The following is a 68,581-nucleotide window of genomic DNA, read 5'->3' as shown; positions in this document are numbered from 1 at the left end:
GCCCATACCCACTCCGTTTTTTTTTAAACTGATGTAGAAATTGAGGCTCAGAGGGGTTAAGTTACCTGCCCATGGTCACCCAGCTAGTGAGTGGCAGAGTCAGAATTTGAACTCAGGTCTGACTCCAAAACCCATCTATTCCCAAGACACCTGCCCCATGTGCCTCAAAGGCGTTGGAAGCATCTCAAGAGCCCCCACCTGCCCACATGCTCAGAAATAGTACCCCCGGCGTTGAGTCCCTCATTGGAGCCATCACCCAGTGACTTCAGTCTCTGGTGGCCAGAGATGGTCAGGGATGGGCAGAAGGAAGGTATACAAGAAAGCCCTCAGCAAAGCTTCGATTGTGGTAGGACGGACCTAAGGGTTGGGAGGAGGAAAGGGCCCAGAGGCTGGTGGGTCCAGGCATGAGGGCAGCCCCCCTCAAAAGCCCACAGAGCCACTCCAGGGCAGGGGCTGGTTTTGGGGAGGAAGGGCCCAGCGTGACTGGGAGGCATTAGTCAGCAGCGGCGGTTTATGAAAGGAGGGATTGTCTGAAGCCTCCTTACTCACCGGGCCAATCGGATCGTCCCCAGAGCCCGGGAGCAAAGCTGGTATCAGAGGGGACCGGGAACTCGGCGCCGCTCATTGCCCAGGTTGAATGACCAGGGTATCGGGGGCTGAGTGTGAGGGCCTGTGAGTCACAGCCCTCGGCTGGCAGGCTGAGTGTCTTCATTGTCCACTCGGCGGGGGACAGTGGACCTAGAGCCCTGCCGGGGTGGGGGAGGGGGCGGTGGAGCCCCCCTCTTATGTCAGAGGAAACCGGGGGCTGATTCACGGGGTGCCTGCCCTCGCTTATCACTCTGCCAACCTGCTCCCCCCCATCAGAAATTCAGGTTTGGACTCACTCCCCAGCAGCCCCCTGGGCTCACCCACTCGTTGCTTCTTCCATCATTCACATGCTCTTTCTGTTGTTGGGTTTTGCGTTTTGTGGGGGTTTTTTCCCCCCGATTTTTATTTTCTCTGACTGAAAGTAATCTATTGAATATTATCCAGCCTTATAAAGGAAGAAAATCCTGACCCATGCTATGACAGGGATGAACCTAGGAGTGAGACAGACATTGGCTGTATGAGCCCATGTTTGCGAAGCACTTAGGACGGTTGACATCATAGGGACAGAAAGTAGAATAGGGGGCGCCTGGGTGGCTCAGTGGGTTAAGCCGTTGCCTTCGGCTCAGGTCATGATCTCAGGGTCCTGGGATCAAGTCCCGCATCGGGCTCTCTGCTCAGCAGGGAGCCTGCTTCCTCCTCTCTCTCTCTGCCTGCCTCTCTGCCTACTTGTAATCTCTCTCTGTCAAATAAATAAATAAAATCTTTAAAAAAAATAAAAAAAGAAAGTAGAATAGAAGTTGCCAGGGGCTGGTGGAGGGTGGAGAGGAGGCACGGGGAGTGATGCTCGATGGGTCAGCCCACGTTTGGGAAGATGAAGGAGTTCTGGAGATGGACAGCGGCGATGCTTGCACAACAGGGTGAAGGTACCTAACGCCAGTGAACGGAACCGTTGAAAATGGCTAAAATGGGAAATTCTCTGTTTAGTATATTATATCACAAGAAACACAAACCAAAAAAGGTAATCTGTTATTCAAACAATACATAAAAGTAAGAGATAGCTAGATGTCCTCATCCCACCCTCTGTTATTAATAATTTGGCATATTTCAAACCTTTTCTTTTAAATTTCATTTATTTATTTGACACAGAGAAAGCGATAGATAGCACAAGCAGGGGGAGTGGGAGACAGAGAAGCAGGCTCCCCGCTGAGCAGGGAGCCTGACAAGGGGCTCAATCTCAGGACCCTGGGATCATGACCTGAGCCAAAGGCAGACGCTTAACGGACTGAGCCACCCAAGTGCCCCTTCAAACCTTTTTATATTCCTGCATAAATATGCATGTGTGTGTGTGTGACAAAAGTTCCCAGAGGTGGGAAGGGAACAGAGTCCCCAGGGGCCAGCTATGCTCCCAGTCTCTGGCTCTCTCTGTGTCTCTTTGAAGGATAATGTCACATCTCCATCTCACCAAACCCCAGATAACCCCTCAGAGCCAGATAGCAAAGTCACGGCAAGGTCACGACATTGACAATGATACCATCCAGTGAGAGGTGAGCCCTGTCTGGCTTGGGGCTAAGTCCTCACGCACAGGAACGCACTTCATCCTTACACCATCATGTGAGGAAGGTCCGCTTTATGCCCACCCCAAAGCCCATTTCATACACGGAAACTCAGAGGCTTTGAGAGTGAGGGAGCTACCAGGTCCCAACGTTAGAAGGAGAAAGGAAGTCAGGTTGTTGTACCACAGGACTCGGAGTTGCCCCAGCTGCCTCGAGCCCCTCTCCTTGAACAGTGATCATTTATAGGGCGCTTGTCCACTTCGCAGGAATCCCTTCATTTCTGGCTTCCCAGAGGGAAAGGACTCCTGGAGTTTTGTTCACTGTTTGGTCCTCCTCGAGTCCTGGAACACAGTAGGTGTTCAACAAATATTTGCAGAGAGAATAGTTCTCATTCATGCCTCTGTTTGATCTCCCCCACACCCTTGTGAGGTAGCAAGTTAGGAAACAGGATTGCTGCTGGTGTTAGTCATCTGGCTAGCAGGCGAGATGGAGTGACTTCCTCCTGGTCACACGGCCAGGCCCGGCTGCCGGACTGGGGCCCCCCCGGCTTCTGGCATCCTTCCCAGGCCTTCCCAACTCTGTTGTCAAGACTTGGGCCCCTGCTGTTACGGGACAAAGATATTAATTGGGAGGAGGAATCCTTTGAGTCATTACCAGCAATAATAATAATAATTGCAGTCATAGTCTCTGTAATCTTTAACTCGTGTGAGCCTCTTATCATTGGCACCAACAAGGCACTATTATGTCCGTTCTACAGATAGGTCCAGAGAACTCAAGCAACTTTCTCAATGTCGCACAGCTGGAAGTGGAAGAGGTGGGATTCAGACTCCATCTGGCTCCAGAGCCCATATGCCACATCCCAGTAACATTTCAGGACCAGCTGGCATCCTGGGCTGGACCCCACAAGGCTCACAGCACGGCTAGGCTGAGCTTTGGTGAAGGCTGGTGCTGAATGAAACGTCCACCCTTCCCTCCCTCTTTCCTGCCAGTCATCGAGTCTTCCCCGAGTTCCACCTGTGTGCTCCACGGAGCGGTCCCAGGACACAGCCTGAATAGATGAGGGCCCTCCCTGTTCTGACTGAGCCTTTGGCCTGCCTGGCAGGAGACGTTAATGTCATAATTATGTGGTTAATTGTTTCATTAGAGCCCAGACCAGTGCCGCCGAGGAGGGCTGAGGCTTTACCAGTCTGTGATGGGCACAGACCGGGGCTGGGAGCCGGGGAGGGCAGCCCCATGGGGCTGACCTCTCTACTGAATGCCGAAGGGTGGTTGGGGTGAGGCGAGCCAAGTGGAAGAGCATTCTGAGCAGAAGGCCTGGGCAGCTGCAGGGGCTCAGACTGTGGTCCGAGCTGGTGTGGGAGGAGGACAGGCGCGAGGGGTGGGGGGAACCAGGGACGAGGGCTATGCCAGCCTGCCCTGGGCCTGAGGCCTCTCATAGGGAACTGGGACGACTGTTATCATCTCTCTTTCAATATTATCCTTAAAGCACACGTGGGAAAGGGGACTTTAGGAATTCCTGTCCCTCCCCCCCCGCCCAGCTCTCTGGGCTTGAATGGATTCTCCGATAAGCATTTACTCCATCACACCATAAGTTCGGGCAGCTGTTAGCACCCGACAACGTGCCTGCTGTCCTGTTTGACCCTCACAACCACCTGGAGGGAGGAAAGGTGAGCAGGTGTCAGGCCCCGGTGCAGCAGAGGAAACTGAGGCAGGAAGAGGCGGTGCCTTCCCAGGGCCCCACCCCTGGCACACCTTCCTTTCATGGCAGCCTTTTCTCCTCTTTGAGATTGCACTTAGCAGCACCTGAGTCCCCGGACTGCTGGTGGTTGGGGGGGGTTACGTGACAGAAGCCAGGAAAAGGGCTGAGCAGGTAAAGAAAGGCTCAAGGTCAGTGTTCCGGAAACGGTGGCTGCCCTCATTATCATCACAACCATAATCATTACTCCCTGATTCCGGTGCTCAGCTTCTCCCTGAGCACCTGCTCTGCTGTGTGCCAGGCACTGTGCCAGGTGCTGAGAGGCGGGAAGGCATAGAATGCCTCCCCTGCTGCTAAGGAACTTACGGTCTAGTGAGGGAGGCAGTTAATTAGCAACCTGGGGCAGCTAGCGAAGCACCCTCAAAGGAGCCGGGCACGGGGCAGGCGTGGCAGGGGAAGCCCAGAGGCCATGAAATATGAGCTTCAACTTGATGGTAGTTTGGCCCTCGGAAGTGGGAGAGTGGGCGAGGACTCCGCAGACACCTCTAGGTGGAGGTGGGTGTCTCTGACGCTAGGGCAGGCGGAGCTCAGTTAGTGCCGGCCACACCGAAGAGCCTCGAACGGCTGCTCCATGCCTCGTGGTGAGCAGCGACGCATGGGGGATCCGGTGTAAGACCTTCTGCCCAGAGGGTCACGATCCACACAACAATGACAAACAAGCTGCCTTGGTAGATGAAGTGGACCAGATCCTTCTCGACAAAGTATTTGCAGTTCTTTCCTAATTCTAGGGGTAAATGGTGCACAATGCAGGAAAGAAAGGCCACCAGGGCAAATGTCAAAAACGTCTGTAGCTCACCACACCCAGATAGCCCTGATTAACCCTGTTAAGCAGAGTACATCCTTCCAGCCTTCAGGCAGGTTCCAAGTGCTGTGAGCGGGGAGCCAGGGTTATGGAGCCGGGGGAGGTCTGGGATGGCACTGGGGGGGAGGTGAGATTTGCACTCAGCCTTAAAGGAGAGGCAGGGCTTGGAAACCACAGAAAAGGAGAGAGATTCCAAATAAGGGGACAGTATGGCTAAGACACAGAGCTGGGGGAAATGGATAAAACAAAACAAAACAAAACAAAAAACAGGGCTATTGGTACCTGCTCACAGGCCAGCCATGCGTATATCATGTACTCTCATTCAATCTTCCCAAAACCTCATGGTACAGAGACAAGAGAACCCTCATGTTAGGGTAAGAAGCGGAATCACCCACACCCATTGGCTGAAACATGGCTCTGGTCCAGACCCAGGGCCACCTCAGCCCCAAGCCCAGGGAACCATCAAGAGGGGTGACCGGGAGTGGGCCCCTGTGGACAGGGGCCTGGGCACATCCAGGCCCCCTCTGAGGAAGGGGGAGGAGCTGAAGGAGCGGGGGCAGAAGGGACTGGGGGAGGACCGAGCATAATGGAACCTTCCATGAGGCTGGATCTGTGCTGTGGTGGCTTTATCAGGACCCCACAGGTCTTGACAATCGCTGCTGCCCATCTGAAACCAGGCTTCTCAGAGCACGGGTCTGCTGCCCCCCAGGAGATAAGGCAACTCTGGTCATGCGGCTGTAACTGTCAGTGACCAAGCAGAAGGCACAGCAGGGCTGATGGCCAGCTCTGTGACCACGGGCAGGTGACATTGCCTCTCTGAGCCTCAGTCTCCTCGTCTGTCCAATGAAAGCAGCCACACCACTTCTCTTGCCCCAAGCTTGGTGTGCAACCAGCCCGCTGCTGCTGCCTTCCTCCCAGCCCTGTTCCCTCACCCAAGCCCCCCTCCCAACCAGTTTCCCCAGAGGGCACCACCTTTGCACCACACCAGACACCAGGCTGGGAGTTGAGTCAGATCGTGGTCCACCAACATGTTGCTGGGGTGGACGGGCCCAGACAGCCAGAGGATTCTTGTCCCAACTCCCATCTGGCAGCCAGCATTTGCCAGGCCCAGCTGAGGCTGGCTGAGCCCGAGGGAGAGAAGGGGGGTGGGGAGCCCCGGATGGGGAGGCTCTGATTTTGCCAGCAAAGGCTTTTGTGCTCTGGAATGCCAGGCCAGGGCAGTCGGCTCTGCCAGCGAAGAGACCGGCCTCCAACAATAATGTTTTTCCCTGGGTTTTCCAGAAGGCACCAGCTGCTTTCTAATTCAAACCATCAGGAGGAGGAGCCTTACATGTGCTGAGTCTCAAAACGCTTGTATAAAGAAAACTACTCCCTGTGCCAGATAAGAGCCGGCTTGGACAGGAGTTTTGGTCAAGGAGCCTCCGGACCAGAGGCTGTGAGGGCCTCCCTGGGTGCCCCCGCCACGTCCAGCCCTGGCCCTCAGCTGGCAACCTCCCTGGGGCACATTTGGCACCAATCACCCCACCCACATGGGGTCTTCCATGCATGGTCCACCATGGGACTACAAGGTTTTTGGAGAAATCATCGTGACTGTTACTGTGGTTCACACGGCTCGAGTCTGTGTGGTACACCAGCAACTACACTCAGTGCTTTCCGTTCACCATCTCTCTTGACCACCTCCTGTTCTCCCATTTCGCAGAAGAGAATGGTGAGGCTCAGCAAAGCGAAAAGACCCTGCCTTGGGTCCCCCAGCAGAAATAAAGAGGTGGGCTCCCCACTGTGGGTCTGCCTCCAGGGTTTCACTGCCCCACGGCCTTGCTGCACTGCAGATAAAAGATTGTGTGCCTCCCCACACCAGCCCCCCAACACACACACAAGCACGCACGCACATGCGTACACACGCACACTCTTTTCATTACGAATCGTATCAATATCAAATGACTGCCGTCATCCCAATAAATGCAATTCCTTCCTCCTAGTTCATTATAATGTCATCTCCTTGGTTTTAAAATTTGTATTCGTCCAATAGATTGTTTATGAAAAGCACATCTCTTTGAGGGGTCCATAAATAAATTTTGGAAAAAACCCTGGGATAAAAAGGACACCCGTGTCCCTTCCTGGGATGACTGGGATCAAAAAGTCAGATAATAACAAGTGATGGCCAAGATGTGGAGAAATCAGAGCCCTCGGAGCTGCGGGTGGGGGAGAAGACGGTGCAGCTGCTTTGGAAAACAGTCTGGCAGGCCCTCAAACAATGAAACACAGAGTTCCTTATGACCCAGCAATTCCACTCCTAAGTATGTACCCGAGAGAAATGAAAACATATGTCAGCACAAAGACTTGCACAGGAATGTTCAGAGCAACATTGTTCCTAGTAGCCAAAATGTGGAACCAATCGACAGGAATAAACAAAATGTGGTCTCTCTGTAACATGGAATATTATTCAGCCATAAATAGAACTCAGGTACTGATAGGCACTACCATATGGACAGCCCTTGGAAACATTGTGCTGAGTGAAAAAGACCAGTCACAAAAGTCACATACTGTATGATTCTATTCATAGGAAATGTCTGGAATAGGGAAATCCACAAGGATGGAAAGGAGATTCATGTTTTCTCAGGATGGGGGCCCAGGGGTGGGGTGGGGACCTGGGGAGTGGTAACAACCAAAGGGTCGGGGCTGTCTTTCTGGAGTCATCAAAAATGCTCGGAAATTGTGATAGTTTCACACATCTGTGAACACGCTCAAAGCCATTTAAATGGATGAATGGGATGGTATGCAAATTTGATCTCAATAAAGCTGTTAAAAAGAAAAGATTGAAGGTGGGGCCCTTAAGGGTGAGGGAGGTCAGAGGAGCAAACGCTTTTATTCACAACATCAGAAAGGACAAGCCAGGGTGAGGGAGACAATCTGCGAGTCTGGTTGAGGATGGGCGTTTTGAGTCCTGGTGTGGAAGTAACAAGTTTTCCACACGACTGGAAATGAGTGGTAGGTGTAGGAAGAGAGGGGAATGGCTCTCAGCCTGGGGTGAAGGAAGAGGCAATCTAAGGAGGCTTCCTGGAAGAAGTGATATTCTGCTGCGTCCTGAAGAACAAATTGAGGAAGAAAGTGAGGGTGGGGGCTCCTGGATGGTTCAGTCATTAGGCATCTGCCTTCAGCTCAGGTCGTAATCCCAGAGTCCTAGGATCGAGCCCCATGTCAGGCCCTCTGTTCAGCGGGATCCTGCTTCTTCCTCTGCCTGCTGTTCCCCTGCTTGTACTCTCTTGTAAAATAAAATAAATAAATAAATAAAATCTTAAAAAAAAAAAAAAAGAAAGTGAAGTTCCCAGGTGGAGGTGACAGAGGCATGCTCAGGGGATGTTCTGCGGGGCTGATGGGAATGGGGGAGAGTTTGAGACAGGATTCCTTCCCAGCACAGTGGGAAGGTCAGGGGGCCCCATTTGCCCCTAACAGGCTGTGTTTCCCTCAAGCAAGCCCCCATCCCTCTCTGGGCCTCCCTTCATCCCTGATTCTGTGAGTCTCTGAGGCTGAGATTGGAGAGAAGAGGGCAAACCAATGACAAATTGGGGAGGGGGGCAGAAGTAGAGGGGGGTTTTGAGTGTCAGAGCCTAGCAGCAGAGGGACTAGGGCCTCTCAGACACAAGCTCTCCAGCTTGTCAGAGCCGGACAATAACTTGCTGCCCATGGGCCATGTCCCACACCTTGACCTCCCAAGGAAACACTGGTGCCTGAGAAGAAATCGAAACAGAAACACAGGTGTCTCTCCCTGGGCAGATTCCAAGAAAGAAAAGAAAGTGGCTTCTAAAAGAGAGAACCGGTGAGCTTTGAAGGGAGGAAGGAAACCCAAGCCGCGGAGAGGAAGCGAGGGAGGAGGGAGCTGGGAGAGAGCAGCAGGTGCCCTGGGTGAGGGCACGCGGCCCAAGGCCACCCTGCCGCTAGAGTCTGAGCGACCCCAGCCCACGGGCGACTCCAAAGAGACAAGAGAATTGTGTGTGGAGGAGGCGCAGGTCCTGCCGATGGTGGGGAGCTTTCCGCAGATGGGGGCTGCCAGGCTCCCGTCTTCTCAGCCTCCCTCAGCCCTCGTGGCTCAGATGTTTGTGGTCCTGCATTTGGAGCCAGAGGATCTGGGTTCAGATTTGGGGTCTTAATTCCAGTCTCTGCCACCTCAGTTTGCTTATTTATGAAATGGGATCGCCAGTGCCACTCCGCCTCTGCTATCAGAGAAAAGGGAGGAAAACTGTCGATGGTCGTCATGTGGAAAAAGCTGGCCCATGGAGATCTAGGGCGTGGGTGAACTCTGGGCTTGAGGACGGTAACCTCCTGAGCCGTCCCATGCAGCACTTGTACCTGTCAAACACCTTCCCCTGTGCTGAGTCCTCTGCGAGTGCCGGCCCTGAGCAAGGAAGGCCAGGGTGTCCTTTCTGTCCATTTGACAAGAGACTGAACGGAGGCTCCATTCAGCCCGATGGCGCGGGCTGCAAGCAGGAGAACATCAGGACGTTGGGCTCCCCGGGCCTGGACCTCACGGCCGGTGGGCCCTGTTCTCCGGAGAGGGGTTGGGAAGATGCTGATGCCTTTCATCCAGGCAGGGGATCGATCAGCCCTGGTCCTGGGTCCGGGGTCCTTCGGGGGCTGTTTGGCCTGGCAGCAGAGAAGGCTCACAAAAAGGCCCTCCTCAAATACATAAAGTTTTCTGGAGCAGATGCTGGATTATGCTAGTTCTGGGGCTGGAACCAGGGCAAACTCTGAAAGGCTGTAGGGACATGGAGAAGGAACATGACGAAGCCACTGACCTTAGAGATGAAACAGCCTGCCTGAGGGGGTAGTGAGCTTCCTGTCACTGATGGGTGCTCAAGGGCAGGCCTGACATAGCTCAGAGGGGGGTGAATTGCTGAGGGAGGGGAGCCCACTGGGGCATGGTTGGTATTCTTTGAAGCAGAGGGCTGTCCAAAGGCACCTGCAGGACGCTCAGCGACATCCCTGGTCTTAACCCACTAATTCCGGTCCCACCCACCCCCCACACACACACATTTTGTGATGATCAAAAATGTCTCCAGACACAGTCAAGGGTCCCCTGGGGCAAAATCACACACACACACACACCCCGTTTGAGACAAACTGGCTTAGGTGTCCTGTAAGGTGCCCTGAGACACCCTGATTCCATAATTCTAAAGAAGGAGACCCAAGAATCCCTGATATTTTTTGAGCCCCTCGTGGAGTGCACAAATGCTTAGACCCATCACCTTGTTTAATGTCACGATCTGTTCTTGTGGTTCTATCTTCTTACTTACTCTGTTCTCCCCGACTCCTCTGCCTGCCTTATTCCCATTCCTCCTTATGTCCCAGTTTAAGTGTCAATCCACCTGCAACCCCTTCCTGCTCCCCGGCTCATTCATGCCCCTCTTTGTAATTTAATCCCAGCACCCCACAGCTCCTCTAAATAGAGTGCCTCCCTGTCTGTCTTCTTGCTAGACAGTGAATGCCCAGAGGCCCCTGGGGGCTTGCTCCCCTCTGGGTCCCCACGTGGTAGGGGCTCCACGCACATGCCCTGAGGGACAGGGGAAGAGGTCAGCTCAGCACATCACGAACCTGTCTCGGTCTGCGGGGCTGCCTCAGCCTGCAGCCTGAGCTGCCCACTGCCCATGCTGCCTGAGCCAGCCCTGAACACCTCCTTGGGAAGCCACCCCCTGCCTGGCCATCCCTGGTTCCTCCTGAGCACAGGACTCTGACCCAGACACTGGCCTGTGTCCAGACAACCAGGTCCCCAGGAAGGACGAGGGGCGGGCCATGTGTGCAGAATCCTCCCCTGCAGGAGGAAATGACCTGGCTGGGGAGAGTGACCACAAACTTGTTCAGTAAATCCCGGGTCCCCAAGTGGGTACCTTTCTTCAAAGCAGGAAGGAGGTCACTCCAGGATAAACAAGGGATGCCCGGTCAGATCCTGGTCGGGAGATGGCCAGGGCAGAGGGTGTTTCTGTTGACTGTCTATTCTGATGGAGGCTGAGCTGTCGCACAGGAGGACAGGAAGCTCACTGCCCTTTGTGGCTCAGGTTGGGGCTTGAAATGCAGCTGCCCCCCCGCCCTAGGGGGCCTTCTGCCAGGTGACCTCTGCTAAGGCTCTCTGGGGCTTGGATCCACAGAGATTTCTTTTGTAAAGTGAGGAAGATTAGAACAGCATTGGTTTCTGAGTTTTGGGGGGGGTTCATTTTGTTTTTAGCAAAAGAAGCCCCCCTTCTTAGAGGAAAATCTCATGGGATATCCCAACATATAATAAAAACCCAAAGTCTGTCTTCTCAGTGTGCTCTATTCCCCCCACCCCAAAATAGTCCTGGATTAACTCTCCTTCCCACAGAGCTCTCTCAGGGCCCAGTTTGAAACCCACAGGGGTTTCTCTGAGGCCCCTCTAGCTCCAATCGTCTGCAGTTCTACCAATGACCCCACCAAATGGTGAAATGCAGCCGAACATAATGGGGGGCTGGGGCATATGTGGTGGTCCTTCAGGGTCTTCCAAGCCCCTCAGGGCCAGGGGGATGGCTGTGACTTGGGTTATCCTTAAACATGCTGAGATGGAAAATTCTGGTCATCTGAGTATTCTGTTTATTTCTGTGGGTCCCTGGATAAACAGGAATTCACAGTACCCAACAAAGATAAACTTATGGAACTCATTACCCCAAAAGGGGTTAGAAGCCCAGGACGTGAGCACACCCCAGCAGGCCCCGCTGTGTTTGGATGACTGGAGCCCAGAGTGGAGACACCCAGGTCGGGTCCCAGCCTGACGCAGTGGCCACAGCTGTCCTGAGGCTGGAACTCGGAAATGTCCCACAAGCATAAGCACTTTTCTCATCCCTTTGCTTAAGACACTCAGGCTTCAAGAATTGGAATCACGCTCAAATAGCAGAAACCAGAGCCCTCGGCTCCCCTGTCAGAGGCCTCCCACACCATCCACTGAGAGGCCAGTGGCAGACCCGGACTTGGGCTCCTCACCTGGGAACTGGGCGCGTTTGACTGGAGCGTCTTTTCCCGTCCACATGTGTGGGCCTGGATGGCTCCAGGCAGGGGACTGAGTTAGCTGCTGATAACAGAGGGACCAGAAGCCAGAAGTAACTCCTCAGCGAGGCAGCTGGTCAGTGAGCATCTGAAGAAGGTTTCATTGAGAAGGGATGCCTAAATCTACTTGGAGCCCAGGTAGTCAAGGGGCAGATAGAGGCAGCAGGGAATAGCATTTCCCCCAGAGGGAAGAGCCTGTGCTAGGGTTTAGAGGCGTGAGAGGATCTCGAAGGATTCCTCCAGCTCTAACTGCCTTGGGTATTAGTGGGTGATTAAGGGTTGATGAGGGAGAAAATGTGGGTATCCCAGATCAATGTCTCAGAGGAAGAATAAGGGTCTCTTACCTGAGTCAGATTCTTGGGCTTCAGGGACCCTGGGGCTGCCTATGGGAAATCTGATCATCGTAAGACTCTCTTAATCAGTTCTCACAGGAGCTAGGAGAGCCCTTTAGAGATTATAGGAGTTTCCTGGGACTGCCATAACCAGTTCCCACAAACCGAGTGACTCAAAGCAACAGAAATCTATTCTCTCACTCCTCTGCAGGCCAGAGGTCTTAAATCAAGGTTTTGGCCGGGCAGGGCTTCGTCTGCAGGCCCTAGGGAAGAAGCTTTCCTGGCCTCTTCCAGGTGGTTTCTCGAGAAGGTGGCTCTAGGCCCTTCTTAGCTTATGATTAGGCTACATCACTCCAGGCTCTGCCACTTTCCTCTCTCAAATATCACTCTGCCTTTCTCTTATAAGGATATTTGCCATTGGATTTAGGACCCACTTAGATAATCCAGGATGATCTCATCTAGAGATGCTTGACTTAAGACATAAGACCATTTTCCCAATAAGGTCACATTGACATGTTCTGGGTTGTCGACACATTTTTTGTGGGGGACACCCTTCAACCTGCCACAGTGATCAACCATGCCCTAGCCTTGTTTTGAGGACGCCAAGGCTTAGCCAGGGAAAGGCTTTTGCCTGTGGCTAGCTGGTCAGTGACAGAGCTGGCATTGACCATAGCATTACATGCATATCACTTAGCATAGGCCAGACGTGGTTCTATGCTGCGCATAGAACCATTCAGAGTGACCCCATCCTACGGAGGAGGACAGAGGCACAGAGAGGTCCAGGAACTTTCCCAAGGCCACACAGCCCATCTGTGACCCTACACTGTCCCCCGAAAAACCCCATGTGTCTCCTGATATGTAAAAGTGAGGGGCAGCCATGGAATGGTCTTTTGTGCAGTTTGGAGGCTTCAAGGGGATAGAATAGGAGCCTGCGGTCTAGATGAAGAGATAGACACATACAAGATCATTTCATAGTACCCAAGGGAGACACCAGCCTGGGGGTTTAGAGAGGAATCTCATAGGAGAAGAGACCAATGTCAGGAGGCCCTCCAGGGAGGAATGAAATTGTACAGAGGAAGAAGATGAGAAGGCTATTCTAGACACAAGGACTGGGCACGCGGAAGCAAGGAAGCAGGAATGAGCACGGCATGGCCTGGGGAACTCCAAGTTTGGTTTTTCTGGAACAGAAAATGAAGGGGAATGAGGCCCAGGGGTGGGCAGAGCACAGGCTGAGGTTCTAGACTCCATCCTGAGGGTACTGGGGTGTCACCAAGGGTTTTCAGCAGAAGCTGCATTGCTGACTGGTGTTCTAGAAAGATTCTCTCAGGGGCTTAGATAGAGGGATTAAATGGAGAAGTCTCTGCAGAGACCGCACTCGAAGGTGCCACAGGCCCTGCCCCTGAAGTTTAGCCCTGGTCAGTGGCGGGCGGGCATGAGATGAAGCTAAGATTTTGCAGCAGGAAAATCTGCACCTGGTCAATTCCCCTTCCTCTCCCCTTCTGTTCTAGAAGCCCAGGTCATGCTGAAAGAATGGAGGCACAGAAGAGAGAAGGTCTATAGACAGAATTTAGCCTGGCATGCATCTCTGTGTGGGGTAAGCCAGTGGTGACTTCTGGAAAATATGCCTAGAGTATATTTAATAGGGTATTAAAGGAGGTTGGCAGATCAGCATTTTGCTGGCTGTGTCCATGGATATAGTTCTGAAAGGTCGATGAACACACTGTTCCATCCACATCTGACTGTCTTTTTTTTTTCTTTTTTAAAGATTTTTTATTTATTTGAGAGAGAGAAAGAGATCACAAGTAGGCAGAGAGGCAGGCAGGGGGCGGCGGTGGTGGGGGTGAGAAAACTCCCTGCTGAGCAGAGAGCCCAATATGGGACTCGATCCCAGGATGATGAGATCATGACCTGAGCTGAGGGCAGAAGCATAACCCACTGAGCCACCCAGGCACCCCACATCTGATTGTCTTAAAGGCTCTGAGAAGTCCTACAATGAAGACTTTTTTTTTTTTAAGTAAGCTGTACACATGGTTTGGGGCTTGAACTCACAACCCCAAGGTCAAGAGACACATGGTCTACTGATGGAGCTGCCCCTGAAGACATCTTTTTGATTTTGTTTAATCCAATGTACCCCAAACTTTTTTTTTTTTTTTAATTGAGGTATGGTTGACACACAGTGTTATAGTAATTGATGCAGGATCCTTGTCAATGAATATCAATGAACTTCCTTTAAGAATGGAGAGCAGTGGAACCCACCTGGGGCCATGCTGGTGCAGAAAAAGGAGCACCGGGCCAAGAGTCAGGGCAGAATTAGGGTCGGTCCTAGCAGAGACACCCGACATTTCCCTAAAAAGCCCCCATTTCCTCCCGGCTGCCTCCTTTGGGGGCAGTTATCTTCTGTAGTACAGAAACACTTGGACTCCATGTAAAAGGGGTTTTGTGTTCTCACTGTGAGGATCTAGTGCCCAACACAGAGCCATGCACCTAATGAATACATGAATGAGAGTCTAAAATAAGACCTGCCACTCCAATAGGATTATTAGGAAATTAAATAAGTGCATGCCTGCAAGATGAGTTTTTTGTTAGTAAACTTTACAGCCTTATTCACCTGTAAGGGACTATTTTTTATTTGCCCTGTAATCGAAGGGGGCTTTTACCACTCCCCTCCACTAACTTGCCATGTGCCTAAAATTCCAGTTTGTCACTCATTCTCCTTAAGGCGCTAAAGATCCCAATTACAAGGTAAATGTGTGACCTAGTAGTGTCATCTTTGGGCCACCAAACTCTGACATGACATCAGACCATCATCACTGACAATTCGTCCATCAGATGAATCTGATCCAGACAAAGGAACTCAAAAGTGGGAAGCCCCTAAGTGGAGGGGGGGATGTAGGACATAAAATGATGTTGCCGGGGATTCTGGGGGGCTTTGGGGAGCAGGGGTAGGCTATAAATTGAGCTTGATGGTCACAGTGCCAACCTCTACCACAGCTCCCATCCAGCCAGGCCTGAGCCATGTTCTTTCTTCCCCGGACATCAGGGTCAGGCAGGTTAGAGGGGGACGGACCAGGGATGGGAGGAAGTCTGGCTCATTTCGCCCAGGGCTGCCGGTCTGTGCAAGGGGTCTAAGCTGGGCTCTGCAGGAAGTCCACACCACACAGCCTTCCTGGTTCCCTGCCTGGCCCCTGGGTCAGGCTGGCTCAGCCAGCTATGGGCTCAGGACCAGACACTCTCAGGACCAGATACAGGAAAACAGGAAGGGAGGTAGCTGCTGCTGGCCATGGTCAGGACTAGGACCTTCCTCCCTTCCCCATCTCCACCCTTTACAAAAGCAGGCAGGGGGCCCAGACCCTCACTCTCAGCATCCGCCAGGTGGCAGCCCCTCCTGTCTGGACCAGAGGATTCTCTCTTAAGGGTCTTTTGCAAGACGGTTTAGAAGAGAACCCCCTGGCACAAGATGATTCATTCCTGCCATAGGCAAACTGGGCAGCCCCCAGGAAGCACCAGATGGGGGATACTGAGGCTCCTCCTTCTCCATCACGTCTTCACTCAAATGTTGCTTCCTTGGCCACCCAGCTCCAGTATTTCCTCCAGGGCCTTTCTCAACCTGCTGACATCAGCTAGCGTGTCCACTCATTTCTCATTCCTCTCCCCACCTTGAAATGAAACTACATGGGAATGGAGACCTGTGTCCAGTGGCATCTAGCTCACAGTAGGAGTTTAATAAATATTTGCTGTGGGACGCCTGGGTGGCGCAGTTGGTTGAACGACTGCCTCCGGCTCAGGGCGTGATCCTGGAGTCCCGGGATCGAGTCCCACATCAGGCTCCCAGCTCCATGGGGAGTCTGCTTCGCTCTCTGACCTTCTCCTCGCTCATTCTCTCTCTCACTGTCTCTCTCTCTCAAATAAATAAAATAAAATCTTTAAAAAAAAAAAAATAATAATAATAATAAATATTTGCTGAACAAATGAAGCAAGAAAACCCAGCCCAGAGAGGGGGAAAGGACTCTGCCAAGGTCACTCAGAAGTCCGTGAAGAGCCAGGCCTAGAACCTGGGCCCCTAGACCCCCAAGCCAGTGTGCTTTCTATTTTCTTCTAGGCTGTGTTCCCAGGGTGACAGTGCTCACTTTCTTCTGTAATTATCTTCTCTATCCACTACCCCGGGAATGAAGGATTTACTCTGAGGGCTCCAGCCACACAACCCCACCACCCTACGGCAAGCAATCATTTCCTGACATACACCAGGGCTCAGCAAACTTTTTCTGTAAAGGGTCAGATACTATTTTAGGCTTTGCAGGTCATAAGGTCTCTGTTGCAGATGCTGGACAATACTGTAGCATGAAAAGCAGCCAGAGATAATATGTAAATAAATGCATGCAGCTGTGTTTCAATAAAGCTTTATTTACAAAAGCAGGCAGGGGGCCAGACTTAGCAAATCAAAATAGAATTTCAGTGTCCTGCATTTTGTCTCCACCCTAAGCTGGTGGGCCAGTGTGCTGACCCGAGCATAGATTCTGGATTGGCACAAACCTAGGAAGGGACAGGGGAAGGAACCCTCATGGAATGGCCTATTATGTGGGTGGCACAGGGCTGGGCACCTTCCTTTCGTTTTCCCAGCAGCCCTGCAAGGTGAGATGTGGGGTACCCATCTGACAACGTCTGAGAAAATGAGGACTTAATGAAAGGAAGGATCCAGGCTTTTCATAGCTGGCCAGGGACAGAGCCAGGATCCAAACCCGGTTGCAGTCTGACTCCAAAACCCATGCTCTTTTAAACTGATCTCATTGCATTCTGTGGAAACCAGTGCTCAAGAGAGGTGAAGTGATGTGACCAGGGTACACAGCAATGGTGGAATCCTGCCTGGGCTAGAATGAAGGCTTCCTGGGCCCTCATTCTCTGAGCTTTCGGGGGGCATTCAAGAACTCTGGGAATGAACTTGTGCTGTTGTTGACCTATTGGGTTACTTCCCATGTGTGTGTGTGTATACACGTGTGTGTACACGTGTTTATGTGTATATACAGGCACACATGCCCGTATATACACATGTAAATAAGAGCGGAAGCCATGGATCTGGTCAGTTTCTAGGGGGCTGGAGCCTGTCTGCTTGCAAATGAGATGCTGTGGAATGCTGTGTTGGTTGATGGCTTTATTTTGACCCGGGCTTCTCAACCTTGGCACACTTGGGCTGGTGATTCTTTGTGGGGGCGCCAGGGGACTGTCCTGTGCGTTGTGGCACAATTAGCAGCACCCCTGGCCTCTACCCACTAGAAGCCAGTAAATAACACCGCCATTGGTTGTGTATGACACCCCAAAATGTCTCCAGACATTGCCATGCATCTCTGAGTTAGCAGAGGGCGTGGCTGGGTTGGAAAGAAAGAGCCTCAGGCTGAGAACTACTGTTTTTGCCGAATTCAGAGATTTGAATCTCCTTGAGGGTCTCCTGGGGAAACCTGTATTCACCTACCCTCCAGAGACTCACAGATATCCCTACACTTCTGGCAAAACCATTCCGAGTTCTTGAGAACAGTACCACTGGGAAAACCTGAAAAGCAGAAGGAAGGGTTTATGTTAGCCAAGTGCCGATAAAACTTGCTGTGAACGCAGAATGAAGCCAGTCCCTGAAGCCGTGCTCTGTAGGCCGCAGACGATGCCTGAAGCCAGAGGTTCTGGAACCTGTCTCTGCCCCAGAGCACCCCAGAGCTGTTCGAAGGCCCTCTCTGGGCCTGTCTGCACATACCCACGTGGCCTCTGGAGGGTAATCCCGGAAGCTGTCTGTCCCGTTTCCTCTCAGCCCATTCAGCTATCTTCTAATTGGCGTTTGGGGCCTACTTCTGAGGGCCCCTCAGAGGGAATGAAATGGAGGGAATTGGGGGCCCCGGGGCTGCTGTCAGGGGGAAGCTGTGGACAGGGGACTCGGGGGTGCAGAACTCCTGCCACATGGGTGGCTGCCTTCTTTGCATCAGGCTGGTCTGGTGGAGAAAATGACCTCACCTGCTTGAAAGAACCCTGGGTGGTTGCTGGGATCTGGGGTCGGGGAGGGGTCCCCAGGGCCAGACAGAGAGGAGCTTGGGGGCTGAGAACACCTCCCCCCCCAGCCTGGCTGCAGCCCAGCCTGGCTGCCTGTGGTCTGGCCCGGGAGCAGGGGACGGACCTCCTCCGTGACTGGCACCCGCTCAGCAGCCTCTTCCCAGCCACGGCAGGGAAAGTGAGAGGGGCTGACGTGGGGCTGACCTCACAATCGGCTCCCCATCCTCCAGGACCTCCCTCAGGGGTTCACTGCTGCTGGGAAGCAGGACCTCCCTGGGGTCCCTGGGGGGAGGGAAGCAACTAAAAGATGCCACAGGCTGAGCCAGGGGAGGAGGCACTGGGGGCTAGGTCCCTAGCCAGGGCCAGGGGCTGCGGGAGAGGAGAGATGAAAGGCCCCTGGCACCCCAATACCTCCTCTGCTGCCTACAGGAGACCTGAGGTTTTCCTTAAGAGAGTCATCATTGTAGAGGGGCTTTCGAAATTTCTAGAAATGACTCGAGACTGGATGGCCCTTGAGGACAATGAGGAAGAGGCAGGGGATGTGGTTTTTCTTGTGCTACCTGGCCACTCAGCCGACGTGCCAGACATTACCAAGACGACTACTCTCAACGTTCGTAGGAGGCCCACGTGATAGGTGAGGACACCAGGGTGCAAAGAATTTCATAGGCTTGTCAGTCTCCTGCGGCCCTGGTCAGGGTGCTTACCCTATGTCAGCCCTTCTCAGACTCAAGGGAACAGAATCCCCTGAGAATCACCCTGAAATACAGATTGCAATTCAGCCAGTCTCGGGTAGGGCCTCGATTCTAAATTTCTTAGCTCCCGGAGGTGAAATTCAGGGGTTGGCAAGGCTCTAGAAAAGGACTCCTCCAGCGTCTTCCAGTGTCTTGTGGCCCTAGGCTTTCTCTGGCTCCCGGCTGCGTCCCTCTGCGTCCCTCCCTCTGCGTCCCTCCCTCTGCCCTCACGGGGCCTCCTCCTCTTCTTCCCTCTGCATGTCTCTTAGAAGACAACTGTCCTTGGACTTGAGGCTCACTCGGTTCATTTGGGATGATCTCACCTGGAGGTCCTTCACTTAATTACATCTGCAAAAATTCTTTTTCCAAATAAGGACACATTCGCAGGTTCCAGGGACTAGGAAGAAGATGATTTTTTCCGGGGGCCACGGTTCAACCCACTGGAGTGGGCGACGCAGGCGACGTAGGCTACACCCCTCTCCAAAAGGGGACCAGAAGAGCCGGCAGAGGAGGAAGCGAAGAGTTCTACCGTAGGCTGCCTGCGTCTGCCCTTTGCCTATGACACACTCTTCCTCGAAGAGCCAACCGTCCTTCTGGGGAACTGGGAGGGTTCCAGCTGGCCTGCCAGGGCGGAGGGGTGGGGCCTTGGTGAGCAGAGCCAGGAGAAAGCCTGCTGACAGGTAGAGCCTTTCCTGGCTTTGATTCATTGACCGTCCGGGGCAAGAGCTGGACCAAGTCTCTTGGAATTACAAAAATGCCCCACACATATTTTCCCTCCCAGCGGTGGTTTTGTTCTCAGCCAGCAGAGAAGGCCTGTCTGCTCTGTTAACCGCCCCCCCACCCCCCCACTCCCCGCTCAGCCTCCTGTCCCCTTGCCCGGTCTGCGGCTCCCTCATCACATCCCCCACCCCCACACCTCTCCCCCCAGAGACACCCTCTCTCCGCTGCCAGTCACTGAGGCCTCAGTGGGCAGGGCTTGACCACGTCCTCATAATTGAAATATTTGGCCCCTCCACTAAGTCCAAAGCAGGGCGGTGCTTCCCCCAAGTCAAAGGGACAGACTCAAGCTGGGTTCTGCTCAGGCAGGAGGGGGCGTGGGAAGTGTCCTGGACACAGGAGCCAGTGGCCAGTAAAAGATTTTCTGCTCAGCGCTGGAGGATCCAAGTGGCCTTGGAGCAAGGCAGGGGCCAAGACTCAAGGCCCACTGACCACCCCCTCCCCAAATCCCTGCCTTTGTCATGGTGCCCTCCTTCCCACCTTCCCCTCATCCACCACCTGGCATCACTCCAGGCTCACAGAACCTTCCTGGAGGGAGGAGGAGGGAGGTGTCCATTTCGTGGGTATATTACACATCCATAAAAATGTTCTTCAAATTTCTGGGGACAGAGGGAGCTTCTGAGGCATGACCAGCCCCTGCTGCCCTCTTGGGACTCAGAAGCCCAGTGTTGGGCTGGGCCGAAGCCCCAGTTTGTGCCTGTGTCATCCTGGGTTCTTGTAGAATCCCTTTCTTTGGGCTGCATTGGATGCTGGGCAACGGTTTTTGCAAAGACTGCTGCTGAAACAGCCCCCTAGGAACCCACTCGCTGGAAGGCCTGTCACATGATGACTACGCGCCCCCACCATGGGTCTCAATGGAGAAATCACCCTCAGAAGCAGTCCCAGGATAGGTTCTGTTTTCCCCGAGCCTCAAGAAAGCCTCCTCCTTTCTGAGTGTGAGAACTCATAACAGATCACTTCGCCCTTTTTCCTTCAGCTGCCAGGAATCTCAGAGCCAACTTTGAAGCTCAGCCATAGTAATTATGTGGCCCCTTGTGATCTGAAACATTTATTTTTTTTTCTTTCCATGCTCTTCACTTTCTCACTCAGCTTTTATATTCTCTGATGTTGATTCTCTTTATCTATTTTATCAGTATTTTTACGAGGTGCCTTATGTTGTAAGCTGCTTTGCATGCTGTTTAGAAAAAAGAGGACTGTAAATAAATAAATACATCATAGTCCCATTATGATGTTAATTTTATTGCTGAAAGTGAACCTGGGTGTCTCTGTCCGTTTAGTGTCCAACTCCTGATTTAGGGTCCTGGGATCAAGCTCTGTGCTCAGGGGGGAATCTGCTTGAGATTCTCTTTTACCCTCTCCTTCTGCCCCTCACCCCTGTTCCTGCGCTCTCTCTCACTCTCTGCCTCCCTCTAGCAGGAGCAGGGGAGAGGGGCAGAGTGAGGGGGACAAACAGATGCCTTGCTGAGCTGGGAGCCCAAAGATGAGGGTCTTTATCCCAGGACCCTGAGACCATGACCTGAGCTGAAGACAGATGCTTAACCCACTGAACCAACCAGGTGCACGAAATAGAAAGAGAGAGAGAGAAAGAAAGAAAAGAAGGAAGGAAGGAGGAAGGGAGGGAAGGAGAGAGAGAGGAAGAGTTTGTTCCGTGGGATAAGTGAATTCCCCAATTGCATAAGTCTGAATTTAGGGCAGAGGTGACCTGGGAAATAATCTTTCTTCTACCACTAATCTTTGGGCTCCTAGGGTATAAAGCCTGGCACATAGAAGCCCTTATTGGTCTTGACCAGGTGAACATATAGATAGATGGTGAACATAAAGATAAGCCAATATGAAGGGCATCTCTCAAAACCTGTGTGATGTCGCGGTAGTCCCTTAGCCTCCTGGGGCCTCTGTCTCTTCACCTGTAAAATGGAAACAGTCAGTAGTCTAGCACCCCCGAAATGGTTGGCAAGATGCAGTGACGAGTAAGGAAACATTTTGTAAACTAGAGTTCCAGACCATCAAAGAGCCCGTGGGCTGGTGTGTCCAGCCGGATAGCTGTTGGCAATCCATCTTCTTGGGGTGGGAGTCCCCCTGTTGTGTGGACCTCCTGAGAGGCAGAATGGGAGATGGCTTAGCTGGGTAATGGGCTGCGGACTCCACCACATCCCTGAGGTCGGGATGCCCCTCTGTGCAGGTCTCCTCCAAGCCTAGGGCTCAGAGCACTGTCAGAGAGCCATCAGCTGAAAGTTGGTCCACTTTGCTTGCCCCCGTTCCCATCAGCCTGCCCCGCTGGCCTCCTGGACTCAGAGTGGTCAGATCCTGCCTTCTGCATTCCTGGCGGGGGAGAGGACCCCTATCCCCTGCAGAGAGAGCACCGAGTCTAAGATTCCTTCTCCTTCCTCCATCTGCACTGCCAGGCTCTGATTACCGCTGTGTTTCTAACTCCCTGCTCACGGGCTCCCTCCGGCAGCCCTGGGAAGTAGACAGAACACCATTCATCACAGGTTCCTCTCATGGTCTCACAGATAAGGGAGCTGAGCTCACCCGGGAGGGTCACAGGATGGCACATGGCAGAGCCGCTGAGGACCCAGGCCTCAAGGGCAGGGCATCCCTTCCTCCCACCAACTGATAGCCATCGCCTAGTATCAGGACAGGATGGTAATGCAACGACCAATCAACAGTACTTTGTTCTTTCTGGCGGGGGCTGGCATAGGACAACATACCTGCCCCCACCTGAGGAACAGAGAGCTCAGCAGACACAAGTGGGAGAGGCACCCGGAGCCCAGCCCCCGAGGCAGCCCCACAGGATGGCAGCAAGAATCCGCCATCCTGGCACTTCCCTCCTTGTTGTGCTTTGCTGTTTGTTTTCCTCTCGTTTCCTAGTAAAGGTTTCAACTTCAACCTTGTCTCCCAGGAGCGAAGGGGAAGCAGAGCGATGCTGGCGGGGTGTGGGCTGGCCCTGGGATCCAGCCTGCTGGGAGGGGCCTTCGCTGACTGTACTTGGGGAGGAAGAGACCCAGAAAGTTGTGGTTCAGGCTCCAGGGACCAGGCAGCCCCTCCCTCCCAAGCAGCTGCCTGTGCTGCCCTTGGCCATTGACACTTGGCGTTTTCATAGACTCAGGAGGAGTGAAAAATGGAAGGAGTGCAGGGTGGCTTTTCTTAGACTTGGATGAGCACACACAAATCCCCTGTGATCTCATTAAAAGGCAGATTCCTATTCAGTAGGTCTGGGGGTGGGGGGACGCCTGCATTCCTGATCAGCTCCCCGGTGAGGCCAGTGTTGCCCAAGTGTCAGGGGCAAGTCCCTTCATTGCATGGAGAGCAGGGAGGACCACCGGCTGAGCCCCAGCTGACGCCCAGTGTTGTGATTGCCCTCTCCACCTCGGCTTCTGGCACCTTCTATGTGCCTCTTCCATCACTCACATCCTCCCGGATGCCCTCACCCATTGTCCCCAGTAGCCTGTGAGCTTCCAGAAGGCCTAGATTTTATCCTATTCACCTTTGGAAACCAACACAGGGCCTGACACTTCTAAACATTCATGAGTGAGTAAGGAGGTGACTCTCAGAAAAACTGTCCAAATCCTCAAATGAATCTCAACTGGGGGAACCTCAGACCCAAACCCCAGGGTCCCTGTGTCTATGGTTATCTCATTCTAACCTCCCTTATTCCCCAAGGGAGAAGTCCCAGGAGGCTGAGAAGAAGGTTGACATGGAAAGGGGCCCCCAGGTGTGAAACAGAGGGACAGGACAGCAGTGTCCACTGCGGGAGGGCTGTGCAGGCCCAGAAAAGCCTTGGTCCTGGTGCCAGCATCTGCCACAATCCTGGACAGGACCTTTAGACTTCCTGCTCCAGGGTCATTCATGCCTATGCTCTTTAGCTCCCCTTGGACAGTCACCGGGCGACTGGGGACAGAAAATTGGCAGCTGGTATCTTCTAGATCCCTGGGGTCCCATGCTGCAGAAAGAATATGAAATGTGGAGCTAAGGGGTGGGCCAAAACAGTCTGCCAGTGGGACCTGGGCAAGTGGCTTCATTGCTGAGACTCTTTTCCTCTCTGTGAAATGGGGATGATGACTCTTAGAAACTCACGGGGCTACTGTGAGAGGGGAGGGGCAGGGGCCTTTCTGGGTGGCACTCCACGATCTGGAACCCCAGCCATCTCGTTCCACCTGTGCCTGTTCTGCCCACCCCACCCACCCATGCCAGCATCCTTGCCCAGTGGAAGTGCCCCCTCCACCACCTCCCTGCCCTTTGTCGAGGAGAACTCCACTAGACTGGGTGTCGAAGACAGAGAAAGTCCCAATCCCTCCCGCCCCTGTCTCCCCAACATCAGTACAGTCTGGAGAGCTTGCCAAGAGCAGATTCTTTATTAATTTCTCTTTTTTCTTAAAAAAAAAAAAGTATTCCTTCAGTATAAAAAATAAATATTTTAAATATGACATTGAATAAATAAAAATAATCTGTCAGTATGAAACATTCCCACAGGGTACATTCATCAAAGAGGAATTTGTCCCTCAAGGCCAAGTCCTATCCAGTAGAAAGGAAGGAGAGAAACACAGAGGGACAAAATGGGGCTAGCAATGTGGACGGGAGAGATGCCCAGGTACTGGAATCGAGGCGCAAGGATGGGGGTGACCCGAAAAGTGGGGACATCAGTACCATCTGAAGGGAAATTCTCACTTGATTCTGGCCTCCAACCCCATAGGCTCCGTCTGTTCTAGAGAGCCAGCCAGGTGGGGCTGGGTTCCTTGTGAAGAGGGGGCAGGGGGCATCCCCAAGGAGGAGGCAAGGAGAAGGGGGGAGGAGAGGCAAAGAAACCGGTGGTGCTTAAATAAAAGTTCCCAATACTCCTTTCTCTATCATTTGCCAAATTATTTGTCCTACCCCCTCCTCTGCTGACAGCCTGTTCCTCCTCCCTACTCTTGACCCAGGATGCAGGTGTGGGTCAATACCAGCAGATGAAAAATGAGGAAAAGGACAGCTTCCTGCCCTGCAAAGCTTTTTCCGCACAAAGGCTCCATAATTTCGGGCTGCTGTGCAAAGTGGTCTGCTGGACTGGTTCTAGAAAGGGTGTGAGGGATGGGATGGGGATTGAGGAGCAGAGCAGGAGATGGGGGTGGGGGAGGGAGAGGGCAGAGGCCTTGGGAGCGAGGCAGAGAGGTGGTGCTGGGCCCAGGGGAAGAGATTCCCTTGGTCCTTGAGCCTCATACCCTGCCCAGGTGGGCTCAGCACGGTAACTGGTATACTTGAGGGGACGGGATGATGGAAGATCCAGCTGGCCCAAGCCTTCTGAGTCAGGTTCACCAAGGGAGCAAAGTGCTGGGAGGAGGTAGGAGGCGAAGACACCGGATGAAGGTGAGTGTGACCCAGATTAGGACAGCCTCAGAAAACCTGTGGCTGTCATGGCCTCCTCTGCCACCTGCCACAAAACCACCTTGCCCCCACCCTGCCCCCACCCCTGCTGGCTGCCCACCCACCCCCCAGCCCCCAGGGTAAAGTGCTCAGGGAAGACAGAGAGGTGCAAAGTGAGTGCAAAGTACCATAATAGCATTGGCTGAACTGCTAGGACCGCCACCCGCTCAGGGTTTGAGAAGAAGCCAGAATGTTCCTCTTAGCAGCTGCCCCAGCTCGGCACCCCCTCCCTTGCTCCCAGACTGGAGGGCGTTTCTCCACTTGCCTGGCCCCAGCACAAAGGAAAGGATCGGGTTCCCTGCCTGGGAGCCCAGACATGGGTGGGGGCGTGGGGGGAGGTGGGGCAGGAGGGACCACAGCTTCCTGGTTGTGGGCCCAGGGCCTCCCTATCCTCCTCTCCAGAGCAGGGAGCTCCTCCCTGCACTGCTCCAGCTTCCCAGAGGTCCAGCCAGGCCCTCTGGCCCTTTGTGGGTGTTTGGCCCACCCGAGCAGGAGCTTCCCCACTGTGTGCAAGCATGCTGGATGCTGGCTCAGGACGGTTCCAGAACCCCTTGCTGGTCTAGAGACAGCATGGGAACAAGGAAACAGCAGCAGAGCGGGCCGCCAGGACTGCCTTACCCAGGGTTCCCGGGCACCCTCTTATTCGCGAATGTTACCCCTCACAGCACAATTCCAAGGAACTGCCAGAAAACACAGTGTTGAGTGAGCCCCCTGGAGCCAAGCAAGATGGCGGCCCCAGGAGACGGCCCCCAGGCCATCACTCCACAAGCCCGCCCAGCCTGCCGTGAACCCAGGATCTTGATATCCCCAAATCAGGCCACGGTTGGGATGGGGTATGGAGGCGGGTCCCCTGTCCCCCACCCAGGTGACCAGTTCTCTCCGATCCTGACTCTCTTCTGAGCTTCACCCGTAAGGCTTCTTCTACTTGTAACATCTTTGACTTCAGGACCAGTCCCTGTGAAGGCTGGGCCCTGGCTCTTCTATGAGACATTGTATTATTTCTGTTGAGTAGGAAGCAGGGAAAGGGAAACTTACTTTGCCATTTAAAGCACCAATAAGTTAATATAAATAGGGCATCATAATAAATAGACAATCGTGCTGGGTCAGACACACAGCACTCTTGGCTCTCAGGCTTACTAAGACCCTGACCTCAGGTTCTGCTGTCCCCTTGTTCTAGGAACCAGAGATGGCCTCTAGTCCCCATCAAGTACCTTTGTGTGACCTCACGGGACCTCCAGGGGTCCCGGATGTGAGCTGCCACCCTGAACTACCCAGTTCTTCCCATCCCTTCCCATCCCTTACAGACCCCGGCCCAGAAGGAAGACTCTGGGTGCCCTCGGAACCTCTTCACCTAACTTTGCCACCTCCCCACCTCCCCAAACCCTACCTCCAGGTCCAACCACCAGATCCTGGCCATCCCAGGCTTCCGGAAAGACTGCAGGGAAGGAGAGCCTGCCAAGGCTCTCAGGACCTCTCTACCTTTCCAAGCCTGAAGGTAGCCTCTCGGCCTCCCTAGAGGCCTGAATCCCAGTGAGCTCATTCTGGAACTTTCTGTTTCACAGTCCAGTCTCTAGGCCTGCGCTCTCCGATCATGCTCAAGAAAAGGAATATCTTAAACCAGAGCTCCCCTTTCTCTCTTCCACTCACTATACTTATAGGGGCCCAAGGAGTCCTCTGGATCCTAGCTCCTCTGACCTGCCTGAGCCCGGTCAAACCTTCCAAAGACTCCAGAAGGGGCAGCAAAGGCACCAATGGTGGTAATTCTGCGGGGCTGACCCCTGCCGTCGGGCCCCACAGTCAGAATCACCATGGACAACTTGTGCGGTTTTCTCACAAAGTCCCTAGCCAAGTGGGCCAAGTGGGGACAGAGGTCCAGCCCACAATCCCCTCACCAGCCCAATACCCTGGTGCCTGGCTGCAGTCTCCCACAGGAAGGGTCCTTCTCCTAATTGGCACTGCTTGGCTTTATCACAGCCCACCCTAAGGGGAGTGGACTGGCCAGGAACCCTCGGGGGTCTGCCGGCAGCCCCCAATTTGGCCTGGCGATGCTCTGGGCCATGGCCACAGTCTGAGAGCCGCCTGAGCCTAGGATCTCAGGGTGTTCCCTGCAGGCTTCAAGACCTCCCATCTAGAAGGCCTGGGCCACCACGGCAATGACCTGCTTATACTTCCCCAGGAGCTGACAGCCCAGCTTCTTCTTCTGAAAGACGTCCTTGCCCGAGGTGTCAGGGCCATAGGCCACGTCCACGTGGGCCACATGGTATTTGTTACACAGGCGGCAGAGCACATTGCTGAGGAGGCCCCGCAGGATGTCCGCCGTGGCGTTCAGCTTGCTGTGGAGGCTGAGGGCATTGGGATTGAGGACCTTCTGATCCCGGGTGATGTTGCCCAGGGAGGCGCCAAGGTATGCGATGATACGGTAGAGCTCCACGAGCCGTGTCTTCTCCGTGCCGTTGGCGTGGAATGGCGGGAAGTCCGTCACATTGGGGCCACACAACTTGTCCAGGTTGTTGGGGAACGGCTCCCCCTGGGCCGTGTACTGAGGAGCAGAGAGGGAGAGGGGAGGTGACGTTGGGGGTGGTCAGGGTTGAGGGTTCCAGCCCTACCGCCAAGCCTCTGGGCAAGCTCTTGGGTCCGTTTCCTGCCTCTGTCATAGAGACCCAGCTACTCGCCCTCTAGGCATCTCAGGAGCACCGTGAGAGCCGGGAGTAATCATGGTGTGAATGCACGTGGTGAAGCATCAAGGGACTCTCGTCCCCCTTCACTCAAGATCGTATGGGGACGGAAAGGAAAACACCCCGTCTCACCTCCTGTGAGAGTGCCACACACACTTGCCCTTTCACCCACCGTACGCGCCTTCTTCCTGCGCGGCTTTGCACCCCAGACACCCACAGCCCACTTTCTCTCCCAACAGCAGCATCTCCCCGGTCACCCCACTTCCTCTCTGTCCCTCATTGGCCTCCTGCTCCACGTGGTGGAGGAAAGCCTAGACCAGCAGTGCCCAGCTTCCCGCTTCTGCCCTCAGCTCTGCCCAGACCCAACTGGGCACCTTGGAAAAGGGGCTTCCAGTCTGAGCCTGGGCTGGGGGAGGGGCACCCCCACGCCCCTGAAGCTGTGGGGGGTAGGGGATTGTTGTTGAACCAAGCCCTTTCCCCATACTCTCCTGCCAGCTCCAAACTCTGTGGAGCAACACCTCCCCCCCACCTCAGGACCTGGAAGAGGGGACTTACATAGAGAATAAAGAGAGCATTGGCACTGCCATTGAGCTGCGCCAGTTGGTTCCTGATCTGGTTCATGAGGTTGCTGTGACATGGGTGGCGGGTGGCACAGGTGGCGTTGACTGGGGTGATGGGAAGGGGGGTCCCTGCTCCGTGTTTCCAGTGCAGAACCAGCAGCAGGGGCACAACTCCTAGGAACACGAAGGAAGGAGCCATGAGCAGGGTGGCTGGGGGTGAGCAAGGGGGCTCGGAGCAGAAGATACACCTCTTCTCCCCAGGGACACCGATGCCCCCCGTCCCACCTCCAACTCTGTCTTCCCCAGGCTGCTTCTAGTTTTCATCATCTCACTGCATCTGTTTCTGTCCACTTCCCTCTCTCCAGATCTCTATCTCTGCTTCTCTCCACTCCCTTGTTTTTTCCTTCTCTCTCTCCTGAGAGGAGGAAGGGGGTAGGACATGAGCTGTTCCCACCTGCTGGGAGCTGGGTCCAGCGTGACAGGAACCATCCAGCCCTTTCCCTCAGGAAGGCAAAAAAACCCTGAGGCTTCCTGCCCCCTCAGGCTGGAAGACACTATGCCCCAGGCCCAGCGGGTCTCAAGGGACAGAGAGGTCCCTATCTTCCCACCTCACAGGATGGTCCAGATTCTTGTGCATTGCTTCATGCCCCCTGGTCCTTTGCAGGCATTAGCTCCCAGATCAGGCTCCCATGGGAACCCCGGGGTTCGGAGGTGCGGATCTTCTGCGGACATTTTTCTCCCTCCCAAACCTGTCACCTGATTCCTCTGGGCATTTGTCTCCAAAATTTCTGCCACCCTCCCCCATCTCTTCCATCGCTCTTCTCCCAATGGGGCCATTCTTATATTTAGGACCCTCAGCTCCACCCCAATTCTGCAATCCTGCCCCCTCTTTAACCCCAAATCATCACTCAGAATTTCCTGTCCCCCAGACCTACATGCCACCCGCCTCTTATCTACCATTTGCCTCAGGCGCCAGGTTAGGACAAGGAGAATCCTGGGGTCCTGCAGGCTCTCAGAGCCTTGGGGAGGGAGAGGAAATGGTGCAACCAGAAAAGAGAAAAGGGAAAAGGTCGCTGGCAGCCAGGTGGGCGGAGGAGGAAGGAAAGTGAAAGGTGACAGGAGAGCTGGGAGCTGTCCGGGCCTGTTCTGGGTCGCCCCTCCCCCCAGGGAGCCTGCTTCCCTGCTTTACTCTCTCGGGTTCCCTCCCAGGGGCCTCTCCCAGTGGCCCAGCAGCAGGAGCTAGGGGCAGCAGACCAGTGAGGCTGGAGAACCGGTGAGGCTGGGGTGAAGGGGGGCGCTGGAGCACTGGGATCTCTCCCGTTGGGGCAGTGGCAGCCTCAAGTTCACTTCTTCTGGGTCCCCTGTTCCTCCCAGCATCCCCAGGCAGCACTGAGACCCCGGGATGGTTGGGGGGCCCCCACAGCCCCTGCTCACCTAGCAAAGACCACAGCTTTCCAGGCACTAGCAGATGGAGGCGGCACCTGCTTCCGTCCTGGCCGGAGTTTGCAAGCTGCTCGGAGGTCGGTGCCCCTCCCTGGGAGCAGCCCGGGACGCGGTTGGAAAAGAGAAAGCGGAAAGACAGAAAGAAAGAAAGAGGGAGGGTGAATCGGGAGAAAGCAGAGCGGGAAGAGCAGACGGGAAAGTGGCAGGAGCGAGGAGGAGGAGTAGGAGGAGGAGGAGCGGGAGGAAGACTGCGGCGGCCCCCTCCCTTGCCCGCCAACCTGCCGGCCCCCGGACGGGCTGGGCGCGCGGTGCCGGGACCATGTGCCTGCGCTCGCTCCCGGCCGCCACCCAGCGCCTCCAGCGGCCCGGGCAGGCTGCACCGGTGCCCCAAGTGTCCGTGTGTCTTCAGCGAGTGGGTGTCCCGCTCGCGATCGCCAAGTGCCCCAAGTCGCCGCAGCACCCTCCGTGGGGCGCGGAAGCCGGCGCGGGGCGGGTGGATTTACCTGCCGCCAAGACCTTCATTATGGGCTGGACTCCAGAGGGCCTTCCTTGGAGGAGACCTTAGATGCCGGCAGTTTTCAGAGGTTCATGCTCAACGGGGAATTTGCCTGATTTATATACTGGAGCCTGTGTTGTAAGACAGAGAATCAGCTATATTTAGCAGGGATCCCCGTCCAGGAAGTCGTTTGAGGTGCATCATAGGAAATTATGAATGGAAGAAAGTGAGAGTGGGGGGGGGCAGAGAAGGGGGAGGGTGGAGAGAGCAGACTTTTTTCCTCTTCTAAGAATTTGATTGATAAAATTATAATGAACTCTTCAACAAAACACCCTGTGGTTTTCCTGAGTGGCTTGCCCTAGGAGTTCTTTGAAGTTGGGGAGTGCGAGGAGGGTCCCGAGGCTCCAGTCATCAGGGTCCCTGGGGCTGCAGGTGCTCCAGACAGCCCTGACTCACCTGGGTTTGGGGAGGTGGCTTGACACTAGGCAAGCAGATGGAGGCTGGCCCCTGTGGCCCCGTGATCAAGGGATTTTGGGGGCAGGGGGGAGGAGGCAGGCTGGGGCTTGGCTGAGAAGGAGGCTCCAGGAAGAGGGGCTGGGGCCCTGCTTGGACTTTAGACCGTAATAAAGCAGAACTGGAGTTCTGTGGGCACCTCAGACGTAGCCTCCTCCAACCTGCGCATTGCTACTGGGGCCAAGTGGGGCTTCGAAGGACACAGGTTGCCCAGAGTCCCACGGGGTCAGACCTCCTGACCACCACTAGCTAGATACCTGTGAGGCTGGGGAGGGGCTGGGAAGATAGGGGAGCGGGGAGGTTGTGGTGACTCAGTTCTTGGGGGACAGCCTAAGGAGGAGCTTCTGGGAAGGTGTTGTGTGTCAGGGGTTTACCTAAACTCTTTGTGGTCCAATCTCCCCCTTCAGGGAGCATTTCCATTCTGGAGGGACACCTGGAGCAGAGACCCAGGGAGGCTTAGCGGATCAGACCCAGGTTTCTTCCTCAGGATGCTGAGGGCCTGGCTGGGGAGAAGAGAAATAGCTTGCCCCCGCCCCCAGCCTTGGAAGCCCCCTTGGGCTCAGAGAATAATGGTGACCCCCCAAAAAGGTATTTCTAGAGAATGTAAGGCAGGGTCACAAATAAATTCTGGTGTCTATCATGGCCAATTAGATTCATAAACATGTGAGGACAGGCAGGAAGGAATGGTGGGGACTAGGGCAAAATGAGCACGGGACTCCTCCCCACAGAAGGCATTTCTAAAAAATGATGTGAAGAACACCTATCTGGCACTGTACTGTCTCCCCAATTTGCCAGGGCCACCCTCTGTCCCAGGAGGTGTCCCATTCCGCTGGGGAGCTCACCCCAGCCCTCCGGCCTGACTCTAACCAGGAAACAAGGCAGAAGAGTTGGTTTCCTAAGGCAGGGAGACCCACCACCTTTCTCGGGCCCCTGCTCAACCCCTCACCCATTCTCCATGCATGCTCCCAGCTCCTGCCTCTTGCCACATCCCGGACCTGCCCAGCCACGCGTTCCTCCCTCATCGTGCCAGGACGAGCCCTCGTGCCTGCTGCGGTCCCCCTTCCCCCACACACACTCTGCCCTATCCAGGCTCACTTCCCCCATGTCCTAGCAGGACATGGGATGTGGGGTGATAAAACTGCCCATCCCAACTGGCACTTCCCGGCAGGGAGGAGGCTGGTAGAGTCCAGACTGGCTCTCCTTCCTCCCCCTTCCCCCTCCTTGTCTCTTCCTTGGAAGGCCCTAGAAGACCCCTCCTGGCGCTTGCCCCTCCCAGACACCTACTATGGGGTCCGCATACACCCCCAGGAGGCCCACCTACCCCTGCCAGGCTCAGGCAACCCCACGGCACAAGACATCCCAGCTTACTTTCCTCCCCACTCCCCTGACAAAAAAAATCCCCCCACTCCTCTCCTCTCCCGAGTGAGGGCCTGACACAAACACGGAGCACGTGAACACAAATGCTGGGCCAGCCTCCAATCCTACCGCCACATCTCCCAGTCCCCTGTCACCTGACTCAGCCTGGTGCTTCTGCTGTGGACCCCTCTATGGGTCCCCTTGTTCCCCCACCTGAGACACGCTCTAGGCGCCCTGATTCTCCTGGCTGGCAGCCAGCCCTTCCCACCACTCTCCTGCCCCCGTCTCTCCCCTCCAGCCTTCAGAGTAGACTTCCAGGTCCTTGTACTGCATTCCGGCTCCCTGGATCCCATGCCAGCCCTACAGTCCAACCCCAGTCGCCATGTAATCTCAGCCCCACCCCACAGGAAACAGGAAGTGGGGGCAGAGTCTAGAAGTCACTTAACTCCCTCCCCGACTGGCCCTCCCATGCCTCAGTTTCCCCTCTCATGGTACCTGACTTGGTCCGTGCTCCCCAAGAGCTGTGGGCCCCTCGGCACCCTAGGCCCAGCTTCCCTTTCCTGCCCATGTCCAGGCACCACCTGCTCTGGGCCTCTGAGGGGAAGCTCAGGCAGGGTCTTGGAGCCGCCAGGCCGAGAGCTGCCTGCAACGTGGCCTTGGTCCCCAGGAATCGGCCGCCCAGACCGCACTCCAGGCCGGCTCTGGTCTCCCGGAGTTTGTTTTCTTCCCTCCCTCTCTATGAGCTTGTGTGTGTGTGTGTGTGTGTGTGTGTATGTGTCTGTGTGCGCGAGCGCTTGTGAGTGTGTGTGTGTGTGTGTGTGTGTTTTCCCCTCGGCTTCCTCACGGAAGGCATCCTCCCTTCTTGGCTGCATGCTCCCAGGGTCGTGACCCCAGGCCCCACCCTGGAGTGGCAGCCCCAGCTCGGCCCCTTCCAGCTGTGACTTCATCTCCAGTCTGTCCTGCTCCTGCACACAGGGCCTGCTGGGGATTTGACCCGCCTCAGGGTGAGGGGGACCATCAGGGTCCACATGGGGCCCTTTTCTGCCGACCAGGGCCCTGCCAGGGCCCGCCGAACAGGGCCCCGGGGTGCTGTCTCCAGGTGGCTGTGCCCTACTTTGCTCATCTCCCCTCTCCAGGAAGTAAGCCCACCTGTCGGCCTTCCCAGGGCCCCAAGGGCTCCTAGGGCTCCTAGGCACTCTGCCATAGGCGCCCGCCTCCTCCTCCTTTTCTGCAGCTTCTTGCCCGCCATGCATTCACCCTTCCTAGATCATCACAGGTGTTTTATTTTTCAGATGGGGAAACTGAGGCTTGGAGCAGTGAAGCCCACTTGCCCAGCTCTGTGCAGAGGCACTAGAGCGGGGTCTGGAACCCACGCCTCTGGCTTGCAGGCCGAGTTGAGACCGCAAGCACCTCCAGCTCTGAGAGGAGCAAAGGCTCATGAAGAGCACATAGGCTGCTTCTTCCAGGATGTCCCCCTGCCCACAGCCCAGACCAGCTTGAGTCTGCCTGTTCCTGCCTCTCTCCTCTCAAGCGGAGACAAGTCTTCTTCCTCACTCCTGGAGGGCTTGGATGGGGTCTGAGCCTCATTCGTACTCTTGACAGCACCTGGCTCAGGGTTACACCAGAGGCGATGCTAAGTACTTTTTAAAAGCATTTCCCAATTTCCAAAAGCCGTCTGGGCCAAATGTCTCGTGGAGAGACCCTGTGGAGCTCTCTGGTCTGAATCGTGGACTTTGGCCTCAGTCAGCACGTTGGAGATTTGGTTTTGCCCCCTCTGAGCGGGGGGACTTTGGGGGACATGAGCAGCTCCTGGCCTCAGTTTCTCCATCTATGAAATAGGAACAATGGCACCTATGCTGTGGGTTGGCCGTGAGGTGTGGGGCTCTGCGCAGTTCTGGGCACTCCACAAGCTCTCAACAAGTCAGCATTTATTCTTACCAGGTGAAGAACCTCACCTCACTGGGAAGGAGGGGCTTTTGTCCCCATTTTAGAAATGAGGACCCTGGGCACACTCCAGGGCTGAGGAGGGAAAGCTGACAGGAACTGTATCCCCTTTCCTGATGGATAATGAGGAAGGACACCCTTATAGGCTCCAGTTTCTTCAGGGGCACCCCAGACAGATAAAACAGTTCCTATGGGGGGATGGCATGGCCCCACTCACTCTCCTCATGTCCCATCCTGGCCCCTGACTCCCCCTCCCCTCCTCACCCCAGGCCTGAGCTGAGGACAGCATCTGACCCCGGGCTCACCGCCCCCAGGAACTGATTCACCCCCAGGCCCCATCTGAGAAGGAAGGAGACATAGCTCAGCTCAAAGGGGCTTGAATCACCAGCCGCCCCCTGTGGAGCCCTGGCGGGAGGGGGGGTGCGGGGGCGGGGGCCAGCCCCCTGCCTGCCTGTCTGTCTCTTTCCTGGGCCTCAGGGGCACTCAGGGGAGAGGGCAGCCCCCCCGCGGCAGTGGCCATCAGCTGGGGGTCGGCTGGGAGGTACCCTCACTGTCAGGCATCCTGTGTGGGCAGCCAGTAGTACTTACTCACCAGGTAAGCAGCTCTCTGGGCATTGGGGAATTCCCCAAGACCAGTGACCCAGAAACGGAGTGCTCTGGGCAAGCCCCACTGCCCAGGCCAGCCCCCACTCCTTCCTTCAGCATCCCCTCCCCTGTGCCCAGCGGAGATCTCAGTTCTCTGAAAAATCAACGGGCAGCTGTTCTTAGCCTCTGGCAACCCAGCCCCTGCCTGGCCTCGATTTTCCCACCTGGGAAATGAGCACAGGAGAATCAGATGGGCCCGGGGAGGGAGTTGGAGGTCGGAGGCTGTGGTCCAGGACTAGGGCCGGTGAGGGGTGGCCAGAGTTGGCAGGAACAGCTAAGGAATTCTGGCACAGCCCCGGCAGTTGGGAGTCCTGTCCAAAAAGGCAAAAACACCTCATTATTCGACACTTGAGCAATGAAAGTGTCACTACGCCTGTGGTCCCATCCTGCACCCTGCAGCACCATGAAACCATCGTGGACTTTCCTGTGGCCCCTGGCACCACTTTGCAAGTCAGCCGTGGGCCAGCCAGGGCTCAGCTGGGGGTAGAGCCTGTGGGTAAAGGTGCGGCTCAGAACCAGGAGAGTGTGGATTCGAACCCTCCCCATACCACTTACCAGCTGTGTGACCTGGGGCCACTGGGCCCCTCTCTCAGAACCTTGATTTCCCCTCTGGAAGTGGGGAGTGCTGTGTGTGGTGCTGCCATGAGGGATGTTCAGTGGGAAACACAGGCAATGTGCTTAGCACACCATAGTCATTCTAACCGGAGCTCTGAGTGGTCCCAGGAGGGCTACAAATCCCAGCTTGAGTCAGGGCCCAGGGTCTGAGAAGCCAGGGAGGGCTCCTGGGTCCTCTCAGTCCACAGAGCATGGTGAGGCTCCTGGGGGGACAGATAGCCTTTGAGAACCTTAGCAGGAGAATAAGTAATATTTCCCGCCTCAGGGTCCTGGAGAGCCCAGCTGTCTTTGAGATTCTAGAGGCCCGGGTTCTGGGATTATAGTCTGCTTTTTCTCACCCTCACCCCGTCAAATCTCTGGCAGGGACCAGCTACACCCCTCAGGGCTAAGCACAGGCCAGAAACCATCCTGGCCTGCCGCCAGCTGCCCCCATCATTACCCGGACATTTCCCGACTGGTTCTGCGTCAGGAATCACCCCCCTGGAGGTGAATCAGAGTGACTGCATTTTTTCTTCGATTCTGATAGAAATTGCAAGGGAAGCAGCAGCCCACAGAGCGCTGATCACATCACTGGCAAGGTCAGAAGCCAGCCTTCGAGGCCCACGCTGTTACACGAAGCCCACTTCTGCGCCGGGCTCTGCCCTCAGCATCTCCATCTTGAAGATGGGCTGCTCTCGTCTCTCATCCTCCATCAGCATGGTCTCTGTGAGCACCTTGACCTCCTGCTCTAGGTGCTCCCGCTGGCCCGAGACCGGAGCAGGTGGGATGGAGAGAGCAACATTTTCACGCTCTGGGTTTCGGAAGCTGGCCACTTAGCAGCTCATGGATCCAATTCAGAGGGCTGCCGCCAGCACTTTCAAAAAGGAAATGGAAGAGCCAAATCACGGGGCATCGCCCAGAGCGAGGGCAAGTGCTGCTCCACAAACTTTTTTTTTTTTTTCCCGTTGTCTCTACGTGTCAGCGGCCGCATCACCCTCCCGGTCGCAAGGTGCGATGTGTTTCTAACTGCGGGTCGCGGTCAAAAACGTTTGTAAGCCACTGGTATCGATGATGAAAGCCTGGCCCTCAGGGACTGAGGAGTGTCTTGCTCAAGGTCACTCAGCAGTTGACAGCATGGGACTCGGGACTTCCCTGCCATCCTGCTGTCCCTTCCAGTTCAGGATCCGGCAGGAGGTCGGGGCGGGTGGGGCGGGGTGGGGTTGGGTGGGGCGGGGCGGCTGCTCCTGTTCTGGGCTGGAGGCCTTTCATCACCCTGTGTGGGACAAAGGCCCTGGGTGGGGGGGACCCAGCCCCTCACCTTCCACTCCCTTCCGCAGCCTCAGACCCCCAGCTCCCCGCCCCACCCTGCCCCACCTGGGTGGGGTGGGAATAGTCACGGGCCTTTCCTCACTCCTCCAGGGGAACGCTTCATCCTCGCCACAGGTGGCAGCAGGAGGAAGTGGCCAACGTGTGCCCCCCCCTCCTTCCAAGGTAGCCTGCCATCTGGAGACTAAGTCTGTCTGGGAGCACCTTCGGGGCATCCCATGGGTCTGCCCGTCTAGGACTGAACGAGCATTCACACGCAAGCGTGCGTGTATGGCAGGGATCTGTGTGTGTTGACCGGTCCGTGCTGGGCTGTGTCTGATCCTGTGGGCATGCACACGTGTGTTTGTGCTGGTCTGATCGCTTGTGGGAGACAGCTGAGGCATACACATCTCTGGCTGACTTGGTGGCCCTCTTTGTGATTGTGTGGCTGTGTGAGTGACCGTGAATGTGAATCCTGCATGAGCATGGGTCTGACTTGGTGTCTGTGTGAGTCTGTGTGGCAGGGAGGGTTTCTGGGCCCAAGTAGTGAAGCATGACCCCTGCCCAGGCGAAGTGTGTGTGTGTGTGTGTGTGTGTGTGTGCGCGTGTGTGTGTCCCAAGTGTGCCTCCAAAATCCCTGCCCCTCACCCTCCAGCTCCCACCCCTGGGAACTGTGTGGCAGCCTCACGTCACGGGGGCCACCAGCAGATGGTTTCCTCCCCACCCCGCCCCAGGCCCCCCTGCCCTGGCCACCCTGACTTTTGGCGCAGGGACAAAGCTGATGTCAGAGCTGAGCTGACAGCTTCCTTCTCCCACTGGATTTTCCAAAAGAGAGAGACCACAGCTCGGCTCCTATTAAATAATCGTGGGGGGGGCAAGGGGGGAGGGAGGATGTTTCACTCAATGATTTCCTGAACTCAGAGGCAATAAACAGAACAGGAAGCAGCCCCGGGGACCCACTCAGCCTGAAACTGGCCAGCCAGAGGTGGGGCCCAGCCTTCCTCCAGAGTCAAGCTCACTGGAGCCACCCCGACCCGACCCCAGAGATGATGTCAGGGAGGCAGGCAGGCCTTCTCTCCAAACTGTCCCTCAGTGCCTGTAGGGACTGAGGAAATGTTCTGAGGACGGTGGGTGGGAGGTGATAAGATGGATAGAGTAGAGGGGGCCCCTCCCAGTGGGTGGAGAGGATGGAGGGAAAGAGGCCCAGCCAGAGTTGGACCATTCTCTTTCCTGGGAAGAGAAGAAAGGGGGAACTCCTTGAAGTCAGGGGAGGGACAGAACCAGGTAGGGAAGCAGCTCGTGGGGAGCAGGGAAGACAAGGCCAGGCATCGCCCTGCCTCCCTCAGCCAACCTGGAAAAGATGACTGTCTCCCACAAACCCTGCAACTTTGGACCACTCCAGCCCTGCTTCCTGCCCTTTTTGGGGCACACTGCAAACCCCAAAGGCCATCAGGGGGCTCTCTCCCACCCACATCCCCCAAAACAAACCATTACAAAGTGCTGCCTGGAGCCCCCTCGAATCTCCAGTCCTAGCCCCCACCTCCAAGAGAAGCATTTAAATCCTGTTTCACAGACTTGGAAACTGAGGCTCAGAGCGTTGAAGGTTTGCCAGAGGTCACACAGGGTGTGACAGAGCCAGGTCTCTCCCCCACATTCCCCACATCCCTACAGGGTCCCTATAATAGAAGCCAGGATGGGCAGGGCTCTCTGGCAACAGGGGGCACAGGGGTCCCCAGGATGAGTCTTCCCCAGGGAGCCCCTCCTTCTGCTTGGGCTGGCCACTCAGCTGCTTATCAGCCACAGGACTCCATGACACAATCCTGCTCTGATCTCCTGCCCAGTGGGGCCCCTTCCACCCCTGCCCCACCCTTGGACCCCATTTCCACTTCCTCCCTTTCGGGGTGGGACCGGGCCTGTCCCGGGATCACAGTGGGCTGTCTGGAGAGCCGGTATGCCTGCCAGTCACTCAGCAGCCAGGAGCTCCCATGTCCACTGTGGCCAGCAGGTAGCCAGCAGGAGACCCTCACAGAAGGGTGAAGGTGGCCTGCAGTTCCCCATCCTTAGAGTCCCTTCTGAGAGCCCACTTACCTCCCAAGACCACCATGGCCTCTCCTGGCCTCCGGATCCCCACTTGTAAAGGGACTATGTTAGGAAAATGAGCTTGTGGGGGGGGAGGTTGGGGGGGAAGTAGGTGGGCTCAGCCACCAGCCAGACCACAGATCCGGCCGTAGGTCAGACACTTACAAGCTATGGCCCTCAGACAGGGGGCCTTGTCGCTCAGACATTTACAAAATGGGACTTGATGTCATCAGCCCATAAAGGGAGCAACACCCTCTGGAGGGTGTGCTGGAGTTACTGATACTAACTAGCTGGTAAGATTTCACAGGTGGGATGCAGAGAAGGAAAGTTGTTTTTCCAAGGCCACAGGCCACAAGCAAATTAGTGGCATTTTCCCCAACAGCATGTGGGCGGCCTGCCTCACTTGGGACTCCCAGATGTGAGGGAGGGTCAGGAACCCCAAGTTTTAGTCCCCATTGGTTGTGAGAATTCCAGAAAGAAGCTTTTTGGCGTCTCGGTTTCTCCAGCTGTAAAACGGGTCTAGAGAAGACCACCAGCCTCCAAGGATCTAGAAAAGGCTTTTTGAGGTGTGAACTTTGGGGTCTGGTCATGGAGGAGAGGGAAATCCTTCCCAGGGGCGCCCTGGAAAGCCGGGACCAGCGAGGTTAGGGCTAAGTGTCCGGCTCCTGGCCCCGCATTCTCCTAGGCCCGGCGGCTTAGGTCGGCTCCAAGCCGCGGGCTGCAGCGCCCCCCACTGCCCAACCAGCGGCAGCAGTCTTGGCCACAGCACCACCGAGCCCCACGCTGGCGTGGCTCCGCCGGTGCCTCCCCCAGGGCTGGGCAGGGCGGGATTTGGGGATTGAGGAAGTGGGCGGGGGTGCCCGAGGCTCGGAATGGAGGATAAGCAGAGGCCATTGGCCCAGGCAGGAGAAGAAGACGACACTCGGAGGGGTCCTGGAGGGGCCTCGGCCTCGCCCAGGACCTACCGGGGGTACGGAAGGGGACAGTCCTGAAGACCGGCCTCAAGGGGGCGGCCAAGACCGTACTCAGTGGGCCCGGGTGGGGGCGGCGCGCCCTGATCCAGCTAGAAATCTGGAAGGAGGGAGTTGGGGAGATCACCGGCCCTTCCCACCCTCTCAGGCCCCAGGACCACCTAGTTGCCACCTGGGACAGGCCCTGGGTACCCTGTCCCCCCATCCCGGAAGCTTCTCTGCAGTCAGGAACTGCTGATGGCAAGATTGGGATCCAGCCCCTTCTCAGGTATTTGTGCCAATGAGCCCCCTCCTGCGGTGCCAAGCTGCGCACAGACTTCAGTTATTTTTTCCTTTTTCTTCACCATGGCCTTGTGATCTGGGGCTTCCACAATCAGGCCCATCTTACAGAGTGATCAGAGCAGAGTGGTCAGTCCTGTGCTAGCCCAAGGTCAAAAGTGTAGGGGCCATGACCTTGACTGACCACACACCCCAGAGCCTCCCATGAGGGACTTGACTTTGTTAAAGACTACTGCCCTTCTCCCCAAAGCAGAAGCAGGCAGGGGGTACCCCGTGATCTACCACAGCCCCTTCTAGAGGGACAGGGACACTCCGCCTGCCACATCTCCATCTGAGGAAAAGCTAGGCTGCCACAGACTCGGAACCCTTTACTGCCCTGGGATAAAGGAAACTGAGGGTCCCTTGGGAACCCAGGAATCAAGACCACCCCCCATCCCCACCCAGAGAGGCAACCCCTTCGGGATCACGCAATGCCAGGATTCTGGCCTCTCCATCTAGTTCTCTCTCCTCTGCCCGTCCATGATCTTTAACCCTTCAGTGATCCATGACACTTTCACATCTGGTCTGTCCACATTACCTCAACATCCTTGGTGAGATGGGCAAGGAACGTCCTACCACACCCATTACACAGCTGAGAAGACCGAGACTTGGAGAACCGTGGGGGTCACTAAGTACCCCCCCCCAGACATTGGAGGATTTGCCAGTGCTGAGGATAAATTGGGAGGCTGGCAGCTACCCCCCCCCACCAGCCCTGCCCCGTCAGGGAGGCTTACCGTGCTCTGCGCCCGTGCAGGACCCTCTGGAGTCTTGCAGGTGTTTTCTGGGTCTTCAGGAGGACACCATCGACTTCAGGGCCAGGACCCCTCTGCTTCCCTCTCCTGCTGAATCTTCTCTGGAGACAGCTCCTCACACTGCCCCCCACTTGACTTCCCGTCAAGTGCCGGGTGGCCCTGAGGCTCCCCCCACTTCCACCCCACCCCCTGGCGGAAGGGCTGGGTGCAACAGGGGCAGAGAACCCCAGGCTCCTGGCCAGCCTGCGCCTGATAGGTGGGGCAGGGTCTTTGGGGTGGCCGAGGGGTAAAGTGGGGCTGGGGGTGGGGAGGGGGCAACCCTGTGCCCAGCACCCCTGCCCAGCACTGCGTGGCAAGGCTGCTGGGACCTGAGTCACAACTGACTGGGCCGCGCCCAGCCTGCCTGGGTGACCCAGGCCAGCATAAGGCGATGACTGAGCAGCCCTCCGCATGACCGGCCGGGGTCGGCCTTAGGTGTTTTGACTCAGACCTGCCACAAGCCGTGTGCACCAGGGCCATGCCCCTTGTCCCCGTCCCCAGGAGAGTCACAGGGCCGTAGCCACCCTTCCCCTCCCCCGGGGCACAGGTCCCCCCAAGCTGTCCCGGCACCCACCTCAGAACCCCAGAGTCACCTGTCCCATCTGCTTGGCCCTCCTCCACAGGCTCCAGGGCCCCACCTGCCCAACCCACGTCCCTGGGAGACCTTCGCCCCTCCCCGCGCCAGGGAGCAGAGCCCAGCCCTTGGGGCCGCCCCAGGAAGCAGGGAGTGGGGCTGGCCAAGCGGAAGGCCTCCCCAATGCTGACCGTGGACTGTGAGCCTTGCCTTAGCATGGAAAAGGGGTTCTGTGTGCACTCTGGGTCCCAGGCCTGGTGTAGAGGGGAGGAGGGCAGGGGGACAGGGACAGAGAGAGGAGTTGTGAAGAAAACCAATAAGGAAGAGAAAATGAGGGAGAAAAAATAAAGAGAATGTTGCTTGTGCACCTGCTCTGCGACAGCTTATGATAACGCTGAAACAGTGTTTTGTGTGTGTGTGTGTGTGTGTGTGTGTGTGTCTTGTCTCCTGGGAAATCTTACAGCCAGGGAGGTGAGCCAAGTTAGCCCATTGTACAGAAGGGAAAGCTGAGGCTTGGCTCGGGCGGTCACACAGGTTTAAGGGTAGGGTGGGTGGGGTTTGAACTCATTTTGCTTGACCTTCAAGTATTTTCTCATCTGTCAAGAAAGAGGGAAAAGAACCAGATGGATTGTGGTGGACAGTGAAGGTCATGGAGGCCAGAGAGCCGGCTCCACTGTTTGCAAGCTCTGAGTTTGTTTGGCAGTTAGATAGTGAGTGCTAGGCACCCCATTCCCACCTTTTCCCAGCAGTTTCCCTGCCCTCTGGACCTGGGGAGCTTTCCATCCTTGTGCATTACATGCTGTTGACTGAGGGGCTGAAAGGGTCACCTTGAAAAACTTGAAAAAGACAAAGAAAATCTGGCTTTAAGTCGATGCCCACACAAGGCCAGGATCCTTCTGTGTTCCTGAGCCTGTGCTGGTTCTGCCGGGGCCTGGGGCCATTGTTCCTTCACACAACCCCTGGGGAGGAAGCATCCGCTAGCCATGAGCCCACAGCGTGCCACCACTCCAGGGAAAAACACTTCCTCTGTGGCACAAAAACGTTATTTGAGCCCTGCCCCACTGCCTGTTCCAGCAAATGGTCGTGGGAACCCCAGTCTCACTTGGACTAATCAGAGAAAGCTTATTCTAATTCTAGATGCCGACTCTAGAAATGATGCCCTGCCAGCAGCCACCTGCGCCCCTCTGGATGGGGGAAATCGAAGAGGAGGGGGCATTTGAACTCAGGGTGGGAGGGTAGCAGCAGGGGTGGGAAAACGCAGGCTTTGGCAGGGAAGGGGGCGCGGCTGTCGGGATGCCTGGATGGTGCGGACAGAGAGCGGGGGCCTGGGGTTTGCAATTGGTACAGCAGCCAAAGGACAGGTGGGAGTCCCCAAAGGCTTCTGAGCAGAAGAGAAGGTAGCAGTGAGATTTTTTTTTTTAAAGATTTTATTTATTTATTTGACAGAGAGAGATCACAAGTAGGCAGAGAGGCAGGCAGAGAGAGAGAGAGATGAGGAAGCAGGCTCCCCGCTGAGCAGAGAGCCCGACGCGGGACTCAATCCCAGGACCCTGAGATCATGACCTGAGTTGAAGGCAGCGGCTTAACCCACTGAGCCACCCAGGCGCCCAGCAGTGAGATTTTTGACCCATGTCCAGGGAGCCAGGACCTGGCTGGCTGTCGGGAGAGAATCAGGCATGTGCCTGAGACAGGCTGTGGAAGAAACCCCGGGACATTGTGATCAATAGGGAGAGGAGAAGCTGAGAGAGGAGAAGGTGAGGACCGAGGTTCTGGAACTTCTGTGGGGGCAAATAGAAGGCAGAAATCAGGTGTGGGGTGGGGGTGGCCTTGGCCTTGAGGTATCCACAGGGCTTCCAGCTCACAGTTCCTAGCTATTGGGCCTGTGGATTGGGAGAGCACCAGGCTGGGGACAGCAGTTTGGGGGCACCTGCGGCTGTGGTCTCCGCAGGGGACAGCATGGAGGGAACAAGTCCTAGGAGGTGGGACCCCTGAGACTCCCTCCCCAGATTCTGGAGCTCCCTCATCTGCTTCCTACGGTGTGGGTGCTGGTGCAACTCAAAGCCGGACACCTCTCCTGGGGCTTATCCACAGAGTAGGGGGCTGGCAAGGGGCCTAGGCAGAGGTGGGGGGGCAGCCACCCTGGGCTTCCCGCTCTTCCTCCACAAACCAACCTCTGCTCACCCTGTGGGCAACAGCACGACCTGCCGCAGCCTCAACTCCCCTTCCGCTCCGAGAACCTGAGTGAGTCTGGCTCAGTGTCTGCTGCCTCCCACCCACAGCTTCCCAGCAGCTCAGCCTCAGGAAAGGCCCCCACCCCCATGCTGGGGCAGGGCGTGCTGCTCAGCTCTCTGACTCCCTCCAGGGCCCCACCTGCGCTGCTCTTCACTGAGCTCCTCCTGGGTGCAGGCACCGAGCCGGGTGCTATGTTGGAGCAGAGGGAAGCAGACACCGTACCCATCCTTGGCAGGTTTCAGGCCAGCAGGGGAGGCAGAGGGTAAAACACCACAGTGGGGGAGGGCTTGCCAATAAGACAGTTTTCAGAGAACAAATAAACCAAGTTGCTTGACCCAGACCATGGGTGATAGGGAAGAACAACCAAGGAGGTGCTGCTGATCAGAATGACAGGGAACACTGTTCCAGACAGAGGGAACAGCATAGGCAGAGGTCTCTTGGTAGGAGGGAGCCTTGGGCCTATCGGGAGCCAAAAGGCGGCCTGTGTGGCAGGAGCCTTGAAAATGAGGGAAAGCCCAGTGGGGGACAGTGGGAAGCTCTCACCAGGTACTTGGTCAATCAATCACCTGGAACACTGGGCGCTGCCCTGGAAGCCTGCCGGTTGCAAGTCCAGGCGTGGAGTTCTGCACGGGAGTTCCCTCTGTGATCTTGAGTAAGACACTTCCCTTCTCTGGGCCGGTTTGATAAATCAGTCATGCCCCCCAGTTACTTTATGCTGATCCTTAAATGCTTGGAGCCTTTGTTCTAGCTGTTCCCACCACCTGCAAGCCCTGCCCCTTCTCCAAAGTGTCATTCTGGGTTTCGGAGTTGATGGAGAGGCTTCACCTCCTCCAGATGCCACATTGACCACCCCTATTGCCTGGGTCTCTCACTCAGTTCTATCACCCTGTGTTGGTTTTTGCTGAGCTCATGCTGCAATGTCCTGTTGGTTCTGTGTGTCTGTTGCCTGTCTGCCCCCTAGCCTGGGAGCTCTGTGCCCTCAGGTACTCAGTGACATTGTTGGCCTAGTTACAGAGGCTGGAGTGTAACAGAAGTTGCTCCCACCCTGCATCTAAAGGACGTGAATTCAACACACGCCTGCCCTCCCTGTAGTCTCCCTAAGTCTCAGTCTTCTCATCTGCAAAGTGGATTGTATCTATTGTAGAGAGACTTGCACGAGGCTTTCCTCCACCCCTGATGTTAAGTCCTGTTCCATCTTGTCCCAGGAGGTGGGGTGCCCAGGGATGGATCCAGGTCAAGTTCATCCACTTCTATTAGCTCTTCCTTTGGAGCTGCTGCCTTAGCTTTCATCGGCATATACACAATGTCCTATCGTGCACAATTTTAGGGTTTGCATTTAATCCTCAAGGGTCCACTTTCTTTCACAGATGTTTATACTGTATCCCTATTTACTAAGTGGGAAGGGGGCTCCTTTATATAGTGCTTCAGTATTAAGTCAACACCTGTTTTGTTTCGGGGAATGTTCTTTTCACGCATTAAGAAATTTCAAGATTAAAGAAAAGGCGGGGCTCTGAGTATCAGGATGGAGCCCGGTTTTCTGGTGGCCTGGTGGAATTCCTACCCCCTGGGGTCCCTCAAGAAGCAGGTTCAAGGACAGAGCAGGTCACAGGCCGTGTCTGAGGCAGGATCTGTTAGTATCTTGTCTATTTCATGGAACCCACATCAGCACATGGACTCCCAGCCAGACACGCACAGGGGCCCACAGCTCCAGCCTTCCTCCTTTCCCTCTTGCTCCGAAACCTCGTCATCCCTAGCCCCTAGTATCTCAGGGGAGTCACGTTCAGACAGGCTAAATGCTCTGTCTGTGTTTGAGACACCCCACAGTTGGAGCCCCTGTCTCTCCAAAAGGCCAGGCTCCCCCAAATCCTTTCCCACCAGACAACAGAGAGACACAAGGGCTTTAGAAAAAGGCAAGTTTTTTAAATATATGTTGGCACAATATTAACATTAAATACACATCATAAATAAGCCTTATAAATAGAAACAGATAAAAACTGATAAAAATCGATAAATTAGTCATACCCCTCCAAAGAATTGGGCCAGCACCTTCTGGGCCTCCCTCCAGAACCAGTTTCAGCATGAGAAATTTTAATGATGCACCACCAGGTGGCGCAGCCAGCAGCCGGGACCCAAGACCAGGCCCTTCCAGGCAGTAGGTCTATAGAGAACTCCAGGCCCTGCCCATTTGCAAGGCATTGGGTATTTGCTCTATGTCATTGAATCAAGCGGAGAGGGCTTTACACCAACCGCTTGAACCACAAAAAATAAAACTGAGGTCCAGAGAGGTAAAGTGGCCTGCCTGAGGCCACACAGTGAGTTAGGGGTTGAGCTGGGAACTGAGCCCTGTTCTTGGACACCCCCGCCCCCAGATCAGTGCTCCTTCTAAGACACTCTGCATCTGTCACAGCTGCCTAAAGTGAGGTCACCCAGATGTCCAGGTGTCTGGCCTCAGAATGACAATGAGCCTTCGAAGGCCAGCTCAGGCCCTAACCCTCCCCTTGGAACCATGCTGCCATGGAAAGGAGGAAGTCTGGGGGCAACGGCTCTGTAAGTCATGAGAGGGAAGGGCCAGCAGCCCTCGGGGAGCAGAGTGGCGGGGGGGCAGTCAGTCTGGCCATGAGTCAGCCTGTGTCATCAGACCCCTGAATCAATGGAAAGTTGGCCCCGCGTGGCCTGACACTCCACTAAGACTGACGAATTCAGGGCTGGGGGCTCAATAGCCTGACCCTACCCTCCCATCCCGGAGCCTGACTCCCACCCCTTAAAGTGCACTTCTGGGAAGTGAGGAACAGAGGGGAGCAGGTTTGGAGGCCCTGGGGGGAGATGCCATCCTAGGGAGTACATACGGATCCTTTCTCTGCCGGGGGTGTCCCCTAAGACTACCGGGGCAGCTGCCCCCGGGGAAGGAGTCTCTTGTTCCCCCTGGAGAGTGGCACTCTGCGGGCCCCCTTCCGCAGGCCGCGGCGGGGGCTGTGTCTCCGGCTCCGACTCGGGCTCTCTGCCCACTCTCGAAACACCTGCCCCACAGAGTGCATGAAGCGGTGATAGCCGTGCAGGAACCTGCAGCCTTCGAGCCTGCGCTGGAAGGTGTCTGGGGTGGGGGTGGGCGATGGAGATGTCCCTGGGCCTATCGGAGCGGGCTCAGTCCTCTCTGATGAGCCTGGAAGCAGCTGGGCCATGCAGTGGATATTGTTCTTGAACCCGCGAATGTTCTGCTTTGCTCTATTCACTGTCTCCAGGTCCTGGGCTTTGGGGATGTCTCGCTGCAAGGCCATCAGTCTGTGCAGAACGTGGTCCAGCATGGTGTCGAGAGCCCGCAGGAGTTCCTGCCTGCTGAGCCGCTGCAGGGCCTCTTTGCTGGGGAAGGTCCCTGGGCGCTCCCGGCAATGCTCCTTCAGTCCATCCTTGTCTAGGCCTTGGCTTTGGATCTGGAGGGAAAAGAGAATCAGGACGTGAGTGCTCAAGCCCCCAACACACACACACACACACACACACACACACACACACACACGTCTGCTCTGGTCTGCCTTGAAATTGAAATGCTGGACCTCATGCACCCCATCCCATCCAATCCTCCCATTGTACAGATCAAGAAACTGAGGCCAGAGAGGGGTGAGGACTCCCCAGTGTCTGCAAGCAGGGACAGAAGGATGCTGGGGGTGGGGGCTGGTTGGGGCGACTATGATGCAGGGAGCGTAACCATAGGCTTCAGGAGAACAGGACTCTGTTTGGGTCCCTGCTGCTACACCTGAGGAATTGGGACAAGCTGGGAAAGATCTCTCCTCTCCTTGGTGTTTCAGAGTTAGGCCCAGAGAGGTCCAGGGGGCCTTGGAATAACACAGGGACTTGGTTTCCCCACCGGCCCCATCTGGAGTGGGGGTTGCGTGAATGGGAATTGGGCCTCATCCTCTCCAGGCTCACTCGTGCCCCAGGCCTGCTGTCCTCTGAGACTCAGATGCCACCAGGGGCCAGGCGCTCACATAGGGGTGCAGGAGCATGCTGGTTCGCTGCATGATGTCCGCCTGCTTCTGGAGCTGCCTAAGCAGCTCTTGGTCCTTGTCCAGACAGCTGCCCATGACCGGCGTGCTCAAGAACAGGAGTCCGAGGACCAGACCTGGGGCAGAGAAGGGGGGAAGATGTCACCTGACTTGGGGAAGGAGGTCAGCGGCTTTCAGAGGGGAGGACACCCCCAGGGCCTCAGAGGGCATAGCCCATTGGCTCAGGCTTCGTGCCATCGAGGGTGGGGCTGGGCACTGTGTACGCACCTGCTGGGGCCACCGCCACCTCCCTGGCGAGTCACAGCCCAGCATCCCTAACAATGATTCTGCTTCACCAAGCAGGCCCTTAAGAGGAGTTCCCGCAACTGCCAATCTTGCCAGCCTCGGGATCTGACAAGGACAGCCCAAGCAAGGCTGCTCTCTGCAAGACCTCTGGACCAAGATTCTGGGCTCCCCTGTCACAGACCCTGGCCCTCTGCGCAGTTGGGCTCAGCCTGGGAGTAGCCTGGTGCCTAGAGCTCTGTCTGTACAAGCAAAAGAGGCTGCCTTTCCCACAGAAGGTTCTGTCTGCAAAGGATGTGTGGGATCATCTAGACCATAGCCCCATTCTACTGACAGGAAAATCAAGGCACTGAGGGAGAAGGGCTTGCCCAGTTCACACAAGGCCAGAACTGTTCTCGACCTCATGCACCTTCCTCTTCTCTTCTTTAGTGGCCACTTCCATCAGGCCCACCAGGGATGCTGTGAGCCACACTCTTGGGGGTGGTTGGGCATAGTTACTGCTGGCGACCTCTCCACATCCACCCAACCCCCACCCCCAGGCACTGGCAGCCATGTGGTCGGAAGGGGCCTGTGGCGCAATGGCCCGGAAGGCAGTGACACCATGTTCCGTTCCTAAGAACGTTCAGCCCCTTGGGGAAGACGCTGCTGGGGACAGCTGGGGGGCTGGCCACCCAGGCACCGAAACCATAGGACGCTCCTCGCTACCTCCCCAGGTATCTGCAGCCGGGCTTGGGTGGGGGGCGGGGAGGGGATCCATGTGAGTGCTGCGTTCACGTGGGACTAGGGTGTCTTCACGGGTGTGTGTCCAGGTCTGCATGAGGCGAGAGGAACAAACTGGTCACACATAAGCGTTGTGCCAGTCCACCCTGGGGCACCAGACTGCATGTGGGGGCTCCCAAGTCGGTGAGATTGAGGGCTCTGAATGACATCACATGGCTCTGTGTGTGTGTCACCCTGTGGGTGTGGCTAGGTGTGCTGTGTGATTGTGTGGGCTCCAGGGTCCCCGTGCCTAGTGGACTGTGTCTCTCCATCCCAGACCCTGTGGGTTAGGGCAACAAGGAAGCCTCACTGCCCCTCCAGACATCACACTGCTTTTCTGTTCAGCGTCTGCAGATTCCTCCTCTCCCAGCACGTCACTCACCTCCCTCCTGCTTCCCTGGCTTCTACCTCAATCTGTCCCCTTCCCTTATTCTCTTGCTCCCACAGTCACCTCTATATCACCTCCGCTTAAAAGTCTTCCAGGGATTCTCCTTCTTTACCCTGTGAAGATGCTCTGTTCTCAGTGGACCACTTTCTTTGCCTGACCTCCTGGCTCTCTCCCCTTCTCAGCATCCTTCTGGCGCCTGGCCTTCCCAGCCCCTGCACCACGCTGGCACCCATGGGCACAGCAAGCGGGGTGCTGGTGGAGAGGAAGGAAGTACTTACTGGGCAGCGTCCTCCACATAAGCTGTGCCCGCATGCTGGGTGCCCGAGCTCCGGCCGGCGCCTGCTGGGGGTGACACCTCCTGGCTGGGAGCCTTGCGGGCTGGCAGCCACTTTATGCCCGCCAGGGTGATTGGCCAACACCTCGTGAGGTGGGTGGGGAGGGGGGAAGGGCAGGCCTTCTGGGAATATAACCCCAAAAACCAAATTTTCCACGGGCAGCCAATGGGCGCTGTGTGCGGTGGCATGCCTCCTCCTCCTCCTGTTTTCTTCGAATTGATTCTTCGAGATCAGGCTCTCTCCCAAAGATGATGCAAACTGCAGCCTCAGCCTTCCTGGGGTGAGCAGGGGCGAGGGGGTCCATGTCATCTGTAGGGAGCTGTGCCCAGGATAGAGGGGAGAGTGTGACAACTGGGTCCTTGGAGGGCTGCAGGTCAGGCTTGGCCCAGGAGCCAACAGCCTCACAAGTCACTGTGGTTTGGAGCTGAGAGTAGCGAGACATCTTCCTTCTTGAGTGCCCTTCCCGCCCTCTTGCTGGGACTGTTGGGACATCTGTGAACAGAAACCACCACGCTCTGGGCACAGAGCCAGACCCATGCTGGCAGACCCTAGATTGTGGTTCTGGCCCCAGGACCACCAGGGCTCGCAGCCATCTCCTTTCTCCCATCATGCACCCCCCTTACAACTAGCCTTCCTTATCCCAGATCCCTTGCCTGCGGCCAGGACCTTTCTTTACAGACGGGGTCTTCTGGGGAGAAATGAGACATAAGAAATTAGGGTTCAAGCCTGCCAACATGCTGTGTGACCAGAGGCAAGTCACTTAATGTCTCTGGGCCTCAGCAGCCCCACCTGTAAAATGAGGATTCGAAAAGCATTTCCTGGGCCAGGCTCGTGGCCCTGCCGCTATCATGGACATAAAAGGCAAAAGTCCTTTGAAGGAAAAAAGAAAGATGAAAGTCTAATTCCAAGTACTCGCTGCTGAGGGCTAGTGTGGGGGGCGGAGGAGATGGGGAAGCTGTGAGCTCAGAGGGGAAGCCAGGGTGGGGGAGTCACCGTGGTGATGGTTGGGGACCAGGTTTCACTTTCTCTGAAATATAGTGATTTTTGGTTAGTCTTCCGCTTCTCGCAGACCTCAGTGGATGTCAGAGTCAAGGCCCTGTGGAGACCATGCCTCTCTAGTCAACCTGCTACTCTGTTAGGGTAAACTGAGGCCTGGCCTAGGGCAGACAAGGAGGCTGAGAGGCAGCCCCAGCATATCTCCCTGGCTTGGAAGAGGGTCTTTGGCCTGCACCCTCAGGAGCTCAGTGGGGAGGAGGGCCTTAGGAGCCCAGAGAACCAGGGTAGGACCCCTGGAATCTGCCAGCTAGGGAAAGCATTGGGCCTGTGGAGCCTGGACAGGAAGACCTGAGGTGGCAGGAGAGAGGGTGGTTGGGCAGCCATCCTGGCCACCAGCGCTGCTCCCACCTGCTCTATCCTCTGCAGACACATTCACCATTACTCATTTATTTGTTCGACGAACTTTTATTTGGCCCTACTCTGAGCCAGCCCACCCCCCGCCAAGCGCTGAGGATCCCATAGTGGGCAAAACCAGACTCTTCCCCCCACACACCCCCATGCCCAGGAGGCTATTCCTCACCTCCCGCCCACTCCCTGGCACCCCAGCATGGCGCTCACCACACCTACCATCGCCGCCCCCAAGGACCAGTTCTGGATTCTCCTCCTGAGAACGTGGCTTCTGCTCAATTCCTCATCTCTGTGCCCACCCCCGCAAGACCGTTTCCTGGGCCCCATGCCAAGCCGGGATCCTTCTTCATTTAGCATCCCTGATCTCATCCAGCAACAGCCCTGGAAGGGAGAGAGCACCAGGGCAGGGATGCCTCGGCTCTCTTGAACAAGGAAACTGAGACACTCAGGGCCCGGCTCCGGGCTGGAGAGCCACAGCTGGCTGGAGTGCTTCTCGGCCGTCTCAGCTACTGAGGACCGCCCTTCGCACTCAGGGTGGTGGGAAGGCACAGGCCTTTGCTTTCCTTTTTCGGCATCACCCTGGATGGGAGCAGTTAAGAGGACGTGGTGTTCACAAGGGGGCTCTCAAGTCTGAAAGACCATGCTCTGAGCAGCAAAGCGAGGTGCTGTGTGCAGCCCCCAGGGCAACGGCCACTGACAGCAAGGAGGAGTTAGCTATTGGTCTGCTCAGGCTGCCCTGACAACATAGCACAGACGGAAGGACTGAAACAACAGAAATGGCTGTTAGTGCCATCCCGGAGCTAGGAGTCTGAGTCTGAGCAATCAGTACGGTCGATTTATCCTGCAGCCTCTCTCTTGGCTCCTAGACGGCCACCTTCTTGCTGTCTCCTCATGTGGTTGACCCCTAGTCTGTGTGTCTGTCCTAATCTCCTCTTCTTAGAAGGACAGCAGCCATAATGGATGGGCCACACCCACCACCGTGGCCTCCTTGTGCCTTACCTCTCTGAGGACCCTATCTCCAAATACAGCCACATTCTGAGGTACTATGGGAGTCGGTCTTTAACACAAGAATTTAAGGGATAAAGCACTGCCCAGAACAGCTTGCAAGAGGAGGGCATGGTTGGAGGGCTGCGGGGAGTGCGGGCGATGGGTGAGTGCCTGGAGCTTGGTGGGAGGGGACAGTGATGTGCAGGAGGACAGGCAGTGCCCCAAGGTGAGGAGACCCGGCTGGCCAACTGAGCAAAGCATGAGGGGAAGATGCGTCAGCATTTCTGGTGAGGTCAGCGCCCAGTGACGTCCCTCTCCCCAGCAGGAAGGGCTTGCAACACGGCCCAGCCAGTATAAATAGGCTCCCCGACCACAGGCCCGGGCTGTCCCCTCTTCCGGGGCCACGTCAGCTGGGTCCTCGTGATTCGGAGGGGGAAAGAGGACTGGCTTGTTTCTTCAGAACTGCTGTTCCCCTGTCTTTCCGGCCCACCCTCTGCCTGTGAGGCTCTACGGCTCTAAGTGCAAGAACAAGACCTGTGGTGGACTGGGTGGGTCAGAATTGGAGGCCACTCATCTGGGAAGAGAGACAGTGACCCGTGACCTGCTAGGGTGGGAGCTAGACACCAAACCAGTTACCAGTTACCAGTTACCAGTCCCCATCTGCTTATGAGCTTATGAGCCTAGTCGGGTCCCCTTTCCGAAGCCTCAGTTTCCCCTGTGGACAGCAGGGGCACAATGTAACAGTCAAGAGGCAGACAACCCAAATTTAAAATGGGCAAAGGGGGACGCAGCTGAGGGGTTCGGTGGGTCAGGCATCCGGCTCTTGGTTTTGGCTCAGGCTGTGATCGCAGAGTGGTGAGCTTGAGCTCCGTGCTCATCAGGAAGTCTGCTGGAGGTTCTCTCTCTCTCCCTCTGGCCAGGCATGCTCTCTCTCTCAAATAAATAAATAGATCTTTAAAAAACAAAAACAAAAACAAACAAAAAAAACCCCAGAGGCACCTGGGTGGTGCAGTCGGGTAAGCCTCCAATTCTTGGTTTTGGCTCAGGTCATGATCTCAAGGTCCTGAGACCCAACTCCGTGCTCAACCCAGAGTCTGCTTATGTTTCCCCCTTCCTTTCTCTCTGCCCCTCCCCCCTCTCCGCGCTCTCTCTCTCTCTCAAAAATAAATAAATCAATCTCTAGAAACATAATGAAAATAAAAGTAAAATAAAATGGGCAAAGGAGAAACAGACAGCTATTTCTTCAAAACAGGCAAATGCCCAATAAACCCATAAAAAGCTGCTCAACATCGTTAGCCATCAGGAAAATGCAAAATGAATGAGTCTGAGGAAAATGCAAAATGAAAACCACAGTGAGATACCTCTTCATGCCCCCTGGGGTGCCTGTCATCAAAGACAGACAGTAACAAGTGCTGGCGAGGACAGGGAAGAATCAGAATCCTAGGATACGGCTCCTGGGAATTCAAGATGGCACAACCGCTTTGAAGAGCAGCAGGCCTTCCAACACGCAAACATAGAGATGTCCCATGCGTGAGAGTTCCACGCCCCCGTATGCACCCAAGAGAATTGAAAACACGTGTTCACACAGGAACTTGCACACAAATATTTATAGCAGCCTTTATTCACAATAACCAAGAAATGGAAGCAACCCAAATGCCCATCAACAGAAAACGGATTTTAAAAATTGTGGTCTAACCATACAATAGCATCTTACTGAGCCACAGAAAGGAATGAGGTCCCTATTTGTGATAGACTGTGGATGAACCTCAGAGACAGGAAGCCAAGTGAAAGAGACCAGTCACAGAAGGCTACACATTGTACGATTCCATTTGAATGAAATGTCCAGAAGAGATAAATTCATAGAGACAGAAAGCAGAGGAGCGGCCGCTGGGCCCGGAGGGGTCTGAGGACAAGGAGTGATCGCTAATGGGCATGGGGTTTCTTTGCGGGTGATGGAAGTGGTTTTGAGTTAAATTGTGGTGATGGTGGCACTGTCATCTGAAGAGACAAAAACCCAGTGAATTACCCACTTAAAGTGAGGAATTTGGTAATAAATATTTTGTATCTTTATTTTTTTTAAATGCAGTGGCAAATACTACTTCAAGAGAACGGGGAACATAACTCGGTGAATAACACGTGCCAACGCCCGGCCCATCGCTAGTCCTCCAGAAATACCCGCCAGCCAGCCAGTCACCCGGACAGACAAAGGCGCGCATCTGGCTTTGACGACGATTGGGAAAGAAAATATTACATAAACCCTGGGGTGAGCAAGGATCTACCAGCGCCCTCCCCACGAGGCCAGTGAGGTCATCCTGAGCTGAAGGATTCTTCGGTTGAGAACTGCCAAAGTTCTTCTGGGATCTGGTGTGTCCATAGCGTGGGAAGCCATGTCCCCCATGTGCCCAATGCCTCCCCCAAATTGGGTAAGTGAGCGCCCTGCGAGAGGCCTGAATACCTACTGAGGGAAGTGCAGCAGAGAAGGAACTATCTTCTGTTCAGGAGTCTCTTACTGTTTGCAGTGAAGGGATGGGGGGATGTGTCCCCCTCTGAGGGGAGATGACCAGGAGATCAGAGTGCTGCCCCTCTACCCTCTCTCCGATTAGCCTAGAACAACTTCCCCCTCACCACCTCTCTGAGACCAAGGTCCTCTCTGTCAGATGAGGGGACAGGAGAGATGAACGCTAGAGGGCCTAGAACCCTATGGAGCCCCATGGGGTCCCTTAGTGGCTCTGAGCACTGAAATGTCACTGTAAGTAAAAGCAACCTTAACCATTAAACAAGGACCGGCAAGTCCCACGGAATCCTGACTTTTCTCATGATGACAACATACAATGCCTATTTTGAAACTTTACATTCCTGCCAAATATGTCCAGGTGTCCCAGGCATGTGCTGTTTGCCCAGTGGTAATAATCAGAGATGTCTCTGTGTGCTGAGACCAGTTCTGAGCATCTACTCCAGGCTGGCTCTGTGACCCCTCCCAGCCATCCTCACAGAGATCTTTTGTCTCACCCTATAGATGGGGTAACTGAGGCCCGAGAGACGGGGCAGATGGTGGGAGGTCATACAGCTAGGAGGGAGCAAAGGCAAGTTTGAGTGTGGGCAGCTGTCCTCGGCCCACATGCTTGGCCAGCACGCCATCCACACTGTGGCTTGCCCAGAGCTCACGCAGCCACATGGTGCAACAAGCGTGAAAACATATGGCTTTTGCAGTGGGAAGATGGAGATCCACTTGGTCAAGGGCCAGCCAGGGAGTGACTGGGGGAGAGGGTTGGTGTTTCTACAGGTCTGGAAAGAAAATGCCAGTTTAACTGGCAGAAATGCAGGAAAGAGATGCTACAAGTTCCATGTGGAGGGAACGTCACGAGCTGCCCACCAAGCAAGATTGCCTCGGTCTAGTTTATTCATTTGTTTTTAAGATTTTGTTTATTTGAGAGAGAGTGAGAGAGATCACAGAGGGAGAGGGAGAAGCAGATTCCCTGATGAGCAAGGAGCCCGATGTGGGGCTCGATCCCCGGACCCTGGGATCATGACCTGAGCTGAAGGTGGACACTTAACGACTGAGCCACCCAGGCGCCCCAGTCTAGTTTAGAGAGGAGCAGGTGTGGCTGAAGTCTAACCGACAGGGAGGGAGGAAATGGGACCACCCACAAAATGGCTTTACTGCCATTACAGCCCCTCTGGGGGGCTTGTAGTACACAGCCTGGTGCCACCCTCTTGCTTAAAACACTCCCCCGGCTTCACATGACGTTCAGTAAGGCCAAGGCCATTACCACAGCCACCAGGCCCTCCCCACCTCCCCAGCCTCACCCGCACCTCTCTAAGCCATCACCTTCTCTCACCTTCGTCAGTCCCTCAGGGGAGCAGAGCTCTCACCCCATGGCCTTTGCATATGCTGTTCCCACTGCCTGAATCTCCTCCTACTGAATGAACTGTCACCCAGACCAAGCTTCACCTCTCCAGGGAAGCCCTCCTGGAACTTTTCCCACCCCAGGCTGGTCCCTACCCATCCCCCTCAAATTCCATGGCTCCTCATGGCCTCTCCAGAGCACAGCATAGGCCATATAATTTAGTAGGTGCTCAATAAGTCCTTAGTGACTGGATGAACGACCGGCCATACAGATGTGGGCATCTGTAGAAGCCCCAGGAAAGGTCAGCCGTGGCTTCCAGGCTGCAGGACCCAGATGTGTGCCTCCCACATCCAGTACACTTGCAGCCAGGCCTCCGGAAGTGCAGGTCCACCTCACTGCTGGGCAGGAACAGGTTCTCTTGGAGCCTTTCTCGTGCCTTCTCTTGGTCACCTTTCCTCAAGGAAATCAGAATTATATCACTCACAATACACCAAAGCACATGATCTCTCTCTCTCTCTTTTTTTTAGGAAGCCTTGATTTTTAAAGACGCTGACTTTTTCCTTTATGATATTTTAAAAAAGTGAATTCAAAATATATTCCTTCACCCACTGCAGATTTCAACACTTCCCTGGAAAACAAGCTGAAAAAGAAAAACATAAGGCATTTCTCCTACTTCCTTTAAAGAATTCACTTCAGAATGAAATCCATAAGCGGCACCTGACAGCCTGATAGAAAGAGACCAGTCTTCACTGGAGGGGATAATCCTGCCTTTTGCCAAGACAGATGAAGGATGGTGGCTTTTTAGGCCCTTCTTCAACCTGTATTTAAGTAATTCATTATATGTGTCAGGCACCAGACTATGCATGGGGTGTAGATCAGCAAGACTAGGCTTCCAGGTAAGTGAATTTGTTGTGAATGCCTTTTTATATCCAGGTCTTGAAGGGTGAATAAACACACTAGCCAACATCCAGCATGTGATCTGGAAACCCACCATTTGTCAGCCTACTCATTTCTTACTCTAGGCTTAGGAGGGAGCACCCAACACAGCCTGATCCTCGTGGTACCCTGGAGTCTAGCACTGCACCTGCATCCCGAGCAGAACCAGTCAGAATCCTTCCCCAAGACTGACGTCAGACTCAGGAGACAGGCCTCCCTTACATGGCCAAGCCTTTGGAGCTGGGATGTCACAGATCTAACGCTGTGAAAAGCCACTTTCCCCAGCTCCATGGGGTGGGGTGCGGTCTGATAAAGTGGGTGAGAATATGGCCGGTCTAGCTGGAGAGGCCAAGCAACTTCCCTGAACCCTGGTCTCTGCCTGAAGCCAGGACCAGCCCCACACTTGTCCCAGCTACACAGGACAATGATGTCAGTCTATTTTCTGCTAGTTGAGCTGGTTTCCTGGCACTTGCATGGGGAGTCCTTTGTCCTGCACCAGTATGAGGATGAAAGCAGGAGGGGTGGAGGAGATGGAGAGAGGAAGTGGGATGGGCTTGGAGACTTCTCTTGGTGCCAACTGCTGCAAAAGCCCAAAAACTCGGCTCAACAGAGAGAGCAACTGGAGAAAGATGGAGGGGACCAGCCAGGGTCCCCATGGGGCTGTCCGCAAATGATAGCCCTGGTCCCAAGGGGAAGTCCAGGACACAGAGGTGGGACTCATTGGCAGGGATGCCTGGAGGAAATGACCTGGGACAGGCGTTGTGGAAGACCTGCCTTCTTCCCCTTCTTATTCTTGGAGAGCTGCTAAGGAAACTCTGGGTGTTTATCTTGATAAGAAAAAAAGAAACAGGGGCACCTGGGTGGCTCAGTCAGTTAAGTGTCTGCCTTTGGCTCAGGTAATGATCTCAGGGTCCTGGGATGGAGCCCCACATCAGGCTTCGCTGCTCAGCGGGAGTCTGCTTCTCCCTCTGCCCCTCCCCACCTCATGCTCTCTCTCTCTCTCTCCCAAATTAACAAAATCTTTAAAAAAAAAAAGAAAGAAAGAAAGAAAGAAAAAGAAAAGAAAATACATCCTGCAACTCCAAGGGGAGAAAAGGCCATCAAAGCTTGCTCTGTCCAAAGGCCAACTGGTGGACATTCAATGGGTGATGGACAGTGGTCAGCTGGGGCCAGGTCACCTTGTCCACAGAACACGCATGTAAGGAAGGAAGAGAAGCGGGAGATGGCAGAAAACACAAATGTTGGGCGCCCCCACATTAATAGCCCGAGGTGGGAACCCAAATGTCCACCAACAGATCATGAATTGTTAAAAAGTGGTATGTCCACTTATTCAGCCAGAAAAAGGAATTGGCAGTACTGATAAAATACGCACCGCAAAAACACCAGGCTGAGTCAAACAAGCTAGAGGCCCAGAGTCACATATTATCTAATTCTGCCTATGTGAAATGTCCAGAACAGGGAAATCCACAGAGATAGGATGCAGATTGGCCGTGGCGGGGGGCTGGTCGGAAGGGGAATGAGGAGGGACTAGCGACGAGTGTGGGGTTTCCTTTCGGGGTGACGAAAATGTTACAGGTGGTGGTTGCGCAACATTGTGAATATGCTAAATGCCACTGACCTCACCACTTGAAAATGGTCAATTATGTATTATGTGACTTTCACCTCAATTTAAATTTTTTTTTTTTAAGGCAGAGCTTAAAAACAGGGCAACTCCAGGAAAGCCAAGGGGCAGGACAGAGTCAGAGACCTCCCACAGCGCCTCCTGTTACTGCTTAGTTAGGGCCTGTCCCAGAGCTCTTGCTTGCCGACTTAGAGAAGGCTCACCTCAAGTTCAAAGGCCAGGGCAAGCCTTCAGGACAGCCTGAAGGCCTGGCAGCCGCCCCACACAGAAGCTCCCAGCAGCAGGGGAGAACAAGTCAAGGGCAAGGCACAATGGCAGAGCGGCAGAGCAGCTGAAGAGCTGCTGCTGCTGGGAGGTCTCAAAGGCAGACCTCCTGAGCAAGGGTCTGCCGAAGGCTAGTGAACGGGAAGGGAGGGGTCGCACCAAGATTTCTTGCGCAGCCAGATGACAGGGACCAGGAGGAAGCCGGGGAAGCACAGGTGAGGACAACTGAAGGCTGAATCAGGACCCAGGGAAGTGTGGAGGGCCCGGCTGTGGAAGACGGAGGAGTGGGAAGCTCAAGCTCATAGTGGGCGGGCGGGGGTGGGGGGTGCTGGGTGTCGATTTCTCTGTGTCCCCGTGGGGGGTCCAGATGGAGGGGCAGAAAGGCAGGCCAGGCTTGCTTCAGGCTGCAGACAGAGGACGAGGGACAGAGGAGGAGTGGACAGAGAGGTAGGAGGGAGACTGAGGAGGCTGAGGCAGCTGGGGTGGAGGGCGAAGGTGGAGGGGTAGAGTTGGGGCACACCCAGCACAGCCCAGAAGTCCCCTGGTGACTGCAGGAAGCTGGGCGTCCTGAGATTAGGGTGAGGCAGGAAGGCCTGGGGGGATGTGGGCCCGGAGAAGGAAAGTGGACAGGAGGGTACATACGGACACACATGTGAACACAAAAACACCAGATGTGGATTCCTGCCCTGCTACACACGGACATACAGAAACTGACCTGCCACAGACGGGAGCAGACGTACAGACACTGGCACCAGCACGTGTCCACACGTGCACAAACAGGCACAGACGCCTCCGGCCACGCACACACAGGACGCGTGCAGAAACACAGCCAGGCACACAGCTGATTTCGGACAAAATCGGATGCACGTAGGGCCACAGAGGCCCAAGGACGCGTTGGGACATATGGATTCATGCGTGGACAGACAGACATACACACATTCTGGCTGAAACAGGCCCATCTGCAGAGATGCACTCAGAGGTCTGCACTGATTACAAGCACAGGCACCTGGAAAACATCCCCATTGGCATCATGACAGATTCCCCTGAGAAAGCAGCTCCAGGCACCACTGTCTGTGGCACCCTTGGCTCTAGAACACCAGCACCAGGTTCCGCCTGGGAAAGTGAGACAAACCACGGCCATTGCCCAACACACCCACTGGGCCCAGCCCGGGGTCAGGAAGGAGCCAGGGCCAGGCCTCGCGTGCCTGCCCACACATTCACTCCCTGCCACCGACGCAGACAGCTGGGATTGCGAGGGAGCTTGCAAAACCATCCCCATCCCTCAGGGTTCAGCTAAAGTGTCCCTTCCCCCAGGGAACCTCCCCAGGCTATGCCCAATGTTAACCTTTTTGAATTCTCATTTTGCCATGCCCAGCTCTGTGACCTCGGGCAAGCACCTTCTCCTCTCTGCTCTCAGTTTCCTCTCAAAAGGCGGGGTGGGTAATGAGAGCGTGCTTTGAATACACGAATGAATGGAGCACATCCCTTTCCCACCTCTTGCACAGCTGGGGGAATCAGCTTCCTGGTACTCAGTCAGCTAGCTGCAGGGGGGCTGCCCTCCTGCCTGGTCCCTTCCCACCAGGTGGGATCTTGGTGCCAGGTGGGACATCTAAGAAGGTAAGGGTTTATTCTCCCTTCTACACAGGACCAAGAAGCCAGCTTTGGGGTGACTTGGCAATAAGCACTAAACCAGACAGCCCTACCTGGCAGAGGTGGGGATGATTCAGGGTGCCCCCACCCTGAATTTCTGCTCAAATAATTTCAAGGAGGACTCACAAGTTCATTCGCCCTGTATGGGCAGGTAAAATCTGAAAGGATAGAAATGAGCCACTGCGGGTACCTGCCTGAGCTTTCCTCATCTCCCATCCCCACCCACCTAAGAGCACCCCCCACCCCAGGTTCACATCCTTCCAGCAGATGCCAGACACTAGGCTGGCAGTCGGAGGGCTGAGAGCACCTTTCTACTCTACTTTCTACTAAAGGCCTTCCCCAGGCACGGGCTGCTGTCTTTATGAGGATGGGCACTTGGGCTCTGCAGTCTGGGGCCTTGACCCCTGCACTCAGGAATGGCTGTGCTGATGTGGACAGGTGCATGAGTGTGCCCAGGGTTGGAAGGACAAGGACATGGACTATGTGCCAGTGAACACCCCCAACCTTAGTTATGAATGATCCAAGCTGAGCCTAACTCCAGGCCTGGGCTAACCAGACAGACTTCCTTTGTTCTGTAACTGTCCAGGGGCTCAGGTGGGACAAAGAGGTGATTCTGTGAGGCTCCGCCACAGCCTGGCACAGCTTAAGCCCTGTCTGTGTGATGGCACCGAGAGCATTAGACAAATGTGAGGCCATGGTCACATCCCCCTTTCAGCAGAGTGTGCGCCAGTCAATTCCCAAGCCCTGTGCTCTGACCCCAGGTGGGTCCTCGGGTCCCTGGCAATCCCAGAGCAGATCTCCCCATTTATAACCTGTTGACGGTCAAGCTGACCCAGTGACCCCCAAGGACCCTAATGCCCAGGGACCTAAAACCCCTCCACACTGACCTGGGTCCAAGTCAGAGTAGACCACTGGAGCCCCCTTACCCAGGCCAGTCCTATGGGAAGCACCTGGCACCAAAGCCAGATTAGGGCCTGGTTTGAGGGACTAGGCAAAGCCTGATGCACCTGGAAAGCCAGGATAACAGAAATACCCAAATTAGGCAGTGACTCACAAGCAGACAGATGGGACAGGATCCCCCGGAGCTGAACATGGGACCCAGGAACTCTCTACCTACAGAGTTGGGAATCTCAAGGATTCTGGTTCTAAAGCCCCCACTTAGCCCAGGACATCCTTTGAGCCAGGGTCCAAGTTGTGCCCTCCAGAGAGAAGCCAGAACTCCCTCTTCCCCCTGAAAGTCAAACTACAAAGCAATGACCCCTTCCCAGCGCCAAGAAGTAGAGGGGTACTGAAGGACCTGCCTCCAAGATCTTGATACACATGAGGAAACAGAGGCTGAGGGGAAGGGGCTGGCCTAGGGTCCCTGACCGTTCACTCACCGGCTGGCCTTTGCTGCGCTCTGTTCCTGTGATCTGCAGCTCCTGGGTTCCCAGGGGCAGGGCGGGCACACTGCCAGAGGACTGGCCCCCGTTCTGGCTTTTCTGGGGAGCCACGGTGACCTCTGAATACGGCGAAGTCACACCCTTCTTCCCTTCTTAAGTGCGGGCGGGTCTGGGCTGAGGGTACCTGATAACCTCCCCGGGGACATCTGTAGGGTCCCATCAGGCTCACAGTGGAATCCTGGTCTCACGGAGTGAGGAGGCACCCCCTCTGCGACAGGAAACCTGGGCCCACGCACTGAGCCTCTGGCCTAGGAAGGCAGCCTGTGAAGGCAGAGTGCTTTGCAGGTGGCCTCTACACCCATCCTGTCATTCTAGCACCCAGGTCCCCACTCTGGCTGGCCCCCTCCCACTACTACTCCAGGCAAGCCCTGGTGACAAGAACTAATTGATCTCTTGGCCAACAAGAACTCCCGTGAGGGGCCTCCATGACTCAGGCATGGTCCAAAGGCAAGCAGGCAGCAGCCTGGAAGAAGGGTGCTTTTGGGTCCTCCTTGAGGGGTTTCACAACAGGCCAGTCACACCCACGGTGGCAGGGAAGGCTGGCGGACCTCCAGACAAAAGGATCTCAGAATCTCTAACCACATTCAGTACTTTCTGGGCTATTCCAGAAACAGCAAGGAAGGAAGGAAGAGGCTGGGCTTCAGAGGCAGGTAGCCATGGATGGGAATCAGGTGACCTTGGCCAAGTCACTTCTCTTCTCAAAGGTTCAATTTCTCTCAGAGGTGAGAACTGAGTCAGGTGAGCCCAGCCGGAGCCGGCAACATAGGGACAGAGCAGGACTTCCGGCAGAGGGGCTGGGAGGAGGAACAGAGCAGCCATGTCCAAACTCAGACAACACCCACTGGCCACAGCCCAACCCTTCATTACTCCAAGGCCTTTATTAAGTCAATAAAAAAGGGAGAGAGATGTAAAAATACTTTTCTCGGAGGCCCCCAGAGGGGCAGGCACTGTCAGAATCACCAGGCCAGGGAAGGCAACCCAGCCAGAGGCAGAACGGAAATCAGGGCCCTATCCAGGGAGCAGCTGGCCTGGGGCGCTGAGGGTGGGGGCGATGGCTCAGACCTCAGGCAGGGAATGTGCAAACGCTGAGGCCGAGCAGGGAGTGATGGGGTGAGGGGTTCCCGGAGGAAGCCCAGAGCACCGTGTTCCCTTGCGTGGGCAGACACGCGTGTCCACATGAGAGCCAGTGCCTGCACGCAGCTTACATACAGAGAGCAGAAGGGGGGGTGCCCAGCAGGAATGGAGGCGGTGGGGAGGGCTCATCCCAGAGCTTGAGGAAATAGCTTAGAGAAGTCTCTGGAAGACTGGGGCGAAGGGAGAACGAGGTGGCCTCAGGAGCCCTGGCCGTCCTGCCGTCGCTGGAGGACTTCAATGACACTGCCGATGCCGTCCTCAGGCACCTGTGGGCCGGTGGACAGAGGGAGGGGTCAGGGCCACGCTGACCTCCTGGCCTAGACGGACTACATCCTGCACCCTCCCCACCCTCCCCGGCCTCAGTGTCCTTCCAGGAGCCCAACCCATGGCGCTCACCAGGGCATGGTCAAAGTTGAAGGTGCTGATGTAGTAGGCAGAGATGTCGGCCGCAGCCAGGGGGCCTGCGATCTGGGCCACGATCCCACACTCATCTGAGGGTTATTGGGGGGGATGGGGGGAGTCCATGTGGATCATCCTGGCCACCCCGCCCAGGTCCTCTCCAAGTCCCCAACATGAAAGAAGCATCCCTCACCAAAGCCCAGAGGCTGTCCACCGATGCGTACCATCCTCCACAGCTCTCCTGAGGAGCTGGTCAGCAGGAGGTCACTGGGGAACCTGGAGAGGCAGGTGGGTAGTGGGCAGGGCACCCACCCAACCCCTCCCTGCCCCAATGTGAGCCCCTGGAAGCAGGGTGACCTGGTGACATCAGAGTCTGATGCTCTGCCTCCCCCCTCCCTAGTGCTGGGCTTGGGATCTCTGGTCCCCAGGGCCTAGGGGGTCACATACTTTTTCTGAGTCTCAGCATCCATAACGATGGAGATGTAGCCCTCGATGAGGGAGAAGGCAAAGAATGTAATGGAGCTGGGTTCGGTACCACCAGAGGCTGCCTCCTTGGGGGCACTGGAAAAGGAAAGGAGGCTCAAGGGCTCTTCAGGGCACTCAGCCCACAGCATGTCCTCCCACTCCCTGGGCCGCTTTCCTGCCCTGTCTGAGGGCCCTGGTCTCCTGATGGGGGTGGGAGGCGGGAGAGGACGATGACTCTCACCTTGTCCAAAGACACTGGACCCCTGGGATGGCCTGACTCAGGGTTGTCTCAGTTCACACTACAGGAAGGGGCTGCACCTGGGACATTGGGATCTACTCTGAACATCAGTCAGGGGTACATGGTTACCCCAGGCTGCCAGGAACCCAAGACACAGAACAGGGCACAGAGTGGCAGAATGGTGGGACACAGCACAGGGAAAAACCGTGTGAGGACAAAGACATGAGGTGCAAACAAGGCGCACCTGTATGAGTAGAAGAGGACATCGATGAGCGTGGTTGCGATGGCTGGCAGGGTCTCAGGGTCCAGGGTGAGGACACAGAAGCGGTTCTGTGGGCTCTGGATGGGATGCACGGTGGGGCTGGGCCCTGCTAGGAGGGACCAGGCAGCGGCTGTCAGGGCGATTGTGGGCTGGGGCGCCGCCTGGTGGCCAGATAGGGAGGGGCCTGGGAGGGGTGTAGGATCATGCTCTGTGGGTACTTTTTACACTCGTGCTCTCTTTCCACCACATCTCCCTATCTTGGGAGGCAGCCGGTGTCAGCTGGTATCCCCATGCCTACAGACCAACCCTCACAAGGGAAGGGGCCCAGTGTGAAGAGGAGGCCCTCCCTAGGTCTGGGTGTTAGAGGGAAGCCTCACCATGCTGAGAACGGGGAAAGCCATTGCTGGAATCATCCCTGGCAACAGGCACAGGCTCCCCGCCCACTTCTCGGTAAATGTCAAACTCCTGGGATAGCGTGTGGATCACCACAGACAGGTCCTGCTCCCGAACCTGGACCACAGGGGACGAGGTATCATGTTAGTGCCCAGGCCCCCAGGCCCACCCTGCCCCGCCCTGGAGCCTGCCGAAAACTCACCAGGATAAAGTCCGTCTGGTAAGTGGACAGCATCAGCACAGACACATGGTGCTCCGCCAACGGTGCAATAACTGAGCGGGCGATTTTGGTGACCCCAGCAGCCTGCACTGCCGCACCGCTGCGGGATGACACGTTCAGCACCAGCCATGTGGCCTCAGCCACTTGAAGGAACTCAGATGGGGGAAGCTCTGTGAGCAGGAAGTACACACCATGTCAGAGCCTACGGGGCAAGCCCTGCCCCTTTTACCCTGTGGTGGGGGTGAGGGGACGGTGGGGTTCTACCAAGGTAAGGGCAGGTCTGGAGACGGGGGCTGTCTCCCTCTCCCAAGTTCTGCTCCGGAGAACCGCATGTGTGCAAGGACTGCAAAGTGCTTCAAGTGCTGGCCTGCTAGGGATGGAAACTTCCCAGTTAAGACTGGAGCTCCAAATTCAGACAGACCTGGGTTCAAATCCCAGCTTCACCATTTACTTGTGTTGACCTGCGGTAAATGATTTAACTTCAGAATCTCAGTTTCCTTATCTGTAAAATGGGATGAGAGTTTATACCTCACTCGTGACAGCAGTCTGTGGATTAAGGCTTTATATCAAGTTGAACCACCAGGGGGCGCCAGCAAATCAGGTTAGCTGAGGGATGCCCTTGTCCCTCCGCATACCCAGACTTTCCTGCAGTACAATTCGGGAAATTAAGGCCTGAAGGGCTGTAGTGGAGGATAGGCCAAACCTCAGTTTCGTGGCCTGATGGTGCAGGCCCGTGAGGAGGGGTCAGGCTGGCAGGAGTAGGAGCTAGATGTCAGCTTCAGAGACCAGGGAGGAATCAGGCTGGCGTCCAGTCCAGAGCAGGAGCCAGAGCCCGGGTGGCTGCTAATCTCCCAAGTGCAGCCAGGAGGCTCCCCAGGACCCTGAGGTGGGCTGGCTGCCCGCTCCTGCTTTTCCTTTCCCAACCCTCCTACTCCTGGAGTTCCCGGACCAGCCAGGGAGGAGGTGATTGGCACCAGAGAGAGAAGTCCAGGGAAAAATAATGGCCCCGGGGGATATAACTGGCACAGGAAACCCTGATTTTTGCTCTGAATTGTAACTGAGACCCAGCTACTGGCCTGAGGCTGCTAAGTGCCCTTCACAGCCCTGTCTAAAAAGTTCTCATGGGACCCTATTAGATCAGAACCATAACTATGCCATTTTACATAAGAGGAAACAAACAGCTCAGAGAGAGGAAGTGACTTGCTCAAAGGCACACAGCCAGTGAGTGGTAGTAGTCGAATTCGAACCCAGACCCATCTGCCTTCAAAGCCCCAACTCTTGTGACTTTGGATCCCAGGATCTAGTGAGAATCCCACAAAGAGGGGAGCACATCCTTCCCCAGCCCAGCCCCCACCTTTGAAGCCCTCCTCGTCCACCATGAGCGTGTAATCCTCAGGGGTCTCCGTCAGGCTGAAGAACTTGCACCTGGATGAGGGTGGGGGGCATCTTCAGCCTGGGTTGGGCGGAGGGGGCAGGCAGGATCTCGCTCCAGTTCGCCCAGAAAGACCCTGCTGAGCCCCTCCCTGCCCCCTCAAGCCTCAATTTTCTCTCCCGGGCCAGTGGGTGTGGGCCTTATCTCCGGAATCACGAACTGGTTTTCGTCTCCGGACCTCTGTAGAAGCTCCCAACCCTCCATTCCGGGAAGGAGGAGAGGCTCACCCACGACTACAGCTCTAGGGGTGCCGGACTTTGGGGCCCCTAGACCAGCCCCTCTGACCCGATGGGAGGCATCTGTAAGAAGCTCCCCGCTGTCGCCTGGAAGGAACTGCCCCCATTTGACACCACTTGGAGTTAAGCATTGCTCACCCCAGGTTGTTTGCGCCTTAACTGGCCCTGGAAGGGGGCCTGACGGCGCCGGATAGGCGCGGCGGTCCCGGGGAGGGTAGGCCCAAGCCGGATGGCGGCGGGAGGAGGGTAGGAAGGAGAAGCGCCCTCCCCGCCCGCTCCAGCTCGCCCCGCGGCGATGTTAATCTCCCGAACCTGTCCCGGATCAACAGCGGAGCCCACCCCCACCTGTGCCCCCGAACCCGGGCGCGCACCGGCTGCGGCGGGGCAGGAAGAGTAGCTTGATGAGCGGGTGGGTGTAGAGCCAGAGACCTGGGCGGGCAAGGCTCAGCACCCGCACCCGGTGCTCCAGGATGTGCAGCTCCATCACGGTCCGCGCGGACCTGACGCCGCTGCCAACCAGACCCAGGCCGCCCTCGGGGGCGGGGCGGTAGGGGCGGTGCCGGGGGCTTAAAGGAGCCGCCGCGCGGCCGCGTCCTTGCCGCCAGCTACGCGGCGGACCCTCCCAGCCCCACGCCGCGTCCAGTTTCCTGACAGCCACGCCCTGAGGGGCGGGCTGCTTATCCAGAGTGGCCACGCCTCCTTCCTAGGGCCGGAGCCTCATCCCTTAGGTTCCAGCCCGCTGAGCCCCGCCTCTGATGACTCCTCCCCTTTAGGATTGCTTCGGGGATCACGGGCTGATCCCACCCCGCTCGAGTCCTCTAGGCCCCGCCCGTGCCGCGCCCCTTCTCGGGGGCTCTGCGTTTTCCGTAGGTCGCCTTCCTCGCTGGGGTCGGAAACAGGAAGGAGATGGGGAATGGTTTCTGTCCTTCAGTCTTATGATTGATATCCTTGAAGTTCCGAAGGGCAGCGAGACGAACCGGGGTTCAGTTGGGTCCAGAGTGCTGCCCAGAAAACTCTGGAGTATGGAGGGATAGGGATAGGCTGTACAGTCCTGGTGACTGATTCTCTCCCCACAAAGTGTCCTTTCTCCCTCCTTCCCCTTATGGAGGAAGAAGGCGAGTACTCAAAAGGATCATAGAGATAGGGAGGACCCCAGCCATTTATATTTGAGTAACATACCGTGGGCTACGTAGGGGATGAAGGTGGCCAGGCTTATGGCTTGAGACCCTTCAAGACTAAGTGCTTGGGCCGGGGATGCCCAAAGGCCCAAATTTCAGGGGACAGGCCCATGTATCTGAGGCTCACTGGGTACTCAGATCTCAAACCTGAGATTTCAGCCTCCTGAGGTCTCCCAAAGGCTGCAGCCATTAGCAGAACCCAGTTGGCCCCAGCACAAGCACATGTAAACTTGCTCCATGCCCATAGAGGCCCCCAGCACTGGCAGATGCCCCAGATCTGAGGCTTATTAGACTAATTTGGGGTCATTTCAACATTAGACCTGGGTTCTGCTCTGGCTGCCTCACATTTAAGAAGACTCCCAAGGCTAAGCAGGTATCAACACACTTAGGCTGGCTCTGTAGCAGAACAGACACAGCATGCTCTGGGGGGACTTTGGCTTGAGCATCCTCTGGCTTCAGATCTGAGGCTTTGAACCAAAAGGTTAAAGCCGCCCTCTGGCCTGACTGGGGACCCAACAGGCCTACACAAGCCTCGTGCTCAAGAACCTCTACTATAGGTGGATGGAAGCTGGGCAGCACCCTCCAGCCCTTGACTCTCTGGCTCAAATGATCCCTGGAACACTGCGGCTGCCATATCCTGGCCTAGCCCCTGGAGAGTTGGGGGGAGGGGACTGTCCTAAAGCCTCTCGGGGCAGGTACAGAAAGGTGGGAAACCATAGGGGTGAGGGGTGGGAGGCTGGAAATGGGTAGCTGCCCTGATAGGCTCATATGACACTTGACCTCCCTAGGCCTCAGTATCCCCAGCTATATCAGGACAGGATGTTCCAGGCCCAGGGCCTGTGATGCCTGAAAACTCCTAGGGAGGCTCTTCTCCTCCCTCTCCCACCCCCTCCCACCATGGCCCAGCCCAGCTTGGTAGCCTGCCAGGAACAGCCGCTATTGTTTGACTGGAAAAGCTGCTTCCTCAGCAGAAGGGGGGCCTTTCCCAGGGACACCCTGTCCTCACCCTCACCAGTCATCAGGTTGTGACCGAAGCGCCTGCCTGGGCCCTCAGTGGCATTGCCAGGTCACTAGGAACCCTGGTCAGGAGAGTTAGCTGAGGGGTTTTAGGTGCAAATCGACCAGCTTCATCTTTCCCACTCATCTCCTGCTTCCTCATCTGTAAAATGTGGACAATAGAGCCTACCTGATCGGCTAGTGATAT

At 55.7% G+C, this 68,581-nt stretch overlaps 3 protein-coding genes and 1 long non-coding RNA gene across 7 annotated transcripts; 1 reads left to right on the top strand and 3 right to left on the bottom strand.

Moving 5' to 3' along the window:
* Positions 1–25,090: 25,090 nt before the first annotated feature.
* LIF (LIF interleukin 6 family cytokine) lies at positions 25,091–30,337 on the bottom strand. Its single transcript, XM_044243935.1, has 3 exons — positions 30,192–30,337; positions 28,241–28,419; positions 25,091–27,549 (listed from the first exon to the last, which is right to left on the bottom strand). The coding sequence occupies exons 1-3, from the start codon at positions 30,208–30,210 to the stop codon at positions 27,139–27,141; spliced, it is 609 nt and encodes a 202-aa protein (XP_044099870.1). The 5' UTR covers positions 30,211–30,337; the 3' UTR covers positions 25,091–27,138.
* A 16,048-nt stretch (positions 30,338–46,385) lies between these two features.
* On the bottom strand, positions 46,386–49,245 carry OSM (oncostatin M). Its single transcript, XM_044241081.1, has 3 exons — positions 49,212–49,245; positions 47,487–47,620; positions 46,386–46,934 (listed from the first exon to the last, which is right to left on the bottom strand). The coding sequence occupies exons 1-3, from the start codon at positions 49,243–49,245 to the stop codon at positions 46,386–46,388; spliced, it is 717 nt and encodes a 238-aa protein (XP_044097016.1).
* LOC122902028 lies at positions 48,417–56,218 on the top strand. Its single transcript, XR_006383727.1, has 3 exons — positions 48,417–48,499; positions 53,746–54,082; positions 56,122–56,218. It is a non-coding gene; the product is annotated as an uncharacterized LOC122902028 (long non-coding RNA).
* Positions 56,219–62,279: 6,061 nt separating this feature from the next.
* Positions 62,280–66,723, bottom strand: CASTOR1 (cytosolic arginine sensor for mTORC1 subunit 1). Of its 4 annotated transcripts, none has more exons than XM_044243931.1 (9): positions 66,571–66,720; positions 65,886–65,956; positions 64,514–64,701; positions 64,296–64,428; positions 63,901–64,027; positions 63,401–63,514; positions 63,147–63,229; positions 62,951–63,045; positions 62,280–62,820 (listed from the first exon to the last, which is right to left on the bottom strand). In XM_044243931.1, the coding sequence occupies exons 1-9, from the start codon at positions 66,681–66,683 to the stop codon at positions 62,752–62,754; spliced, it is 993 nt and encodes a 330-aa protein (XP_044099866.1). In that variant the 5' UTR covers positions 66,684–66,720; the 3' UTR covers positions 62,280–62,751. The 4 variants fall into 4 exon arrangements, with proteins under 4 accessions (XP_044099866.1, XP_044099867.1, XP_044099869.1 ...); XM_044243932.1 differs by having other exon boundaries at positions 63,901–64,024; XM_044243934.1 differs by lacking the exon at positions 62,951–63,045 and having other exon boundaries at positions 66,571–66,723.
* Between the last annotated feature and the right edge of the window lie 1,858 nt (positions 66,724–68,581).

Source organism: Neovison vison, chromosome 3, assembly GCF_020171115.1.
Source record: "Neovison vison isolate M4711 chromosome 3, ASM_NN_V1, whole genome shotgun sequence".
NCBI classification, from domain to species: Eukaryota; Metazoa; Chordata; class Mammalia; order Carnivora; family Mustelidae; genus Neogale; species Neogale vison.
This window is presented reverse-complemented; position numbering and strand designations above follow the sequence as displayed.

Excerpts from the sequence above, each read along its gene's own strand:
- LIF (XM_044243935.1), bottom strand. Across the intron at positions 27,550-28,240 it reads ATGCTCTCTTTATTCTCTAT|TACACGGCCCAGGGGGAGCC; the intron begins GTAAGTCCCCTC and ends TCTGCTCCTCAG.
- OSM (XM_044241081.1), bottom strand. The coding sequence starts at position 49,245 with ATGCGGGCACAGCTTATGTGGAGGACGCTGCCCA. Across the intron at positions 47,621-49,211 it reads TATGTGGAGGACGCTGCCCA|GTCTGGTCCTCGGACTCCTG; the intron begins GTAAGTACTTCC and ends TCTCTGCCCCAG. Across the intron at positions 46,935-47,486 it reads GCATGCTCCTGCACCCCTAT|ATCCAAAGCCAAGGCCTAGA; the intron begins GTGAGCGCCTGG and ends TTTTCCCTCCAG.
- CASTOR1 (XM_044243931.1), bottom strand. The coding sequence starts at position 66,683 with ATGGAGCTGCACATCCTGGAGCACCGGGTGCGGGTGCTGAGCCTTGCC. Across the intron at positions 64,028-64,295 it reads CTTTCCCCGTTCTCAGCATG|CAGGGCCCAGCCCCACCGTG; the intron begins GTGAGGCTTCCC and ends GGTCCCTCCTAG. Across the intron at positions 62,821-62,950 it reads TCAACTTTGACCATGCCCTG|GTGCCTGAGGACGGCATCGG; the intron begins GTGAGCGCCATG and ends ACCGGCCCACAG.